At 34.6% G+C, this 65,763-nt stretch overlaps 4 protein-coding genes and 1 long non-coding RNA gene across 9 annotated transcripts; 1 reads left to right on the top strand and 4 right to left on the bottom strand.

Annotated features, from left to right (window-relative positions):
• Positions 1-8,260: 8,260 nt before the first annotated feature.
• LOC140956395 (uncharacterized) lies at positions 8,261-14,819 on the bottom strand. Of its 2 annotated transcripts, none has more exons than XM_073413127.1 (4): positions 14,467-14,819; positions 14,246-14,386; positions 9,319-9,546; positions 8,261-8,552 (listed from the first exon to the last, which is right to left on the bottom strand). In XM_073413127.1, the coding sequence occupies exons 1-4, from the start codon at positions 14,780-14,782 to the stop codon at positions 8,506-8,508; spliced, it is 732 nt and encodes a 243-aa protein (XP_073269228.1). In that variant the 5' UTR covers positions 14,783-14,819; the 3' UTR covers positions 8,261-8,505. The 2 variants fall into 2 exon arrangements, with proteins under 2 accessions (XP_073269228.1, XP_073269229.1); XM_073413128.1 differs by having other exon boundaries at positions 9,319-9,543; positions 14,467-14,817.
• An 8,016-nt stretch (positions 14,820-22,835) lies between these two features.
• Positions 22,836-24,070, top strand: LOC140956377 (tetraspanin-15). The gene is made up of 2 exons (XM_073413102.1): positions 22,836-23,520; positions 23,657-24,070. The coding sequence occupies exons 1-2, from the start codon at positions 22,918-22,920 to the stop codon at positions 23,975-23,977; spliced, it is 924 nt and encodes a 307-aa protein (XP_073269203.1). The 5' UTR covers positions 22,836-22,917; the 3' UTR covers positions 23,978-24,070.
• Positions 24,071-24,151: 81 nt separating this feature from the next.
• Positions 24,152-26,651, bottom strand: LOC140990953 (pentatricopeptide repeat-containing protein At1g05600). 4 transcript variants are annotated; one of them, XM_073460843.1, is made up of 2 exons: positions 26,530-26,651; positions 24,152-25,921 (listed from the first exon to the last, which is right to left on the bottom strand). In XM_073460843.1, exon 2 carries the CDS (start codon positions 25,901-25,903, stop codon positions 24,401-24,403), a length of 1,503 nt encoding a protein of 500 aa, XP_073316944.1. In that variant the 5' UTR covers positions 25,904-25,921; positions 26,530-26,651; the 3' UTR covers positions 24,152-24,400. The 4 variants fall into 4 exon arrangements, with proteins under 4 accessions (XP_073316944.1, XP_073316945.1, XP_073316946.1 ...); XM_073460844.1 differs by having other exon boundaries at positions 24,152-25,932; positions 26,543-26,647; XM_073460845.1 differs by having other exon boundaries at positions 24,152-25,932; positions 26,530-26,645.
• An 825-nt stretch (positions 26,652-27,476) lies between these two features.
• On the bottom strand, positions 27,477-28,265 carry LOC140991259 (uncharacterized). The gene has a single exon (XM_073461193.1). It carries the CDS (start codon positions 28,263-28,265, stop codon positions 27,477-27,479), a length of 789 nt encoding a protein of 262 aa, XP_073317294.1.
• A 25,814-nt stretch (positions 28,266-54,079) lies between these two features.
• LOC140991075 (uncharacterized) lies at positions 54,080-56,438 on the bottom strand. The gene is made up of 3 exons (XR_012177789.1): positions 56,091-56,438; positions 54,613-55,479; positions 54,080-54,451 (listed from the first exon to the last, which is right to left on the bottom strand). It is a non-coding gene; the product is annotated as an uncharacterized lncRNA (long non-coding RNA).
• Positions 56,439-65,763: the final 9,325 nt, after the last annotated feature.

Genomic DNA, 65,763 nt, shown 5'->3' with positions numbered 1-65,763 from the left:
AATTATGCCAGTGTCTCTTTGCATGCAACACAGTCCTACATCGTAAATTATGCTAATGTCTTTTGTTCCTGTTGTGTGTTGTGTAGTCGATTTTTTTTTATAAATATTATTGTTAAAAAATTTAAAATTAAAATACTATATAAGTATAATTTTACGTTGATGTAATTTGGTTATGCGGGTCTCTTGCTAAATACATACTAGCGGAAAATTCTTTGGTCACTATATTTATTTTTTGTATGGGCTTTTAAGTTCACAAAATTAGAGAAAAATTGGTAGAATGATCTAAAGTAAAGAAAAATCATAGTTAAGCACATGGACGGATGTAGGAATATGAGTTAGAGGGGCTTGAATTAAATGTAATAAGTTATATATTATAAAATAATATACATTATATTGTTCAATAAAGTTGTGTCGTACGAGATTTAATATATAAAATTCATCTATAATAGAATTTATATCTTTATGTTTAGCTAAATCTCGTTCAAAGTGGTAATGATGCTCTATTGTAGTTTGTCGATGGGAACATCCAATCTAATATAGACAATCAAGGTCAGACACATCAATTTCATTTATCGAGCTAAAAACTTTAACTTCCTGGAGAAATTCGTCCCACCTGCATTCTCTAAGTTCTTGAAGGCTAGTTTTGGTAGTAATGACAAATGTAATAGCAGTCAAAATGTCTTGAGATTTTCTTTGAAGAATTTGACAAAGAGTATATGTTGTTCTAATAATTTTACTGATTAAATACAAAATGAACCAAATTCAAAGCTTGTCATGTTTATGTAAACCCCTCGAACTTCAGCCTTAGCTCTTCCATTTGGAGAATGATCACTAAGAACTTCAAAAACTTTAAAAGTTGCAGTATACATACCTATCAAGCTTTTTACCAAATCACAATTGTGAACTCCAATGAATAGCTCCTGATCGTTGCAAATTACAAATCTAATTGGCACCACTTCCAGAATCACGTTCTCCAATTGCCAAGAGATACTCAATTTCATTTTTTTTGTGCAATATGTAATTCAACAATACGCTTAGTATAAGAAGTGACTATATTAACAATATTGTCCAAATGAGAAAAGAATTCACAAATAACACTAACTTCCTTAGCTGCAGAAACTAATGTCAGTTATAACCGATGAACAAAACAGTGGACATAGTATGCATAGGGACAATCTTTGAGAAATAATGCTTCAATTCCATTCCACGCTCCACACATATTTCTATCACCATCATATCCTTGGCCTTTGATTTTCTTAACATGGAGATCATGATGAACAAGAACATTTTATATATTTTTTTTCGGATTCATTAAGATAGTGTCACTAACACTTTTGATGGCAAAAAATATTTCTATCAAAATCTCATGATTGTTCACAAACCTCAAGATAATAGTCATTTGCTCTCATTTAGATATATCTCGCGCTTCATCAGCAAAAATACAAAAACATTTATCTCCAACTTCTTCACGAACCATCTGTCGTTCTTTATTGGCAATAATATGTAAAATCTCTTTCTGAATTTCTGGAGCGATATATTGGGCATTTTGGAGCATTCTCAAGTACAACTTCATCAAATTTTGTACTTATCTTTGCTAAAGCCTTCATCAATTCCAGAAAATTCCCACGATTAGATGAAGATAGAAATTCGTCGTTACCTCTAAATGCACAACCTTGAAGTGCTATCCAACGAACAACTACAATTGAGGTGCTCAAACACAGACGATTTTTCTCTTTAGATTGTGAATGCATCACTTTATCAATATGTTGGGAGAGCCTCGTCAAATTTTTCACCCTTCTCTCACACATAGTATGATGCGAAGAAGCTGCAGAACCAATATGGGTAAGAAAAGCACATGTTTTTCCTTGGTTTACTATTTTCCAATTGTCAAATCCTTCATTAAATAGCACCGAGATATTAGATTAATTAACATCATTCAAGAAAAGAAAACAATAGAAAACATATGCCTTATTTGTTGAAGGCAATTATTCTAACCAATAAAATTTTTGAAGCCATTTTTCTGAAAACGACGATTCTGTCTTCCAAATTTTGTACCTCCAACATATTTGGTTGATAAGACCCCATATTTAGATATGAACGTCTTATCTCATCTCATACATTAACATGATACTCACATATATGTTTCTTTTTTCCCGGATCTCGTTCAATACAAGTGGACGATGACTGATGATCGTCTCTAAGAGAGGAAATTGAAGGAATTTGGATATTGAGAAATGTAAGACTTTCATTGGATTGATGTTGCATTGTAAGCACTGTAGGAATTGAATTATCTTCAATTGCTTGACGATCTCTTTTTTTAAAGAAAGAGAATAACAATGTTTTTCCTTTCTTTGCATCAAATTGATGTTCCATTTTGAAATAGTTCAAGTTATAATCCTAAACAAGTAATAAAATAATGATCAAACAAATAAACAAGTTATAGTTAATCAATGACTCAACAACAAACAATCAAGATTCAATAATCAATAGCTCATAAACAAATTTTAAGCAATAACCAATTAATGACTCATCAAATTGATCTGTGAGTCGTTCTCACATAATTTTTCTTGTTTATAAAAAAAGTTCCTACTTCTTTATATACCTCAAAAAATTTATTCCACACAACAACTTTTACATACTACACTTGGGTACATAATACAATACACAAGTCAAAATAGCAACCTTTACGTAATCGGCATATTAATTAAGGATTAAAAAAAGTCGAATAACAAGAAATATGCTATCAATTAATGATAAAAGAGAATTGAAAATTCATGAAATATTCACGCAATAATCTAAATTTTAATTGAAAATTTTCGGAGAAAACTCAATCTTTATTTATCATCATAAATAACCATCATAATTTCACGTTCTACATGATAATTCAAAATTATCTTCTATCTTTATTTGCAAATTAAGTATAATTACAAACAATTTTGTGCAAGGACAGTAAGATGTACTTGGAGGCTATAGTTGTGGCTGAGTTTGAGCGATATTATGCAGAAATCATATTGAATAAAATGAAAACAACGTATTCAAGGGCAAGGCTAAGGAAATAGGCTGGGTTGAACTAGGGCCTTGGCTGGGTGGACTGGAATTTTAACTTATATATATATAAAGGGCGGGGCTACAACCCAATATAGCCCTCAAATGCATTCGTCTCTGGTTACAGAGTCTTGCGATATGAAGAATATATATGTTTATAGGAATTATTTTTGTTGGTTCAATAATTGTTTCTGCTGAGAAAGCCGTCGAAATGTGGCGCTTGAGTTGATGTACGATTTTAAAATATTTGAGTTACATCGTTAACACCAGCTATAGTTTTTGGTAAAACGACAAACGTTTGGTCATACAATTGGTATTCGAGTTAAAGTCATGTGTTCGATTCTCATTGATGACAAAAGTGTAATTATTGTGAGAGAAATTGTTGAGGTGCAATAATTGTCCATGCTGATAGAGCAATCAAAACGTTGCGTTTGGAGTGCTACATACTATTTAAAAAAATTTGATTTGAACCGTTATCACGAACTATAACTTTTGATAAATAAAACTTTACAAAAAGAACGAATAAATGTAAAATACATGCTTAATTATTGAAAGGAATATTTTATTCTTTTATTATTTTTGGCTAAATTGATAATATCAAATCAAGATTTTGCCTTTCTAGATTATGAAATCTTGCTTGATTTATTTCTAGGTGATAATATCTTACTTGATTTATCTCTAGATATTATAGGATTTGTTTTTAATATGATTTTTATCTCTAAGATATTTTATTCATGTTTAAAAGGGTTTAATCCCTAATGAAAATCTTGATTCCATATTTTCTAGGACTCTTTAATGGAATAGTTTTTAGGTCAAGTAGTGGTTATACATATGAAGAACTTCACGGCCGCAAAAAAAAAAGAGGTCTAGAGGAGAGAATTGGACTAGAGAGCTTTTCACATAGAAGAAATTATAAAAGTCCAACATATATTTGCTCTGCAGTTTTTATGTGATGGGGTGATCACTTTATTGTGCAGCTTCTGAAGTTTTGTGTGATCGTGTGATAACTTTGCTGTGGAGAGGATCAGCTAGAGGTTTTCAGAGTGCACGTAGAGGTCGACAGAAGAGTTCTTTCATAGAAGAATATAGGAGAGCCGAGCCATTTTGATGAGAACTCTTTTGTGTGATCGGTTGATCACTTTGCAGCGCAGGAGAGCTGCTGGATTTTTTATCTGAACACACTCACAGTTCAGTATTGAAGATTTTCGTGAGAAGACTTTGAGTGATTGATTCACATCATCACCGTGTTGCTGATTGGTGTTGACGACACTCAAGAACAACACTGACTCAGAGTGTTGATCGAATAATGGTTTCGTTTGGTTTTAAGCAATATAATACGTTTTTTTATTTATGCATCTAGTATTTACTTTGATTATTTGATGTATTTTAATTCTTTGGAGTGTCAAAGAATTTGGTTTTGTTATTCTCACTAGTATTGTTTTGTGTAAACGATTTACATATTTTTCTAGTGAATTTTTGTCATGAGGCGTTGCACAAGTATTTGTACTAATTCATAATTTAAATATGGTGTTTATATATTAAAGTTTACGTGTGTGTTAAAAATTAATTTTTGTTGCATGTTGTGCGCTCGTGTTGACAACACCAGAGCACTACACTAACTTCTGATACACACAATATATTTATTTCTTGTACTTTTATGATCAAAAAACCCCCTTTCAATTATCAACATGACGAGTATGGCCAAACTTTAAGTTACAAATTATGTGAAACTATAATGCAAAAAATAGAAATTTGCCAAGACGCTTGCTCCAAAAGTTTGGTTAGTGCAAGTTTCTACTGTACTAAATTCTTGGCCAAAACCAAGACTAAACGCACAAAAAAAAAATGCTAAATGGTAAAAATGGCGATATAATAGAGGATGAGAGAGAGTTTTCATTTAATCTTTCAAAGACAAAATGCATTTTGCTCTCTCTATGATCATCTATGAAAAATAATGAAAATACGGAGTGTTTGAGTTCCTATGTCACTAGTAGAATTTCCTTGATTTACTTCTCATATTCAATGACGCTTGTTCTAAAATCGTCGCTAAATATATTATTTTTTAAAACAAATTAATTTTATAATTTAATAAAAAAAATTTAGTTTTATAATTATTTGTATATATTTTTAAATAATCTCCTCAACTCATCTAAATATCATATTTTTAAATTTATAAATAATCTATGAAACGATTTAACCTTGCAATAAAATAAACGAACAACAAAATTAAATTATGATCATAAATTAAAAATTGAAGATAAAAAATTTACCTTAAAGTGAATTTAAAATCGCCAAAGAGAGAAAAATGGACCGAAGATGCGAAGAAGTGCGGAGGAGAATGAAGATATTTATAGACAATTTGCGACGGTTTAAGGTAAAACTGTCGCTATTAGCGACAGTTTTAAATACACCATCGCTAATTAGTGACGGTTTTTTAAAAACTGTCTCTATTAGCGACGGTTATTAAAACCGTCGTCGATTTAGTTTAGCGACGGACTGTATTAAACCATCGCTAATAGCGACTGTTTTTGGCAAACCGTCGCTAAACTAAATCGACGAGGGTTTATAATCCGTCGCTAAAATTGGCGAGGGGTTATATTTAACATCACAACCGCCCAAAAAAAACTTTTAGATTTAAAAGACTTCACAATTTACATTTAATGACGAAGTAGTAGATTTAAATGACATCATTTTTTTTGTATTGTAGTGAAGTAATTAATAGGGAATAACTTCACAATTATTGAGTTGTGGTGAAATAAATTCTTTCTTAAATATCGACACAATTTTAATATGATGAGTTGTTTTGTATTTTATTACTTCATCATTTAATTTAGTGTTGAGGTAAATAATCATATTTTTTTTTTTGAGTTGAATAATCATATTTTATTGCAACTCAATAATTTAACGAAATAATTCTGATCACTATAACCACACTAATTTAATAAAGTAGGGAAGTAAAATCATAATTTTCATTTTATCAAAATATTTTAATTAATATACAATAATACCACTATATACACACATACACACATATATCCGCAAATCTCGATTTCTTTTCAATGAGGATCTCGATGGATTAAGAGATAATTTAAGGAAAATTAATTAAAATTATGGTTCATTTTTTTACTTCACGAAATATAAATTTCAAAATTTTTTTTACTTCACCAAAGATACTATGTTACAAAAAATTAGAAGTGAAGCCTGTGTTTTTTAAATTGTGAAGTAAAAAATAATGTTTTACTTCGCCGGTGTTACTATTTCATAATTAATAATCGTCGAAGTAAATTTTGCGAATTAAAAACCAAAAATTCTACTAGTGTGTGTAATCAAATTTCAACTTAGTTATGTATGTTTTCATATATCATAAATTTAGTTATTTCTCATCGGATGTGTGTGTTGTGACACTGCATATATTAGTGTTATGTCAACATCACTTCAGGATGGAAAATTACTAAATTACAAAAAGAAAAAGAAAAAGAAAAGAACAAAAATAATCAAGACCGAATTGTGATAACATAGTAGACCAAAAATCGTAAAAAATCTATAGACAATATACATGGTAAAACATGTAATTTTCAAGACGGTAAGAGATCAAAAATCAGTTGACTCAATGATTTCAGTGTGTAGCCGGGAAGATCCCGCGCAATAATCAACCTTTTCATGTATCAGATGATTTTTATCCACGGCTATGGCTTTGTGTACGTACCCATCTAATTTATGGCCACAGCCACATTTTTGCCTAACCTAGGATAGAGACATATGATGGAAAAAACTTAAATGAACGACAACACAGAAGATGTTGTGCCAATCAAGAATCTAGGAAGCCATGCACGTGTGCCTTTCACTATCCACACATGGTTGTGTGAGCTAGCTAGCTACATACATCTCTTCATGAATATCTATGTCACATCATTCACGCCCGATAATTAAATTCATATTATTTAAATTAAAATGAGATGTCGTTTCACATTATTTTTGTTTATATATATTTAACATTGTAATATAAGTTTTATTCTTGTCACATTAATAATATATGAAAGTATCATTGTCAAATAAATAATTTTCGGTGGATTTAGTGGTTTCGAGAAAAAAAAAAGAATAAAACTAAAAAAAATAAAAGTTAATAAATGATAACCAAACTTTACCAAACTAAAACCTATATCACTAAAATTACAATTTTTCTTTTTGTGCTCGCTGTAGAGTTGGATCACACAGTAACGATTCCGTCTCATTAGTAAAACTCTAGTTTCCAGCTAAAAATTCGATATAATCTAACTAAAAATATACTTTTTTTTTCATTCAAAATTTATATTTTACTCACATTTCTCCGGATCTATAATATGAAAGATGTACATGTATATAATCTTAGGATGGATATCATCCTTTGTATGAAGCAATATAATTGAACAGGATGTCAATGCCAGTTGTGCCATTAAGCCTGAAGCAAAGACAGTCAGTACTAGCCAGCTCGAGTGTTGACATTTATATCAATTATATTTCACATTTTCTCACTTGAGTTTTAACTATAGGATGTTTGTCTTCATTTAGTTACACCTTTTTCTTTTGTCTGGACAAAAATTTGGGGGTGTGGCTTTAATTTGTATGAAGAATGAAGGGTTGAGGAATTGCCGACAAGTATTCTTGAATTATTTTAATTTTTTCATAGAGAATTTGTGCTACATATGCGCCGATAATCAGGCTAATTGATCGAATCCAAGCGTAAGCTGTCAATGGGACCTTCTTTACCAATTAAATGCTATTAAGTTTTAATTCTTATTTTAATTTCTGGTATATATTATCAACCCAAAAAGCCAAAATCTAATTAAAAATCCATTTTAAAAGAAAAATTAAATATGAAACAAATATTTTAATAATAATAATAATGCATAAAATAGGATTTTGTAATTGGGAAATAATCACTCCTGATTGTTATGTTAATCATAGGGGCGATCGTACACACGCACACACAATAGAGCTTTTATATATTATTTATGCTAAAGATTATTATAAAAAAATCATTTTAAAGTAATTTTAATAAAAAAAAATCTATAATTTTTTTTAGACAAAAACTGTGTAACATGGAAAATTTTAATATATACGCACACATATGTATATTAACTACTTAAAAGCCCATAGACATATATAATCTTTATATTTTTCACACAAAAATTATTAAAAATAAAAAATATTTAATATATACACACACAACCCAAAATAGACAAACACCTCGTGCTAGTGCATAATGAACCACAAATTTGTGCATGGAAACTAAACATTATTACACACACAACGTGAACAAGTGAAATACACCACATCAACATTTACCAACATAGAATTTGCAAAAAAATATACAAGGACACATTAAATTAGCCAGAGTTGAGAAAATCACTTCACTGCGCATGCGCATGTGGTAGAAGCGAATGGCACCTACAGGCTACAACAATCATATTATGCACAAGTTCACTCGACCGCGATTTTACGTGTTTCTTTCGGAAACAGCCCTTTTCCTGCATCAAAAAACACAACACAGATAAGCCTTGTAAACAAAGCAAGCTTCCCATGTTACAATCAAGCGTGAACACGATTGACTCGTCGAGAATTTGCTATTAGTTTATGCGGTCTGTATGTTCCATGCGCCATTGCCCAATTATGAAGATGATAGAAATGGACAATTCATATAAACTAAAAAAAAGAGTCCAAATTGGATGGAGACATGAAATAAAAATGAACCTAAAAGCACGAAACAACCGGGCGTCAAATTAACGTTAGAGCATAAAATGTCACTCTTCCTCCATAGTTGAAACATTTATGCTGTAGTCTGAGCAAAAAAGCAGAGAAGAATCTGAAGTTTTATTACAACTATAAATAACGAATATAAGAACTAAATTTTCTTTCCAGATCTTCTCGTTTCCTTTTTTATTCCTCCCACCCTACCAATCTCGAATTGGGGAAGATAGCATCGATGTCGAGAAATATAAATTTCTCGCGATGAGGTCCTATCTTCAATTCAACAACATTCTAACCATTTATACGTGCATTCGAAATAATCTTATGTTCAACAATCTAAACTTAGGTATTAAGTCATTAACCACACGATCACACTAATACTAACAAAGGAAATTAGTCACGAGACGGTCTCCTCGAGAATGAAGTTGAAAAAACTGGGGTGAAAAAGCAAATTTTTTTCCCATTATATTCAAATATATAAGCCATAAATGTCTGACAAATAAAACAATTAATACATACACAAATTATTACCGGCATAAAACTTGCCTGGTATAGACTTAGGGCGGCAGTTTTGGTGAACCACATGCTTGACCGTTTCCTTCCGCGCAAGTGCATGTTTAATAGCAACTCGCCTCGTGGGAGTGCAGCAGTCACAACACGCGACCTCTCTAAAGTCGTCCATCCTGTTTCCGTTATCCCGCATCGTTTTCTCGCTGCGGTGCTCAATCACATTACCACGTATGCTAGGGTTTTCCTTACTTTGAGAACGTACTCCTAATGTACAGAAGTCAAAATCTGTCAAGGATAAGCAGGAAATCTTCTCCAAATGCATGAATCAAGAAATATGCCACAATTTCATAATATATAATAACTTCGTGCGATGTTTTATTATGTGGTTCTTCATCCAAAGTAACTCAAAATTATCGATAGTTGTGTCCCATATTTAAAGAAAAAAAACCAAACTCAAACATTTTCCTTCTTTGCTACATCTTACACTCCATGTTCTGATTCTGATTCGATGTATAATATATTGAACCAAGAAGATCTACCAATGCGAAAGAGTGAATCCATCCTACCAAGAAGTTGAAACTATTTAACCAAGTGCTTTCATTTTCAAGTAATCTATTACTATTATTAAGTTTAGGCCTAATAGAGACAAAAAAGTTGTCATGGTATGATATTGTCTTTTTCATTTTAACATTTCAAATTTCAGTTTAATCCCTCGTTAATGTTTACAATTATGATATGACTCCATATAAATATGATCAATTCAAATTGCAATACGATCCTACATTACCCTGTTAGAATATAAAAAAATTAATTATAAAAAGAGTGTACAAACATGCAACGCGTACGTCGGTGCACTAGTTCCACATGAAGCAAAACTTGAAATAGACTTTTACGAGCGCAGTGCTTTCTTCTTCAAAGCACAAACAAAGAACTGGGTAGTCGGATCAGTAATAACTTGGAGAAAAGATTCGGCTTAAAATTGTTCTAAAACACTAATGGCATATGTTTTTAAACACAACCCAATATCTATTGAAATGATTTGTAATTTCAAGTTAATCAAAGTCATGTTAAATTAAAGGTCATGCTCTAGATGGTAAAAAAAAAGATTTATTAGACTCAGTATTTTGAGTCTTGCAAGCCTCTTTATGAAGACAAAAAGGAAGTCGCTAATTTGGTTGAAACAATGAATGATAACATCCTTGTTAAAATGTAGAACGAGAAAAATGAATTTCATTTGAAGAAGAATAACAAGACAATCATGAAGATAATGGGTCAATCAAAGAAAGAAATGTCCACAAGCTGTAAAGGAATATAAGTGGAAGAGTTCGAGAAATCGAAGCAGAACTTGAAAACTATAAATTAAGGAGGATATTGTTGAAATAATTAATTAGTAATTTCAAGTAATCCAAGAGATGCTAAATTAAGGGTCATGTCCTAAATGGTAAAATCAAGATTTATTATGCTTAATATTTTGAGTCTTGAATCAATTGACGTAGTCAAAAAATTAGATTTAATATGCTTAGAAAATTGGTGATTCTAGTGGTATTAACAGGAAATTTGGCAACCTACAAGGAGTAGGGATAAAAAATCAATTAAAAAAATAGAGCAGCAGATCTTTAGTCTTCCCTTGTGCCCAACAAGTTTGGTATTAAGAGCTACTTGAAAAAGAAAAGCCATCGTACAACCTCATTCAAAACAACAGTGAGTAGGTCTCTTGTGAGACGGTCTTACGAATCTTTATCTGTGAGACGAGTCAATCCTACCGATATTCACAATAAAAAGTAATACTCTTAGCATAAAAAGTAATACTTTTTCATGGATAACCCAAATAAGAGATCTGTCTCACAAAATATGACCTGTGAGACGGTATCACACAAGTTTTTGCCAACAACAGTAGCCTTTCTTATGTGTTTTGGAGCAGGCCTCACGTGACCAACATCAAATTATTATTTGGAAATTGTTGGGCATTAAACTTTTAATTCCAAAGTCACAAACCTGCCGAAGACATAGAACTTCTCGGTTCAATATAATGTTATCCAGAAAATTGCAAAATCAAAATGGCCAGATATTCAGGTCATAACATGTTAAAATATTCTCCAATTGAATTTCCGATTTCAGAAGGCGAGCATTATGATTATCGGAGCAGTGAAATAAGAGACTTCTTCATTTCCTATGACTTTTCTTATGCCGAGCCTCCTAGAGATGGAAATTCTACTAGCTGGAATGAAACTAAGCAGAAGGTGTTGACATAATAATATGAAAATAAAGAATAAAATTGGATACCGATATTTAAACTCCTAAAAATTATTAGGGTAAAAACTACGGGAAGATGAAAAGAATTTCACTATAATATTTTATGGTATACAACCAACCACTCATTGTGTTTTCAAAGAAAACATACATTTTTTTAATACATGAGAACAAACATCTCACAATTATAGATCAACTCGTCTCTGTGAAAACGCGTATAAAAAACACGTCTTCCATCTGAACATTTCTTTTGTCAAATTATTTGTCTTTCATCCGAAAATTCAGCACGCACAATTGATGCCATTATTTGTCTACCTCCATTATTGCTCTATTTTACCCCGCTTATAGAAGGAGTAAAAGAAAAATCAAAAGAAGGATTGTGCTGCTCCTAGCTAGTTTAAACAAAGGGTAAGTAAATCTATATGCCCCTGAATTTTCATTAAAAAAATGAATGTTTTGGTTTCCATACATACAAGAAGTATGGAAAGTTTTGCAACAAGAGTTTCAATGAAATGACAGTTGTCTCCATAATGTTACAATCACTACTATGCAGAATTTTGATACTTTCCGATGAAAGAAAGCAACAGTGACAGATTTTTTTTGGAAGAGTTGCTTAGATCGTGAATATTATTGAAAGCATCGATGACAACATTAATGATAAAAGAGTGATTGAGAATATTCTCAAGAGTTCGTCCGGTAGTGACATTAAATTACCATTTTTACTTGTAATTATGCCTTTCGTCACGAGACTCTCCTCAGCAAACTGGTCGATCATTCGAATTGGTTCCTGGTCCTAGTCAGAGACCATTGTGTTCGCGTCGTCGGTCCAACAAAGAGGCGCAGTAGTGGTATCTTTCTTTTCATTACGAACGACATGCTTCACCTGCTCCGTCCCCGTGTCCACTAGCGCTCTTGTCTAAGAGGTGTTCCAGAAATGTATGCGATTGAGTAAATAGCTATACGAACGAATAGATCGTATCGAGTTTACTACCCAAATTTGATCATTGTGTTGAAGCCATTGAGGTAGTAAAAGACCTCTCAGAACTGATGATGCATGAGTTTATGAGTTCTTTGCAAGTGCATGACCAAAGAATCAACCGATTTTCAAATCAATCTTGGAATGCAATTAATTTTCCATAAAAGAAAACATGTTTCCAGGACAGAAACCAAAATAATCAGCGAAATTGGGAAAGAAAAGATCTAGAAAAAAGGAGCAACGACAAAAACATAGGGAACGATATTGTATCATATGCGATACAACCACTCAGGATTCAAGGGATTGTTGTACAAGATGTCACATTCAAATCATTCTCAACGAGATTGTTGGTTTCAAAGGAAACAAGGAAAAGAGCACGCAAATTTTTCAAAAGAGCTAGGAAACTGAGGATTTGCTATTTTACACATGCATGAAGGTAGAAAGGGAATAAGAGGATATATGGCATATTGATAGTGGTAGTAACGACATGACGGGAAATCTCAATACTTTTGTGGAGATCGACAGAAATTTCTCCACCGAAGTGAAACTTGGAGTTGGTAAAATGCAAAAGGTTGCAGGAAAATGCACCATAAAGCTTTAACACCAAACAAGGTACCGAAAAGCTTATTCCCGAAGTTCTTCATGTGTCTAATCTCGCTCAAAATTTTTAAAGTGCCGGGCAGCTTATTCAAGAAGGCTATCCAGTTCATTTTGACGATAATGCTTGTACAATATTCGACAATAAAAGGAATTTGACTGTAGCGAGAATTCAGATGGGTGAAATAAAAGTTTCTAGTCTCATTACGTTGGTTGAAAAAGATGACACTCCAAAATCTGAAATTCAAGTGATTTCATGAAACCACCTTTCAATCATGGTCTTGAGCCACAAGCAACTCCCAAAGCATTAATGAAGCAGTGGATTCAAATACTAGGGAAAAAAGCTTTGATCTTTGGAAAATATTTATGATGCTAACAACGTTGTCTTCTTGTCATCTTACGAGCCTCTTTATGAAGACAAAAAGGAAGTCACTAAATTTTGCTGAAGCAATGAAAAAGATACATCCTCGTTGAAAAGTAGAAAGAGAAAAATGCATTTCATCTCAAGTAGAATTACAAGACAAAGCATGAAGATAGTGTCAATCAAAAGGAAGAAATATTCACAAGCTGTATAGGAATATATTCAAAGTGGAAAAGTTCGAGAAATCGAAGCAGCACTTGAAAACTATAAACCAAGGGAGAGTGTTGATATAATTTGTCATCTCAAGTAATCCAAGAGTCGTGCTAAATTAAGGGTCCTGTTCTAAATGGTCAAAAACAAGATTTACTAGGCTTAATTTTTTGAGTCTTGAATCAATTTATGTAGCCAAAAAAATTAGATCTGACATGCTTAGGAAATTGGTGATTCTAGTGGTATTATTAACAGGCGATTTAAGCAATAAAACCAGTTCAATTAAAAATAGAGCAGCAGCAGCTCTTTAGTCTTCCGCTGTGCCCAACAATATCAGGGTTTAAACAGTAGTTTCCGGGTGGACCCAGAAAATTTTGGAAGAAATGGCGGACCCAGCAGAGGCAGGCCAAAACGATGTGATATGCGCTAACAGGCTCCACCCCTGACTGTTTTTCATTCATGTTCATTAAGTGCATAAACGCCGCCGCCAACAGAAGCTAGGACTACGATCACATAAATTAAGAGCTAAATTTGTCGAATAACAAGAAACATCGTCAATTTAGTTGCACCTGTAGGAGCAGTACTTGTAGTTTCAACAGCGGAATCCAATACCATTGGGGCATACATGTAGCAATCACATTTCAAATACTGGTCCAATTCTTGCACCAATTTCTTCTCCTTTTTCTTAATGGGTTCACCGAATCCATCACCTGCAACGAACAAAAAAAGAAATACAAACTTGAACCAAGCAAAAATGGATTAAAAAAAGCATAAGATCGAGCATTTTTACCAGGTGTAAATATGGCAGAGGATTGAGGAGAAATCAAGGGCGAAAACATATAGGTGTCCGATTTGATGTAGTTGAAGAATTTCCGGGAAATAGTTCTGAGTCTTGTTCTTTTGTTGATACGCTTGATGGGTTTCTTCTTGTGATTAAGGGTGGATGCAAAGGAGACAACTTTCTTGGTCATCGTAACTGAATTGTCTGAGAGGAACGGAAGACAGACAAGGAGGGGAGGAGGAATCGGGAACGGATAATATTTTTGAGTTGGGATGGGATAAAGCAGGATAATTGGTCCGCCGTAGATGGCGGGGGTTGGTGACATGTGTTAACTGTACAACGTTTTACGTCGTACTGTTGACAGGTGCCGCAAATCTTTTATTTGTCCATTTATTAATTGATTAAAATAATACTGTCATTTCTTTTTTTCTTTTTTTTTTATATTGTAATATAGTAGTTGAGAAAACTCGAACTTGAGTCAATACATGAAAAATTTTGATGAGACCATTGAATCAGAGCTTCGATCTCAAAAATAATACTGCCATTCCTGCCTTCAGAAAAAAAATTCTTTTCATTTTCAGAAATTATAAATTTAATGATAAATAATATATTTCGTTTTTTAAGCGAACAGTTTGTATTGATTTTAACGCAAAATGACTTTTTGTTATTCACACTCAATATTTTGTTTAGGTATATTTCATATTTAATTTTTATATTATAATTGACAATAATAACATTTAATTGATTCTTTTTATTTTTAGTAAATCCATTAGTAGTTTCAAGTGATAAAACAAATTATATAAATTTTAATTACTCAAAAAATTGGAGTTAAATTTAAAAAAAATTATTAATTAAATATATAAAATACACCAAACCAATATTAAAATATTATTCATTGTTTCTTTTATTTTAATTTAACATATATACATTTAGATACGATTTTTTGAATCAAGTGATTTTTCTAATCTTTAATTTCACATATTATTACTTTTTAATGTAATTTTAAAAGGATTATTTTTAATTAATCACAAAATCTTATATAGAAGAAAAATAACCATTTTTTATTTTAGAAAAAAATATTATTTATCAAATTTTATTTGTATATAAACATTCTTCAATTTTTTTCAAAAAAAAATACTGACATGGATTAATTTTAAGGGCATCCGCATTCGTTACCGTTATAACACTTACCACCTCATCAAAAATCGTAAGGTCCACATACCACATACACATTATATTAACACATATTCTCCCACATTCATTTTAACATTAACACTCATTATTTGTAGGTCCCGCTGTCCACTCATTCATCTTATTTTTATTTAAAAGTAAATAAATTCAATTTCAAATTATTTACAAAATTTAAAATATTATTATTTTATATAAATAATAATATATTTTTATATATTTAGTACGTAATTTTATCTTATTTTTTAAGTGTCATTTATTTAAAAATAAATTTTATTATAAAATTAAAATGAAACAGTATAACATATAAAAATAAATAACACTTACATAAAAAAACATATAAATTAAATGTAAGAGAAAATGTAAAATACTAATTCAAGGGTTGTTGTTGTATTGTGACCAAATATGTTCAATTAAGTCGGCACGAAGTTGGTGATGCACATGAATATCACGTATTTCGGAATTTGTTCGGAGATATTCATGAAATCCTCGGTTTGAGCCCTGGACGGATTGTGCGGGTTCGTCACCTTCATCGTTGTACCAATTTGTCACGTGAACCCCCTCATCTTCGACAATCATATTATGTAAAATAATGCATGCTAACATAATATGTTTTAACTTTTTTCTATACCAATAACGAGCTGGACCTCTGACAATTGCCCATCGAGCTTGGAGCACCTCAAATGCTCGTTCAACATCTTTTCTTGCAGACTCTTCTCTTTCCTTAAAAAGCTTCCTCTTTGGATCCTCCGGGCAAGGAAAAGCCTTAACGAAAGTGGCCCATTCCGGATATATTCCATATGTTAAATAATATCCCTTCGTATATTGAGTCTCGTTGACCATGAAATTAATTTCTGGGGCATTTCCTTGCAAGATGTTGTTGAATATGGGAGATTCGTACAACACGTTAAGATCATTACGTGAATCGACGACACCAAAGAATGCATGTCATATCCACAAGTCTTGATACGCGACCGCTTCAAGCATGATTGTCGGTGACCCATGGCCTCTTGTAAACTGGCCTTTCCAAGCAACTGGGCATCAAGCCTATATCCCTTGATCTCTCTGTTTTTTCTCATTCATTCTCTTTTTTGTGGTGTATCCATTGTTGGTCTTGTGTGTATCTTGTTGTGTTCCACAATGCCAATAAGAAGATATATATCTCCGCCTCCTTATTCCCTCGTGCCTTCCTTTCCTAACTGCCACTTGCTGGTATAACCGGTTGCAACCGCCACTCGCTTCTTCAACTTTTTGGTTGTTGCATCCAGGAGCCTTGCAATTGGAAAACACACATTCAACAATCTCCACCTTGACTTCCAAAGATAGGATGTCCTCCAGTACCCTTTGAGTTAGTTTGATTCCACCACATTCACTAAGTCCAAGCAGTGCTTAAACTTAGCTTGTGGTAATGCCTTTGTCATCATATCAGCAGGATTCTCATGTGTTGAGATCTTCTCCACTTTAACATGGCATGTTGTTGTAATAGCTCTTATAAAGTGCAGTTTTATATCTATGTGCTTGCATCTTTCATGAAACACTTGGTGGTTTGTAAGATGTATTGCTCCTTGATTATCACAGTAGACTGATACACTCTGTTGTGTAATCCCAAATTCTTGTAGTATTGCTTTGAGCCATACTGCCTCTTTTATTCCCTCAGTGAGAGCTACATGCTCTGCTTCGGTTGTTGACAATGCTACAACCGGTTGAAGAGATGCTTTCCAGCTGATAGCAGTCCCATAAAGAGTGAATATAAAGCCAGTAAGGGATTTCTTTGTGTCTACATTTCCAGCATAGTCCGAATCTACAAAGTCAACCAAAGGTTGATTCCCATCTTCTTGTTTGCTGAACTTTAGTCCCAGGTTTGAGGCCCCTTTTAAGTATCTCATTGTCCACTTTAGTGCCTCCCAGTGAAGTTCTCTTGGATTTGCCATGAACCTTGATTCCACTCTCATGGCATATGCAAGGTCTGGTCTGCTGCACACCATGCTATACATGATGCTACCCACCCCATTTGCATATGGTCGGTTCTTCATAATTTTTTTTCCCAGGTCACTGGTTGGGGAGTGCTTATTTGATAGATTAAAATGCTGCCCTATTGGAGTATTGACTTGTTTTGAGTCATCCATTCTGGCTCTTTGAAGCACCTTCTTGATGTATTGGCCTTGAGTAAGGAACAAGGTCCCTTTCCTCCTGTCCCTCTTGATATCCATCCAAAGTATCTTTCTTGCTTCTTCCAGTTCCTTCATTTCAAACTCAGAGCTTAGTTTTCCTTTGAGAGCTTCCAGGTCAATTTTTCTCTTACTTGCAACTAGCATATCATCAACATGGAGAAGTAAGAAGATCTTAGGTTGATTGCTATCATTCCTCAGGTATACAAAGTTGTCAAAATTGCTTCTCATGAAGTGGATGTTGGTCACAAACTCATCGAACCTCTTGTACCACTGTCTAAGACTTTGCTTGAGGACATATAGTGATTTCTTCAACAAGCACACTTTATTTTGGTTTCCAGAGGTTATGAACCCCTCGGGTTGATTCATGAATATAGTTTCTTCCAAATTTCCATGGAAGAATGTTGTATTAACATCTAGTTGTTCCAATTCCAGGTCCAATTGAGTGACTAAGGCAAGTAGTATTCTTATCACTGCATGTTTTACAACAGGAGAGTATATTTTATTCTAATCAACACCTTCTACTTGTGTGTATCCTTTGGCGACTAGTCTCGCTTTGTATTTCACATCTCTCTCTGCTGTTCTTGATTCTTTTACTTTATATATCCACTTGCATCCCACCACTCTCTGCCCTTTTGGTCTTGGAACAAGTTCCCATGTATTGTTCTTGTTTAAAGAGCTCATTTACTCATTCATGGCCTCAAACCATTTCGTTTTCTATTCACACTTCATGGCTTCTTTGTAGGAGGTTGGTTCTGAAGACTCTATATGTTCTGCTATGTTTAGAGCATATGAGACCATATCTGCTTGTCCATACCGTTGAGGTGGTTTGATTTCCCTCATTTCTCTGTCTCGAGTTAGCATATACGAGCCAACATCATTCTCACTTGTTGTTTCGTGCTCATCCTTTCTCTTGTCATTATCAGTATCAGTGGGCTCTTGACTGTCATGGTGATTATCCTCACGGTTCTCCACCTCAATCTGTATACCCATATGTCTCGATTGATGTGATGTAACCTTGTTTTGAATATATCCCAGCTTGTCTTCATCAAAGATGATGTCCCTGGATATGAAGCACCTTGGTCCTCTATCTTCAAGATTCCACACTTTATATCCTTTCACTCCGGTAGGGTATCCTATGAAGATGCATCTCAAGGCTCGAGGTTCTAATTTATCTTGTTTGATGTGAGCATAAGCCAAGCAGCCAAATGCTTTCAAGTTTGAGTAATCTGCTGGGGTTCCCTTCCACAGCTCCATTAGAGTCTTGAATTTTATGGCACTTGAGGGGCTTCTGTTGATCAAATAGCATGATGTTGTCACTGCCTCTCCCCAAAAAACTTTTGGTAGTTCTGCATTCAGCAACATGGATCTGATTCTTTCCAACAATGTTCGATTCATTCGTTCTGCTACCCCATTTTGTTGGGGAGTTCCAGCAACAGTCCTATGCCTTGTGATGCCCTTCTGTGCACAGAGTTGTTTGAACTCTTCCGAGCAGTATTCTAATCCATTATCTGTGCGGAGGTGCTTGAGCTTTAAGTCCAATTGGTTTTCATACAATACCAGCCATTCCTTGAACTTGGTAAATGCTTCATCCTTTGTTTTCAATACATAAAACCAAAGTCTCCTTGAGTAGTCATCTATGATTGTCATGAAATTCCTTCCACCTCCATGTGTTGTTCTTGAGGGACCCCATATATCAGAGTGAGCGTACTCAAACACCCTAGAAGTGTTGTGTTACCAAGTCCAAATTTTACTCTCTTTGATTTTTCCAATATGCAGTATTCACAAGTGTCCAAAGTTTGTATTCTATCACCACAAAGTAAGTTCTGTTTGGCTAACTCCATCAATACCCTTTCACTTAGATGGCCAAGTCGTAAATGCCAAAGTCATGTCCTGTTGGCTTTGTTTTTTGTCATAGCAGCTCCTCCTACAACTGTGTTTGCGAGTAGTATATACAGGGAGTTCTTTCTCATTGCCTTCATTATGACCAATGATCCTTTTAGTACTTTCAATTTTTCATTCTCAGACTTGAAGGAGTAGCCATTTGACTATAGAGTGCCCAAAGAGATCAGATTTCTCTTAAGGTCGGGCACATATCTGACCTGTTGAAGGACTTTGTAAGAGCCATCATCCATCCTTAGTCTTACGGAACCTATTCCTCTCACTTTGCATGATTTGTCATTAACTAGGATCACCAATTCTTGGTCTGAGTCTTGAAGGTTTTCAAACTAGGACCTTGTGGAGCACATATGAAATGTGCAAGCCGAGTCTAAGATCCACTCATTTTCTGTCCGTTGGTCTGTGATGGTCAGTGCCTCTGCTATGTCATAACCATCTGATGCCACAGAGGCTTCTCCATCATCCTTAGTTCTTTCTTGATGCTTCTTTCTTCTTTCTGGACAGTTTCTTTTAAAATGCCCTTCTTTGTGACACAAGAAGCATTTGTATTTCGTTTGACCCTTGAATCTTGATCGGAACTTGGTGGTTTTCTGCTGTCGGTGAGCAGGTCTCCCTCTGGTATAGAGGCTTTCAGCTTGAATCTGTCCCTGTGAGTTCATACCTTTTTGTAATTCCTTTGCCCTTATTGCGCATTGCACTTCATCTAGTGAGATTGATTGTTCTCTCCCGTAGAGGAGTGCATCTCTGAAGTTTTCGTATGAACTTGGGAGGGAGTTTAATAAGATCAATGCCTTGTCCTCCTCTTCCAATTTAACTTCAATATTCTCCAAGTCATCCAAGATTTTTATGAACTCATCAATTAGTTCAGAGATGTTTTTTTCATCAATTATTTTGAATGAATATAACTTCTGCTTCATATATAACCTGTTAGCCAGAGATTTGGTCATGTAAAGTGACTCCAGCTTGATCCACATAGCAGCAGCTGATACCTCTCTTGAAACCTCTCGAAGAGGTTTATCTCCAAGGCACAATATAATTGCATTTTGTGCCTTTACAAGATTCTGAATCTTTTCTTTCGGATCACCTGCCATTGCTTCTTCTCCTTTCAAGGATTCCACCAAACCTTGTCATATCAGTATAGCTCACATTTTAATTCTCCACAGACCAAAGTCATTCTTCCCATTGAACTTTTCAATGTCGAATTTCATAGATTCCATCTTCTTGATTGTTTGATCGATCCGAGGGTTTGTTTCGTGGTTTCGATTCCCACGGACGGCGCCACTTGTTGTGTATGTTATTCGATTCACGATCACACTCGAAGTCTCAAAAGAATCACAGAAGAAAGAAAACCAAAAGGAATGAAGAACACAAGAAGCATTTATGTGGTTCGGATATAATGCAACCTACGTCCACGGGAAAACAGCCAAATACCTTTTATGGATCAATATCTGTATCCTCTTGTATTACAGCATACAAGACTTTCAAGTCTATCAGTGCAAGAAAGAAAATAACTACAATCAAGCCTATATCCTTTGATCTCTCTTTTCTTTCTCATTCAATCTCTTTTTGGTGGTGTATCCGTTGTTGGTCTTGTGTGTATCTTGTTGTGTTTCACAATGCCAATAAGAAGATATATAATATCTGCCTCCTTATTCCCTCGTGCCTTCCCTTCTTAACTGCCACTTGCTGGTATAACCGGTTGCAATCCCCACTCGCTTCTTCAGCTTCTTGGTTGTTGCATCCAAGAGCCTTGCAATTGGAAGACACACATTCAACATATACGGTATATTCTAAACAGGTTCCTAGTCGAATCAGCCGTCTAAAATAAGGATAAAGGTCGTTTGAGCTTGAAACTAGCTTCTGTGATGCAAACATCATGTTTCATTGATAAGGACATGAAAATGTCCATTCATACAAATGACTGATCATTTGATGATGCATTGAACAACCCTCTCTCGGACTGTCCAAGTGGTTATCACTTATCGAGTGAAATAGTCCACTGTTATGGTTGTACTCCATTAGTCATTTAATCTTGGACAATATAGAGGCTCTACGTACTCGCATGTACTTTGATCCTTTACCGACTCCATTGAGGGTTATTAGGTTGCAAGATTGGGTGAAGATATCATATGTGTTCTGATAAGTTAATAGTGCAAGGAGTCTCTGACCAGAGCAAGAAATGTGTTTTAGAGAAATTTGTTTTCCTAGTTGCACATACGATATCACTGTTATAACTGAAAGATACATCACATCATTATCGAATTCATATGCAATCTCGATATACCAATAGTTGCAGTTTCGATCACATCATTATCGAATTCATATGCAATCTCGATATACCAATAGTTGCAGTTTCGATCGGGACATATGAGTTGAAGAGGCCATACTGTATGCTAACCATAACTTAAAGTTCTTGCAGACAATATCAGTGATACTTGGGGATCATGGGGCGATGCTACTAGATGCTATTATCATGTTACGATAAATGCAATCAGACTTGAGTTGTGACATTCTTGATCAAGGATTTGATGAAATGAATGAGGCTAACTAGGGTAAGCACGAATAAGAATAAATGTTATTCTAAATCACATGGAGATGTGAACATATGACTAGCTGTGTTCTTGAACCATTGAGGGTCACACAAGTATCAGATTCAGTGTTCTCATTGAGATAGTCAAGTTCAAATAGTTGAATTTGGCGACTGTAATTTGATGAGATCAAACAGATTGCTTGTAAAAAGAAAAAACCAAAACTCTTCTCTCGACTTTTTCTCACTACCATTTTTGTTTACTCGTATATAGCCGGTGTTTTTCCAAGCCAAATACTAAATTTTACCCTACAATAATTAATGTTAAACTACTGTAACTCCCTTTCTAATCATAAAAGTTTTTTCCTTTCTCCGTTTCCTGTCAAAAAATAATAATTTGTCCGACTAAATGTGGAGAGTTAAACGAGTTTTTAGCCTTTACTGAATGTACTGTTTGTTGAGGGATTGTAGGGTATGCAGGTGGGAGAATAAATCGCATCTTTTGACAAATTAGTACGACAATCTAAAATATTTAGCACATGTGAAACAAACCCAACAAAACTGACTTGGTAAAATGGCGGGTACAATGTTACGAATAAAGGGTAAGAAATAATTTGGTTCAAAACATATAGATATAATAGTTCTCTCTAAATCACGCATGCTTCATCCGTCCTATCAATGGCAGAAAACACTAACAATAATCCCCCAGAGACATTAGCAATCACAGTAACGGAAGAAAAGAATTACATCAATGAGCCAAAATTGGAGGAAAAACCAATATCGACATCCAAAACCCCACTAAAATCACTTCAAATGAGGCATCTTGTGCTCCCATTAGCCTTGGTCACTTTCCTTCTTTCACTTCCATTCCTTTTCCAATCGATATGGCTTATCTACGTGCAACAATACGATTGCGAAGGGCTGTTGAAAAGTTTGCCGAGATTGCAAGTTGTGGTAGCCATCGGTTTGATCGTCACGTTCTTCGTCAGCAATGGTGTTGTATACTTGAGGACTCGGTTTCCGGCCCCAGGGCTGATCCTGGTGATGGTTCCACTGGTGGTGATGTTCATTGTCGGGATTAGTTTTGGGGGAAGCTTTAAGATGGAGACACGACAAATCCCGGCGTCTCCTAGGTGGCTCAAGATGAAGGTGAATAGCAATAGCAATTGGAATAATATCAAGTCTTGCTTGTATGATACAAGGATATGCAGGGATTTGGAAGCTAGAACATATAACCTCAAGTTTTATGATTTCAGTACAAGTAAATTGTCTCCACTTGAGGTATTATATATTTCTATATTTGATGTATTGTTTCATGTGTGTAATGAGTCCAATTCTTGCACATTAATCATGAAAATTGGAAGGCCGAGTGGTTATTGTCTCCCATTTACTCTTGATTTTGGTTTTTTTTATGAAGTCCGGTTGCTGCAAGCCACCATCTATATGTGAAATGGAATACGTGAATGCAACTTATTGGAACAAAAGCAACAAAGAAATCTACACAGGCAGGGGCTCCGACATGGATATGGACGTCCCATACGACGAAGACTGTGATTTTTGGAGGAACGATGAGACAATTTTATGCTACGATTGCCATAATTGCAAGGAAGGGTTTCTAAAAACATTGGAGGGTAAATGGTTGAAACTTGGGACGTTCCTCGTTGTTTTGTCTGTTTTACTTATGATATCACATCTCTTGCTCTTTATTGGTACAATGTTGGAGCAGAATGGAGGTTAGGGTATTTTATTTAGAACTGATTTCTTTTATTCTTTTTTTTCAAAATCCACAGTTTGTATTGTTTTCTTTATTTAATTGATCTCCATTTCGTGATTTTCCATCTACATTATACCATAGTTATTGGTTCATCGCGACAAAGGAATTAAGTTCAAGGAATTTTGGCTAACCATCCCATAACAAATGAGTAGAATATATCTTATTAGGATGAAAGGGCAAAAAAAATATCAATAATAATTTGACTTGGATCTTAATCCAAACCTTGATCAACTGTTTCCAAGGCTAACAAGAATTTCAGCTTACATAGAAGAATTCAGCGATGATGACAGCTTTTGGAAATGTACTACCTTATACACCAAAATCTGACTCTCAAGAATCACTTTCATATGGCATATTTCCATATCTCTCCATTCAAGAAAAAATTCCTTACTCGTCTAGAATCGCATACAATACCCGAGACTGATGGCTCTCGTAACATACAGAAGATACCAATGAACACCACACAGCTATATCCGGGATTTTAGCTTGGCTAAGCATCTCCTCTAACCACATAACAGCAATGTACGGCTTTCCTATCAAGCAAAGACCCTGGATAAGTTCATTGTATACTTCATCTCTCGGCCAGAACGAGTTAATAAGCATCTTTTCCAACATCTTACTTGCTTCCATGTATTTTCCATCACAACACAGTCCGTTAACAAGATTTACGTACATTTCTTTATCAGGAGCACAACCAGCTTTCCTAGACGCTTTCTCGAAATACCTTAGTGCCTGCAAAGATTCACTCACGTTGCACAATCCCTTCATCACAATATTATGCAACCTAACATTTGGAACACAATTTTTCTCGGTCATTTCCATTTCAACTACTTCTATTGCTTCATTGACTCTACCAGCAGTAAATAAAGCTGCTACTTTAGCTTCGAATATTCGCAAAGATGGCCTAAAGCCCTTTAGGTACATTTCTTGGAGCACGTTGTCTCCTTCGTTGATCCTTCCTTCCGCATAAAGATCGATAGCCATTGCGTTATATCCATCTGTACTAGGAACTCCGCCTTTGATCAAAGCCCCATTTATCAAACATTTTACCTGTCGAACATCAAGTTCATCTTCATTATGAATATTACTAAAATCAAGATTGCGGTGTTTTTTTGGAGCCTTGAGACCTTTCCTCAAGATCTTATCAAGAATTTTGACAGCCTCTTGAACTTCTCCGTTGTCACACAAAGTATCCAACAGTGTTCTATAAATAGCGACATCAGCACCACAGCCCTTTTGAGAAATCATCCAAAACATGGAGTACAACAAATGAGTACCTTCAGTAACTCTTCCTTCTTCACACAAACCCCTCATTAAAATCCTATAGGTTTCCCTATTGGGAGTGCATACTTGGTAACGCATTTCCTGCAAAATCTGTAAAGCAAGGTCGGAGCGTTTTATCTCACAAAGAGCAGAAATCAACAAGTTCAAGGAACGGGTCTGATTCTTGATTTCCCAACCTTTGAAATTCTCTAAGAAAACATGATAAGAAGCTTCTGGCTTGGATTCTTTCAACATTATTTCTAACAGAGTATTGAAAGATTCCGTAAAGTTTACACAATTGAATTCCCGAAGACTATTAAACAGAGAGATTGCTTCATCAAACAAACCAGCTCTCGAATAAGTTTTTATTATGCCGGCAAAAAGTGAATCTTGACACTGGCAAGAGTCATCTTTCATTTGATTGATAACTTCTTTCATCTCTGACAATCTTCCAGCACTTCCTAGGATTCTGATCATCGCTGCATAGACAGGACCATTGTGGCGGTAACTTGGATATCTGCATTTAGCTTCATTGAAAATTTCCAAAGCCTTTATTGGGTTTTTCTGGCCCCGAAGTATGTGTGAGAGTTGGGTAGGGCTCAAAATCCTCGGCCATCTTATATTCATGCTGCTAATACATCCAATCTGTTTTAAAACTAGTCTCGTTAAGAAGGCATCAACAAGGAACGTCAACAAAATAGCCTCATTAACATAGTAGAACCAACAAGAAGACAACTTTATTACCAAAGCAGGATACTGAAGAGAAGAAAAGTCTGGTGATGCCACACAACAATAAGAGACCTTAATTCCCAGGCGAACCCACAAATCTATTTGATGAAAAAAAATCTTACATTTTTGAAATTTTGCACATAAAATTCCCCCGCTCGGTAAGACCATGCACAATCCCAGTAGAATTAGCATTTCGTATATCGTGTGGCCGAAGTGTTCGCTCATTGCTAATTTATTCAATTTGCCTGCATTTTATACTAGCTTTTCACTCTGTGCAAAGACCCGAGACGGGAAGATTTTATAGATCATGAACGCTTACTTAAATCACGTCCTCCATTTTCTTTTATCAAAATCTTGTCAAAATATTAATCACAATTCATATACTCATTTTTGCAAACACTTCGACTGCACTTCCCAAACTTCCATATCATTTTCCACACAACATCAAATACTGATAACACAACTTAGTTTCCAAACCCAAAATGAAATAATCAAGAAAATGAAAAAATGTGCAGAAAACTCACCTTCGTGCTGGACGACAATGGCGGCTATACTGATCCTCTGTTCGAGTTCAGGAATTAGCGTCAACTTCCAACTGTGGGTTGTTTTGTCAGCAGAGAATGAATTTAGCCGAGTATATCCTCTCTCAAAACAAATTCTAAATGCCTAAAAGCCTTAAAATAAAAATAAATAAATAATTAAGGAATTATCATCTTATATAAGAAAAAATCGTTTTAATGATTTAAAAAAAAAGAAAAATCATTTTTGTTCTTAATAGAAAAACTATTTAAGAAGTCAAAAGTAAATTGATAATAATTTCTGCCCTTTGCTTTTAAGTTTCTTCTATAAGAGCATCCGCAGTGGGGCATCGTTATAACACCATCCAACTCATCAAAAATCGTGGAGTCCACTGCCACATACTCATTATAACAACATATCTCTTTTACCCACATTCCTTTTAACATTATAACTCATTATTCATGGGTCCCACAGTCCACTCATTCATCTTTAAATTTTTTCATATCAAATAAATATGTTTTAAATATATTTTACATTATTTAAATCANAAAATAATAATAATAATAATAATAGAAAATGAACGTTGAGTAAATAGTTTAAATATTCCATCTCGACCTAATATCCTGGCATAGACATTCATGTATGATAAGCTGTTCCTCTGTCCTTTGCGAGGTGTCTTTGTTCAAGATTTCGTATTCCTTCAATTTCAAGCGTCGATTCTTAGCTTCAGATCTGCATAAGGCAGCTTTTGCCTTAATCTCCTCTACTTCGAGTTGTTTCTGTTTCAGATCAACTTCGGACTTCTTCACGCTTGTATACTCGGTGAACTTTGCGAAAATATTATTGTAGTTTACTGTAAGATCTTCTATGGTCGATTTGACTCTGTCTTTTCCCTTTCTTTTTGCTGCCTTTTGTCCCATTGGACGAGTATCTTCATCATCCAGGTCTATGCTCACCTCTTGGTTAGAGGAGGTGTTGCTTGCTTCCGACTCGACTCTGAAGTCTTCGTCTTCTTTGTGGCCACATAGTGATCAGCGGACTGTGGAGTAAACATTGGACGGTCTTTAACAATTCTCCACACATGCTCGAGATTGAATGCAACACCATTGTTTTCGGATCGATATTTTTCGTACGCAAACCTCAATATATCTTCGTCACTGTGACCACTTCGATATGAACTGTAAACACTACTATAATTTGCGTTGAACCGATATACCTTCTTTTGGATTGTATTGTGCCAATGCGACCGTATAACATTTGCACTTCTGGTGTTTGAACCTGGGGGACGATTCTCATTGTAGTAGCTTGCAACACGTCCCCAAAAAGCATCCGCCTTTTGATCATTGCCAATTATTGGATCATCGCTGATAGTGACAAAACTTCTCGCTAACACCTCGTCTTCAATCTTTGTCCAATTTGAACGCTTTCTTGAACCCTCAGCATTTGAAACCGTTTTTTCTAAATTGACCACCTCAATTGGGGATTCACGATCAGAAAGTTGCGTCTCCGGGACAAAAGTCGGAGTTGCAGGTTCATTCGACATCAGAGATGTGAAAGGCATAATATTTGTGTGCGGGGTACTATATCCATGAACAACCGGCGGCGTGAAATACGGATGACTCATGTTTTGCCAATATTCGGCTGGAAGCGGTTGATATGGATCTCGAGGGGCATAATTCGGATGATTCATAGAATTTCCAAAACCTTGGAAATTTTGAAGATTTTGGGGAGGAAACGTCATATTTGGAAATGGATGTGGGTATTGATAATTTGGTGGAATTTGGGGATTTTGGGAAGATTGATTTTCTTGGGGGTTGTTTGTAGAATTCAAGAAATTTGTAAAAAATGCCTTACTAGTGTCATCCATTTCGGATAGAAAATAAGATTTTTGGAACTTCAAAAAAAAAAGATGGGAGAATATTAGAGAGTAGAATTGGATATTGTAGTGAGTTGTAATGAAAATATGTGTACAAATTTGTGGGTATTTATAGAAGACATTTGAAACTAGCCGTTAACTAGCCTTTAAATAGCCGTTACAAATAATTAAAAAAAATCCTACCGTTAACGGAAAAAATTAAAAATAATAAAAAATTTTATTTTAAATACGCGTGGGGTCCGCGTGTTTAAAATATAAAAAAATAATTGAAAACACGTGGGGCCAGCGTGTCAGAGACGGTTTGTGAAAAACCGTCGTAAATTGCGACGTGACGGTTTTTCATAAAACCGTCGTTAATTGGCCAATTTAAAAAATATATATACTGACAGACCCTCTTTCTCTAAGAATTGAGCACTTCTCTTTCTCTCTCTTATAACGCCCACTCACAATGGAGAAGGGACACCCCATTGTGGGTGCTCTAAATAAATAAAATCTTATAATTTGAAAATTTTTAAAACGATAAATCGATTCAATGTATAAATTAATATAAATGACAAATATTTGACAAAATTCTTTTTTTTAATTAAATAGTACTGTATATTCATGATCAAAATGCAGTGTCATTTTAAATTCCAAGAAAACAATTATATATTTTTTTAACTATATTGCTTTTTCTAATTTTAGTTTAGCTTTGAATAATATTTTGAAGTTCTTGTTTGTATTTGACAAAAACTTGTGTGAAACGGTCTCACGGGTCGTATTTTGTGAGACGGATCTCTTATTTGAGTCATCCATGAAAAAGTATTGCTTTTTATGCTAATAGTATTACTTTTTATGCTAAATATCGGTAGGATAGACCCGTCTCACAGATAAAGATTCGTGAGACCGTTTCACAAGAGACATACTCTTATTTCAATTAGGATTAAGCTAGGATTGAGCACGGGTATTAAATTTTGGATCTTAACGGGTATGATTTGAGTACGAGCATTATAAGACCTTACTCGTTACCTCACCCATTCGGGATGGGTATAATTCTTTCAAAAAATTTACGGGTTGGATCTCGGGTCTTTGTGGACCCAACCATTTTCATCCTTAATTTCATTTTAATTGAGTGTTGGGTTTTCTTTGACGTAAATATTTGTAGTCTTAAAATTTATTTTCATGGCATCGTCTCTATTAGATTGTGTTTGGATTGATGAATTTCAAATCTTGACTTTTTTAGATTGATAAATATCAAGATATTTCAAATTTATTTTATATAAGATTGAACTAAGTTTAATAATTATACTATAATGGTAAATTTCAAATAGACCTAAGATGTGTGTCATTTGAAATACTTCTTCATATCATTTTCTAAATCAAATATCTTATTCCAAATTAAGAGGATATTTGGTTCATACGTTATAATATTACTTTATATGTCAAAGTATTATTTTTCACTGTTGGTATAGATCGGGTTAATCCGTCTCATTGATATAAACTTGTAATACTGTTTTATATGAGATCTATTTTTTTTTCAACAAATATTATCATAACTATTTTTATTATTTTTTGAAATAAATATTATAATTATATATTATTATTGTTTATACATTTAAGTTTTGGTGATTTAATAAGGGTTTCTGATCCAATAGATAATTACAGAGCTTAACAAAACTGAATTCAATAAAAAAAACTGAATATTCACGAACATATGTTTTCAACGTTAATCAGAGTCCGAGTAACTGACTAGCTAGACTGATAGTGTATTATTCAATGGCAAAAAAGAGTACTGATAACCAAACTGATCAAATGACAACTGATGGAGCCAAACTAATTGCAATTTATTTCAGTCGATTAATCAGCCCAAATCCAGACATTCTTTGAAGTTTATCAGTTTACTCAATGATTAATAATCAAAACTCAGCTGAATTGATTAATAATCAGAACCCAGCTGAATTATCAGATAAAGTTTTTATCACAAACAGTCACTGATTCCCAACAAAATGTCAGAATCTATGCGCACTACAAGAATTATATGATCTGTCGGAAATGATGACGACATGACAACAATAATATCTGTATTTCGAAACGGATACAAGATTAAAAAAGCTGATTGTTGAAGGCAAAACATACAAATAGTTCAGTTTGAAAAGGCTTTGAACTCTAGGAATCTCTTAGAAAAATTCATCTACGCAATAAAAGTTTTTTGTGCTCGATCAGATTTTTTGAAGAGCCAAACTGATCAAAGCAAGCACACTCTAATAAGTTATATTATGATCAATTTATGCTTAGAATTTCTTTGTGAAATATATATAATTGAGAGTAAGAAATCTTACTGCTCATTTTATTGAGAGTGAAGTATACTAAGAGTTTCAATTAGGAAGTGATAAGTCCTATTGAAGTGGACGATTTCAAATCGTTTGTAATTACTAAAGTCTCTTAGTGCAATTCTTCTGCAAAGAAGAAGGGATAACATAAGAGAATTTAAGTCTCCAAACATCTAGAACAAAGTCGTGAAATTTACATTTTAGTCCACCTATTGTAATTTTCATTTTATAGCCCAACATATTCTTGTTTAAGTCATTTCATTTTCAAATAGTTTCAGTTAGTCTTTTTCTACGCAATTTCCACTACTGACTTGATGAGAACCCAACTGAATAGAATTTCATTTCAGTGTTGCTAATACAACAGAAATATTTGTACATTCTGTTGAGATTATTTATTCACCCTCCTATAAATCAATCATCTATCCTAACAAGTAGTATCAGAGTAGGTTAATTCTTGTCTATGGATACTATTCAATCAAATGAACTCATTTGGCAAAATAATGATGTTCTCCAAAGAAGATTTTTATGACAGAAAGATTAGAATGCATGATATTTAGCTTCACAAGATGACGAAATGTGGGTTCTCATCACAGATGACCCAATGAAGACTATGAAAGCAAATAATGTCATTGCCATTAGTGATGGTGCTCCGAAAATGATCGAAAAACCCAGAATGGAGTGGATCGGTGAAGGCAAGAAGAAAGATAATCTAGACAACGTGACTAAGAATATTTTGTATAAGACACTAGGAAAATACCTTCAGCAAGATCAAGATGTGTCTTGCTGCCAAGGACATTTGGGAAAAACTGATACAATTATGTGAAGACAATGATCAAACGAAGGAAACCATGTTGTCTGTTGCAATATAGAAATTAGACAACATCAAGATGAAGGCAGGGGAGTCTATGTCAGAATTTGATGAGAAAGTCAACAGTATTATAATTGAGTTGGCTACTCTTGGCAAAGAATGTGGCAATCGGGAAAGATCATTGAAAGTAATGAGGGCACTCTCAAGAGAATGATATGTTAAAACAATGGCTATGCTAGAATCAAAAGAACTTAACAAGCTTGAACTGCACAATATTTTTGTAGAAGTTATGACATATGAGTTTGAATTGGAAACAAGAACTGATGTTGACTTACTAACCAAACTGAATAAGGCTCTAGCTGCTGCAACCACTGAACAAATTGCCTCAAAAGAGAAGTCAGATGAACAGTTGAGTAGTGAAGCTGTATCATTGTTTGTGAAGAAATTTGGCAAGTTTTGAGAAAGAATCAGGGAAATTTCCAAAGCCCATGTAGATGCAATCAGTACAAGAAAGAGTCCACTGATGAGGACAAAGAGTGTTTCAATTGTGGGAAAGTTGGGCTTTTCATATCCAACTTTACTATGCCAAAGAAGGATGAGAAAACCAACTGAAAAATAGGGCCGATATCATGACAAGAAGAAAAAGTCCAATGATGATAGGAGGCTTTTCAAGAGGAGAAGAGATCAGAAAGTACTGATGGCTGAGGACAATAAGACCAGATAGGCTGATTATGAGATTGACTCATTTGAGTCAGAATGTTTTACAAGTGAGAGTGATGAAGATGTGGTATAGTGTCTCATGGTCGATGCTGAGCTGAAATCTACCTATGATGAGGTATTCGACTTTAACTCAACTGATTTTACACGAGCAAATCTCATCACTACACTAAATGACATGTTAAAAAAATAGCGAACGGTCTTAGCGAACTGTTGTTAATTAGCGACGGTTTTAGATAATATTTAGCGACGATTTTAATAAATCGTCACAATTTTTAAAATAGCGACAGTTTAAACAAAAATCGTCGCTAATAGCGACGGCTATTTAAAAAATTGTGACGGTTTTGTTAAAACTGTCGCAATTGTTAAATTAGCGATGGTTTAAACATTAGCGACTGTTTTTGCTTATAGCGACGGTTTTTTATTAACGTCTCTGTCGCTAGCGACGATTTTATCAAAAACGGTCGCAAATTGTCTATAAATTTACGTGTTTTCGGTCCATTTTCCTCCACACATCTTCACATCTACAATAAATTTTTCTCTCTAGGACGATTTTAGTTTCGATTTAAAGTAAGTTTTTTCGCTTCAATTTTTGTTAAATTTCTAAGTGTTAGTTAAGATCATGAATAAATATTGTTAAATTAATCAAATTGTAAGTTTTTTTGATAGATTTATTAAATTATAAAAGAAATTTTTTTTATTTTACTGAAAAAATTAGCGAAAGATTATGTCTAAACCGTCGCTAGGGTTTTGACTAAACTGTCGCTAATTAACGACAGTTTAAGATAAACCATTTAGCGACGGTTTAAGATAAATTGTCGTTTATTAGCGACGGCTTAGTAAAGATCAGTCGCTAAAATTAGTGACGGTATAGCATAAATCGTCGCTAATTAGTGACGGTTTTTTAAAAATCGTCGCAATATGATAGCTACGACAACGGTTTAAAACCGTTGTCGTTGAACGCACTTTCAACAACACTGCCAATTACAACAGTTTTAAATGACTTAATCCGTTGTCGTTTAGCGTTTTTGTTGTAGTGGCACTGTCAAGAATCCCAATGATAAAACCATGCTGATAGGAAACATAACTGGTAATACATATAAAATAGACTGGTCTGTTGAACAATCATCTGATCCGAAGTGTTTTATTGTTGCTAATGCTAACAAACATTGGTTATTGGCATAAAAGGTTAATCATTTAAATTTCAAAACTATTTATATCCCGAGTGAGAACAGCTTAATAGTTGGTCTACCTAAGATTGATTTATCAAAGAACAAAATATGTCCAGCTTGTCAAATGGGAAAGCAAGTCAGATCGACTTTCAAAAACAAAAAGTGTACCACTTCAGCTCGATGCTTGGAACTAATTCACTTGGACTTATTTGTTCTTATACCCGTTATGAGCTTAGGAGAAATGAAGTACACATTGGTGATGGTTGATGATTTCTCAAGATTCATGTGGGTTATCTTTCTGAGTTCCAAAGACCAGACCAGACCAGTTCTCGACTTATAAAGATACTAAATCATCTACAAAGTGAGAAAACCCTAGTGTTTGACAGGATAAGAAGTGATTGAGAAAATGAGTTCACCAACAAGTTTCTTGCAACTTATCTGCAAGACAATGGAATCAAACATGAATTTCACCTGCCAAATCACCTCAACAGAATGATATTGCTGAGAGACGGGACATAACGCTAAAGGAAACAACTCTAACCATATTAGGTGACTCTAGAATTTCACACCGCTTTTGGTCTGAAGGTGCAAGTTATACTCATAACAGTTCAATTATTAAAAAAAGACATGAAAATACCATATCAGATCTGGAATGGAAATCAACTAGAAATATCATACTTCAGGATATTTGGTTGTAAGTGTTTTATTCTCAACAATAATAATAATTTAACTGCTTTTGATGTAAAATCAGATGTTGATATATTCTTAAGATACTCCTATGTTAGTAAAGCTTATCATGTATTCAATACAAGAACTCTAACGGTTTAAGAATCATTTCATATAGTATTTGATGAATCTTCTGTTGTTCCTAATGCATACAATGCACATTTGAATTATATCTCCAATAAAATGGAAAACACTAATCTTCAATCTGACAATGATGATGAGATTCAGATCAGAAGAATAGAAAACATACATAATGAGCCAGAATCCTCACAAATCAAGCTGACGAAGACATCGAACACATACCAGAAGATCAAGGTGAACCAACAGCAGATCTAGTTCAAAATCAAACCGAGCTTGTTAAATAACAACTTGATCCTATCCAAGAACAAAATTTTACTACTGAAAATTCAAGTCTTCTTGGACCAAGCTATCATTGGAATAAGAATCATCCAACTGAGGTGATCATAGGTAACTCTTTTGTCTTTCTAAGAACTAGGAAACATATTATTGATTAAATTTTGGATAAGGAATTTATTTCTCATAACGAACCTAACTAAATTGATGAAGCTCAAATTGATTCAAATTGGATATATGTCATGCAAGAGGAATTAGATCAATTCGATAGAAAAAAGTTTGGCATTTAGTTCATAGATAATCAGATCAATATGTTATAGGTACCAGATGGGTTTATAGAAATAAACTTGATGAAAATGGTAATTTTATTCGTAATAAGCAAAGACTAGTGGCATGAGGTTATAAGCAAGAAGAATGATTAGATTTTGACGAATCATTTGTACATGTAGCTAGATTAGAAACTATGAGAATATTTCTTGCTTATGCTCTTTTTAAAAACTTTAAAATCTAACGGATGGATGTGAAAAGTGCATTTTTAAATTGATTACTACAAGAAGATGTATATATCGAACAACCTCCTGGGTTTATGAATTATGTATTACCTGATTATGTGTTTAAAATAAATAAAGCTAACCAAAGAACTTCTCAAGAAGTTTGGAATGGAAAATTACTCAGTAGCATTAACACTTATGACCTCATCAATCAAGCTAGATAAGGATGAGATTGGTTCATCAGTTGATGTATCACTTTTCAATGGTTTAATTGGCTCGTTTTTGTACTTAACTGCTATCAGACCAAACATCGTGTTTGTTCTATGTATTTGTGCTAGGTTCTAGGAAAATCTTAAGCAATCGCACTATATTGCTGCCAAACATATATTAATATATCCTAAGAATACTCAAAATGTTGTACTTTGGTATCCAAAATATTCAAGTTTCAATTTAATTGTTTATTCTGATGCACACTATGCAAGTTGTAAAACAAACAGGAAAAACACAAATGGAACTGTCAATTTTTAGTTGACAGACTGATCTAACGGTTTAGAAAAAAGCAAACCTCAATTGATACTTCAACAGCTGAAGTAGAATACCTATCTGCCGGGAGTTGTTGTACTTGACTGCAATGGATCCAACAACAACTCAGAGATTATGATGTTCAAGCTGATGAGTCACCAATCTTCTGTGACAATACAAGTACTATAAAAATTACATACAATCTAGTGTTGCACTCAAAGACCAATCATATTGACATTAGACATCATTCCATAAGAGATCATGTCACGAAGAAAGACATCATATTGAAACATGCCACAACAGATCGGCAATTGGCAAACATCTTCACCAAGTCATCTGAGACTAAGTTTTCTTATTTTAAAAAATACTTTAAAACTTGTTGATTAAATTAATAATACATGTTCTCAGGGGGAAATTTTTTTTGACTAAGTTAATAAGACAGTATTCGAAGTCATAAGGTCAAGCTAACTGACATTTCAAGTTTGTGATCAGATCGATCCTATCATATAGTTCTCATATGTTGATATTTACCCAAAAGCAATCCAAGAATGATCATTTATCTGTTTTTTTTATTTTATAAGATAGATTATTTAAAGCTTTAATTGTACGGAGTATGACAGTTTATATTACTTTTCAAAATTTCGAAGTTACCCACAAATATGTTGACATGTGGGCTGAAATATTTGTCTCTTATGCGATCGTATATATATTTATAAAATATAACCGATTTTTTTCCATATGTTGGTAATCTTCTCAAGAGCTTTCAAACTTACATCACTATGTGCTTTCAAATTTCTTCTACTAACCCTAAAAAATGTCTTCATTCACCAGCAATGAACTTCAGGTCAACTTCGATGCAGTTTATCTGCTATTAGATGATGGTATGGTAGCTATGTTCAAGACTCTAGAATTCACTGCACTCAAGTGGTTCCTTTGCTGGGAAAGATACATATTTGAAGAAGGATTTTCACAACTTTTTGCATCTGCCAAGATTGACAACTAAGCTGTGGTCTGCAAAATCGGTGACCAAACCAACAATCAGCGATCAAACCATATCCATTTCTCAACAAATGTTCACTAACACCTTCGATCTGTTGACATAAGGAATCACAAAATTCAACAAATTGCCTTCTACAACCATTGAAGAAATGAAGATCAAATTTTCTCTGTCTGATGCCCCTCTGAAATGCTTTGGGAAGAAAAAAGACACGAAGATTGAATATCAGCTGCTAAATACCATTGCAGCCAAACCGCTAACAGACAAAGCATGATCTTTTGACGATTTAACCATGGAACATCTAGAAATGATGACTTCTATTATTGCCGACATCAAGATCAACATGTCTATTGTCCTCTACAACATTTTGGTGACTATGTATCTCATTCAGATAAGCAGCACCAAGGTTTCGCCATTCCGACCTTTCGAATGTTGGAACAATGTGGAGCTCAAATAGGAGCATCATGTACTCTGCACTCTCACAAAGTGCTCAATCAAAAGTCCATTAACGTTTACAGATCAAAGAATATCATTACAAAAGAAGATATGTCGAAAGTAAAGAAAGAAGTTGTCAAAGAAAAAAGAAGAGAAAATCTTCAAAGAAGGCACTTGTTAATCTCAAAATGGTAGTTAAGTACCCCGAATCAGAAGGAACTAATTCCAATTACGAGAAGTTCCCACTCAAGTCTTCTCCCTAGCTCTTGAGAAGAAGAAGCGAACCAAAAGAACCAAGATGATGAAATGCTTCAACGAACCTATCAGACCAACTCACATCCCAGCTATTCCGATCAGCAAAGTATTTCCTGGTCTGAAGATATATGAGACCAACATTACATCCCATCAGTCAGGACTTTCTCATATCAATCTGTTAGACAAAATAAAAAAGTTATTCTAGTGGAGCCATCCAAGTCGTTATCAGCAGTTCAAATTGGCATCAATTTGACAATGCAAGAGGCTAGAAACATAGTGCAAATTCAGATGAAGAAATTTTACAAGTTGGTGCACATCAGAACTTTTGGACACTGTTCCAAAATAAAAACACTTGAAATGTTGCGGACGATAACAAAACAAGAAAACCAAATTTTGGAATGGACTGAGACTCCAATCATACCAGAAGCAATCAAAAGAATAGATTTCTTAGCTATGATACTAAGAGAAAGCTGTTTAAGGCTCTTTTTGTCCAAGAAAAAGGCAAAATTTGACCCTCAATCCAACAACACCATATGATGCAACTGTCATAAAACCAATTAGAAATGGATGCACTTGGTCTTTCAATGAAATTTAAGTTAATTCAAGAAGACATAAAGTTGCATCTTCTTCTCTAAGGAAAAATGAGCTCAGAATCATCATATCTATTCGACCTTGATGTTTCGATGGACGATATTCCTTCAGAATTGATGAATTCAAAAGAACACATCAAGCAAATAGAACAGTTTCCTCAAACTCAAGGACGGATGACTGTTGAAACAAATCCTCAAGATCAGACAGAACAACAACCAGCTATTGAACATCTCAAAGAAGTTCAAGTTCCTTCGTACTCTTCTGACGCCTTCCCAAAAATACCATTGACTTCAACATCTAAGATGATGAAAACTCTGGAGAGAAAAATCGCTTCAGAACTAATCCAAGTTTCTGTTCCACACGAAACTGATTCCGTAATTACAACAGCCATTCATCTACAACAAGTGGTGGAAGTGGCATCTGACTCAGATACACTATCACCAATTATTCAACAGCTTGAATCAAAACTGGAGCAGATCACTTCACCCCCCCTTCAACCTAAGAAAGTACCATCAAAACAGAGTGTTACGTCTCTGCAGGCACTACCATCCTTTGACGATCTCATCTATAACATGTTTCATGCTCATCCGCCTCTTACTCCTCTGCAGTTAGCGAAACAAGAAGGAGAACAACAAACTATGCCACAGATTCCAAAAAATTCCCACTCAAGAAATTGATGATGACCCTGAACCTCAAATTGATCTTCAATTTGGGCTAGAACTTACTAGAAATTGAGATGCAGCAAAAATCCCCGCCAATTTCACCTCCAAAAGTTCAAGAAACAGATCAAGGATTTGAATCAGAATTTCTACAATTTGATGACATGAACATAGTTCATTTGTCCTTATCTCAACTGCAAAATAAAGTTTTTGGTCTTAGAGCAAATTATATGTCATCTTCACTTGATCTGGAACTATTCAAAATATATTTTAATGCCCAAATTTATAAAGTGCTTCGATTGTTGAACATGCAATCAAGTTAGCTATTTGAGCTCATGCACACTTTTCGAAGATCCAATGCTGATGTGATCTGTAGGATTGACAATCAAGAGCATGTTCTCACATGTTATATTGAGACGTCATGAAAACATAATTATGAGGTTGTTACTTTTCTACAACAAGAAAAAGCTAATGTCAAAACGGAGGAAAAGCCCGAAGAATAGCCTAAGTCCTCTTCTTCCTCGTCTCAGCACAAGAAACCACTTGGTGGAAGTTCTGGGGGTGGTAGTCATCACAGCAGCTCAAGTGGTGGGCATAGACCTAGCTACTCTTCACATCAACCTTTCAGAAAATGATAAAATTCTATTTGCTTATTGCTGCAATTTTTTAAAAATTATATTCGCATCTTATCAGTTCAATTGATAAAAAGTTCATATTTTGCTTAGTCTCTATTAGTTGCACAAACATCTTAGTTTTGATATAAACAAAAATGGAGAAATTATTAAGATAAAATTTGCATATAATTTTTGGTGATCACAACCTAAATTGATACTGACTTAAGATAGATTACTAAATACAGGAATCACGAGACTGAACTGAACTGACAAGACTATCAATGAAAGAACATCATTCGTATTGTTCAATTATGCTAACAGAATATGAGGCAGACAAACTCATATAGACAAGTCAAGCCATTCAACTTTACTGATATGATAAGCATCTACAACAGCTCGAGTGGAACCAAGTTGTCCTCATTTATTCTGTAAGCAAAACAAATCGGATTTTAGATTAATCTGGCAACATTCTCTAAAGAAAACATACTATCTCTGAGTTTATTCAAAGAGTTGTCAGTAAAGACAGTATACAAGATATGTTGGTTACCTTTTTTAGCTAATGTCTAAGGAATATGAATTAACTGTTACTATGTCACCCTAGAATTAAATGTATATGTATAATGTTTATTTTAAAAATTATGCGGAACATGTATATAATTTATGTGACATGAATTGAATGGTTTACTATTTTAAAAATTTTGAAAGCATTTCCCTGAAAAATGGTTAACTAATGGAGTTAACCGCCTGTCACAATTCAACAATCAATTAACTCCCACTCAACATGTAACTATTTCTTAAAATACATAATCCTAACATATAAATACATACATACTTTTCATAAGGAAACAAAATGTCTCTCAATTACCTTTGCAATTCATATAGATTCATCTCTTATTCTTACTTAACACCTACAAGAAAGAACCAAGTATTCTTACCTATATATGTTAAGGTATTCTCATGTTCTCGAGACACAAAAGCATACAAGTAAAAACATAAATTTTCAACATTTATTAAAACTATACATAACTTTTAAACATAGAGATTTCATGTTTCTCAAATATAATTCATATCACAATTATTCTGTAACATCTTCAAGGCATACAAACTCGCATCCGCCTTGAAAAACTGGCATTCAACTAACATTGATGTCCTGCACCATATAAAAAAAAGTAAATGAGTTTGGAAAACTCAGCAAGCGAACCTCGAATAATAACAATGTACATATATCATAGCTTTGAAAGATAAAGATAAACTCATTTAAACCTTTCAAACCATCAATTCTTGGAGGAAATACTATTAATACATAAGTGATGGTTTGCATTCATAATTCATATCATGGTATGACTTCTATAGATCAATGTTCATGTCATGTATCATGTTTGTTGGCCAACGTATTACGTGTTGTGGCTTTTCCCCATATGTCGAGTACTTACTCAATGTTCATGTCTTGTGGATATATCACCATATTCATGTGTTGTGGCTTTTCCATCTTTCATGTATTTACTACCATTAACATATTACCATATAATCAATCAAACCTTTTAGCAAACACTTGGTAAAAATGTTCGTGTTATAGCCCCTTTTATTTGAAAATTCACATGATTATCATCATGTTTCTATATTGATAGATAAATCTTCATAATTCATCATTCATAACATATAAAAAGGTTATAAACATAATTTATAAGCAACATATATCTTGAGTTTCATATGGTGTAGCAAGGATCAAGATTCACTTACCCTAGTTGAAGAACATGAAGCGATTAAACGATTTTTCTAAGCTGCAATTCCATGGAAACCATCAATAACAATATTATCACAACCTCAAACCTAATTCTAGTTATCTTTGTACCCACATCATCTAACCAAATAGGATTAAGAACAAACTACATACCTAAGATCCAATTTCTGTGTAAATGATATATCTATCTTCAATTAGAGATAAAATGCTTGAGTTGATGGGAATAAACGGAAGAACCCTAGTGTCCTTGTGTGTTTTCTGAGTTTTGGAGAGATGAGGATGGAAGAAATGACTTATATTCTTAAGCTCCTAGTATATAAGTGTCCAAAATTTTGTTTTTCAGGTTAAGGATATCGGGACGGTCATTGTTTTACCGCCCTAGTGTGACCCTTGTTGTCCTACAGGTGCTGAAACCATTAAGGGGCGTTGGGCGATCATATTCAATCGCCCTAGCGTGCCATTGTTTGCCCGAAACCTTCAATTTCCGAATTTTCAAAATGATCAAAATGAAAGTTGTACTTTATATCTTGGATTTCATTTGCAATTTGTCTCAATCAATTTGAAAATCCGATCATAAATTTATGATCATTCTACCAAAATGTGTCAGTACACGAATGATAATACGCATGACACATTTTGGGACAGTTTGGGCCCTTCTTACATATAGATTTAGACAAAACTCAAAATATAAAAGTTGTAGCCTTATATCTTAGCTTTCTAATGAAAATAATATCATATCATTTGTATCAATATCCAAATTATTATACTAAAACACGTAACAACTCTCATATTTTTCATATCATTTCCTTCCCTTCAATCATCCATTCACATCGACTCATGTATTGCTTCCATATTCACCACTTCCTTCCATCATTTCCTTATCAGTACCTTATATTCATATTCATCGTCAATCATATACATGTTTATCTCCCTTAAACTCAAAGTCATGCTCACTATAGCTACATATACAATTCCAATATCACCATAACAACATATACATATTTGTATTCTTTAAATCCAATCCTCATGACCTCATATAACATATATACATATCTTTTCTCATTCACTTTCTTTAATTCATGTTCATGAAAAAAATTGTCAAAACATAACTCATATTATGGAATATGAGTTTTACAATATTGTGAGAATCATTGTAACAGTTAGAAGCTTGTTTCTTAACAGATCGAGTTAAGAAAAAAGTTTGCTAGGAGTTTGATTAGGCAAGAGATAAATTCTAAGTTGGAGTGAGTTTGTATTAAGGGTTGTACCGATCAAATTTTCTAGTGAATCTTTCTGAAAACAGAAGAAGAGAAGACGTAGAAGTTTAGCCTTCGAGCTTCTATAAAAAACTTATATCCCCCTTCACTTTTAGTCATTTTATTTATCTTATATGTCATCATCCATGTTATTGACTTACTAACTTGAACTGAATTTTTGCACTACCATATATCGTATTCACTTAGTAACTTGAGCTATTTTCGCACTTAAATATTTTAATAGCTCAATTTACTCATTATGATTGGAATATTGATTTGATTTGTTAACACAACTTGATTTTCTCATTATTTGTCATAATTTTATAAAAGTTCATTCACCTTACTTTTGAACTGTTATCTTCGATCCTAACATATGTTATGAAAACTATATTTGATAAGCGAAGTAACGATTAATAGAACCTCATAATTAGCATATTTACAACAGACATCTCAAAAATATTTTGTTACCACTAGAAGAAAAACGCTAAAAGACAACGGATTTTATCCGTTGTCTTTTTGAGTGAAAAACTGATGTTGTAACCACTGTTGTTAAAAACCCGACCAACAACAACGGATAAAAACCGTTGTCTTATGTAACAAAGACAACGGTTTTGCAACACTTAAAAAACGTTATGTTATATGAGCTACAAAAACGCTTTTGCAACACATAAAAAACATTGCCTTTTTCAGTTTACAACAACGGATTAACAACGGACAAAAAACGTTGTTGTTTTTAGTTTATGATATCATTTACACAACGAATAAAAACTGACACTATAAGTAAAAGACAACATTTTAAGAATAGGTAAAAACCGATGTCTTTGGCCTTGTTTACAAATTAGTTCTACATCATTTTATAAATGTTGTTGTTAATTTTTTTAACATCCTTGAAAAACCGCTGTCTTTTGCGAATATATATGTGTGTGTGTATATATATATATATATATATATACACACACACACACACACACACACATACGGAGTCTAAAGACTCAACACAACACACTCTTGATAACAAATAATACGTAATACATATCACATGCAACAGTGAAAATACTTGTACTTAAAATAATATTTTCATAATAATGATAAACCTTTTCATAAACATTTTAATATCAACATATTCATATTCATATTCGTGTTTGTTGAATTCAAATCGTGATTGTGACTCGTATTCGTATTCGTATTGGGCGATGGATCCATCTACATAGAACCACAGTACTAGGCGGCGGGGACATCAGCAACACTCTCACCCGTCAACTGAGCCTTGGCCAACGTATTAACATATTAACGTATTCGTATTCGTATTCGTATCCAAAGAAACACGATCGTCGGGTTCCCACTGGGACCATAACCTTCACGATATCTCCAACATATCATCGTATTAGTCACAATCTCTTCAAGTCCTTCAACATTTCGTATTTCCATCACTTAATAAAAACATGTATATAATATCGTTTTTCTTTTAAACCAAGTATGCAACATATCTTTTAAATGTCAATGTTAACCCATAAAAATCCATAAACATTTAAAAATCATAATTTAACATATAAAAATTCATAAACATTTTAAATAATCATATTAGCATATAAAACAGCATTAAGGACACTGTCATGACGTTTACTAACTCTTAAGTGTAAAATTAAAGTTTTACCCATGGACGTAAAATTCCTCGAATTTGACTTTTTCTTAATTTCATTGACTCTAACATGTCCCAAATAATTATTTAAGCCTAAATTAAAAATTCTCATAATTTTATTTAGCTTAAATACTAGGCTTTTTAATTAATTTTTAAATTATTCATTTTTGTGGCGTTTTATTCCCGAAAAATTTCAAACTTTAATATAAAATTCCTAAGTTTTAAACTTACACTTTTTATATTATTATAGCCCTCGTGAACCATGACTCGACCCCCGTGAGCCATGTTTTGATTTATTTAACAAGAAGAAACCCTAAGTTCGAACCACCCTAAACCCTTCGAACCACTTACAATTTTTCTCGAGCCGCACCCGAGTCACCCCGATTCAACCCCTTCCCAGACTACCTATGCACCCTACTGTCCAGCCAGGACCCCATGACCCAGTCCCTTGACCCGAAACCGAAGCCACACATGCCCAGGCTGAGAACTCCTACCAAGACTAGGACTCATGTTAACACGCCTAGGACATAGCCAAACCAACCAGACCTGAACCGGCCTCTTGTGCACCTTCCTAGGATGCTAAGGACTCACCCTAGCTCAGCCCAAAGTCCCCAGGCCGAGCCATCTACTCTGCACAAGCCTGCGCAGCCCTTTCCTTGATGGCTCTCAAGCTAGGACTACTTCCCAGCCCTTGTGCTCGAGTCCTAGCATGGATAGGACTCCTTCCCTGACTCACACAGATCCTAATTGATCCCTGGCCCCAAGCCGAACCCTAGTCCAGCGACAAGCCATGCAACCCGAGCCTTTGACAGCATATGGTTCCAACTTGATCGTTTCTGGTGTGCAGCGTTTGTGTGCATGTTCTAGGACTCTAAACCCATGTAAAACAATGCTTGATCAAGTCCTAATCATGGCAGCCTCCTTTATGCATGTAAAAAACACAATTTGGATCAAAAATCATGCTTTGAATTTCATGTTATGCACAAAAACGAAATTAAATAAAAGTGTCTCTTGTTTTCCATAAAATTCATATATAAAACATATTATGGTGTGATGATGTTTGAAGGAAAGAAATATGCATGCCTTTGCGTATTTAACGCACGATTATTCGTTGATGATTGCGAAGAACGGCAACGACGACCTTGTCTTGATTTTACCCTTGAAATTTTCGAACTTCCTTTGAAGAATATGAGGTGTGTGCCGTGAAAATTTGAGAGAATTGTTGCAAGTGAGAGTTTGAAAGGAATTGGGGAGTGGGGCGTGGGGTTTGAAGGGTTAAGGGGTTGTTTAATATATTATATACTTAATTAATCCACTAACAAGGTTTAGGTCCATTAATAAACTCAATTAAGCCCACTTAGCCCATTAGTGTTTAATTAAAATATTTTTGCTTGAATAAGTTTGTGAATTTATTAGTCGGGTTGCCAAAACGTTTGTATTTTTGTTGAAAAACCAACACCGATAAAATTTACGTCCCGGCATATAAAATCACCTCAAAACCCCTTATTTTCAAAAATATGAAAAAACATAAATCATATTTTAAATAATTAAAAATAATTATTTAAAAAAATATTTTACATTTTTCAGCCATCGGTCTCCGTTTCTCGATCGCAACTTGAATAATCCTTAAAAATACATTTTAATGCATGATGACAATAAAATTCTATTTAACATATAATCATGAATGTCACAATTAATTTATGCCATAAATATCATTTTTCATATTTCCTAAATTTGCATGCAGTTGAATTAAGTCGTCATAATTTTGGACCTTACAATTCCTCCTCCCTTAAATAAAATTTCTTCCTCGAAATTAGAACTTACCGAATAGCTCTAGATAACGACTCCTCAAGTCCCTCTCGGTTTCCCAAGTAGCTTTCTCTTCCGAGTGATTCAGTCACTTGATCTTGACCATTGGAATGACTTTGTTTCGCAGTCTTCTTTCTTGCCTTGCCAAGATTTGGACAGGTCTTTCTTCATATGTCATATTTGGAGTCAATTGCAAAGGATCATAATGTAGTATATGTGATGGATACGACATGTACTTCCGCAACATCGAAATATGGAACACATTGTGAACTCCAGAAAGCATAAGTGGCAATGTCACTCTATAAGCTGGTGTTCCAATCTTCTCTTAAATCTCGAACAGACCAATAAATCTTGGACTAAGCTTGTATTTCTTGACAAAACGCATAATACCCTTCATAGGTGTTACTTTCACAAATACATTATCTCTCACTGCAAACTCTAAGTATTTTCGTCTCTTGTCAGCATAACTCTTTTGTCGGCTTTGTGCAGTTCTCATTCTCTCATGAATTTTGACTACAAGCTCGGCAGTCTCTTCAATCACATCCGGACCAATCTCTCTTCTATCACCAACCTCGTCCCAATGAATAGGAGATCTACATTTCCTTCCATAAAGTGCTTCAAAAGGAGCCATCCCAATTGATGATTGATAGCTATTATTGTAGGTGAACTCTACTAGAAGTAATTTTGGTTCCCAACTGTCTTGGAAATCAATTAAACAAGCTCACAGTAGAACTTCTAAAATTTGAATAACTCATTCGGACTGACAATCGGTTTGAGATGGAATGTTGTACTGAATATTAACTTGGTTCTTATCGCTGCATGCAGACTCTTCCAAAAAGATGACGTAAATCTCGGATCTCTGTCAGAAACAATAGATACAGGAATCCCATGCAGACGAGCTATTTCTCGAATATATAACTCGACATACTGAATCATGATGAAGGTCATCTTGATAGGTAGAAAATGCTTTGATTTCGTAAGACGATCAACTATCACCCATATAACATTAAATCATTTACTAGTCTTCGGCAATCCCACAACAAAGTCCATCGTAATATTTTCCCATTTCCACTCGGGAATAGGAAGTGGCTTAAGATTTCCCGCTGTCCTCTGATGCTCTGCTTTAACTTGCTGACAGGTCAAACACTTGGTCACAAATATCAGAATGTCTCTCTTCATGTCTGGCCACCAATATAACAACTGCAAATCTTTGTACGTTTTCGTACTTCCCGGATGAATGGAATAAGGTGTGTCATGAGCTTCCTTCATAATGAGATCTCTCAAAGAATCGTCACTAGGAACCAATAAACGATCTCGATAACGAACTATACCATCCACCTCAGAATATAACTTCCGGCTCTTGGCTTCATCTTTAGCTCTCCATTTCTGCAATTTCTCATCAGTAGTCTGCCCCTCACGAATTCTATCTCTCAAAGTCGAGTGTACTGATAATGTGGCAAGATTAGGGGCCTTGCCCCTAGCATAAACTGCAAGCTCAAACCGCTGTATCTCGGACTGCAACGGTCTTTGGAGTGATAATTGAGTAATAACTGTTGCTTTTCGACTCAATGCGTCTGCCACAACATTAACTTTCCTCGGATGATAGCTAGTCTCACAGTCGTAGTCCTTCACTAATTCGAGCCATCTTCGTTGTCTCATATTCAACTCCTTTTGGGTGAAGATGTATTTCAAACTTTTATGATCGGTGAAAATCTTGCACTTCTCCCCATATAAGTAATGTCTCCAAATCTTCAATGCAAAAACTACCGCTGCAAGCTCAAGATCATAAGTAGGGTAGTTTTTCTCGTGCATTTTCAACTGTCTAGACGCATAAGCTATAACTCGGTCATTTTGCATCAGAACTGCGCTCGAACCAAGTTTAGAAGCGTCGGTATATAGAACATACTCTCTTTGCCCCGATGGCATAGATAACACTGGCGGCGAATTCAAGGCTTGCTTTAACTTATCAAAACTGTCTTGACACTCGGGTCCCCAAATAAACTTTGCATTCTTCTTAGTCAAGGATGTTAAAGGTACTGCAATATATGACAATCACTTGATGAATTTGTGATAATAGCCAGCTAGTCCTAAGAAACTGCGAATCTCGATAACACTCTTGGGTACTGGCCACTCTCTCACCGCCTCAACTTTACTTGGATCAACTTCGATGCCATCACTAGAAATAATGTGGCCTAGGAGTGCCACTCTATCAAGCCAAAACTCGCACTTGCTGAATTTTACATATAACTTTCTATCTTGTAGTACTTGCAGTGTTGTCCTCAAATGACGACTATGCTCATCTTTATTCTTCGAATAGATCAATATATCATCAATGAAGACCATAATAAACTGATCCAGATGTGGCTGAAATACGTGATTCATGAGGTCTATGAAGATCGCTGGTGCATTGGTCAACCCAAATGGCATGACCATAAACTCGTAGTGCTCATATCTAGTACGAAACGCTGTCTTGTGAACATCCGATTCGTTTACTTTCAACTGATGGTATCCAGAACGAAGATCAATCTTAGAAAATATCAATGCTCCTTGCAACTGATCAAATAAAGCTTCAATTCTTTGTAGAGGATACTTATTATTGATAGTGACCCTATTAAGCTCTCGATAATCAATGCAAAGACGCATACTACCATATTTCTTTTTCACAAATAATACCGGTGCGCCCCAAGGAGAATAACTAGGGCGAATAAAACCCTTGTCTAGCAATTCTTGGATTTGATCTTTTAATTCTTTCATTTCAGTGGGTGCTAGACGATAAGGTGCTTTAGATATAGGTACTGTGCCCGGCATTAGTTCAATAGAGAATTCCACTTCACGATCAAGTGGAATGCCAGAAACGTCTTCGGGAAAGACGCTAGGAAAGTCTCTGACAATATCGGCTTCTTCCAATTTCTGACTGATATGAGCATGTGCAGTAGTGACACATGCTAGGAAAGCTTAGCATCCACGTCTAATAAGCTTCCTCGCACACAGACAAAAGATAATGTGCGGCATTTGCTTGTTTCTCGTCTCCTCAAAGACAAGATTTACCACTAGGTGTTCGAATAGATACTGATCGTTGACGAAAATCAATCGAAGCTTCATTCGCTGATAAGCAATCCATCTTGAGAATAATATCAAATTCAGGCATATGGAGTACAATAAGATCTGCCCGAACCACATCTTTGAATAAACGAAGCTCCAGATTCTTGACAATTTTAGACGTGAGCATTTGATCACCGGAAGGAATAGAAACTTAAACCCAAACCCATATCCTCAGGAATAATATTCAGTCGCTTGATGAAGGTTTCAGATATGAAGGAATGTGTAGCTCCCGAGTCCAGCAGTGCATAGGTTGCTATACCTTGAATGATAATTCTCCCTGCGGCGAAAATGTCTTTTAAATCTTTTAGTGTTGAAGCTTAAGGAATTTCTATCATTAATTTCCCAAAGTTATGTGAAGATTACCTGTTGAACTTAAGCTTTTCTTGAAAAATCGCATTTTAGTCCTCAAATTTTTGAATATTTGCAATTAAATCCTCGTATTTTCAGAAAATTTACATTTTTTGTCCTTTAAATTTCAAAAATTACATTTTTGTCCTCATAATTTCGAAAATCTCCATTAAGTCCCTCAAATTTTGAAAATTACAGTTTGACCCCTCCATAAACTCAAAACTCTTAACCAACCATTAATTATGATTTTCTTTAATTTTTGGCCCTAAATCTTTTATTTGGAATTATTTCATCCTTTGCATAAAATAAAGCTCAAAATCAATACCAATTTCTATGGTTTCTACAATCATATCTTAATTTTCAACTAAGGTAAAGCATGCAACCTAATTTCCACTAGGTTAAACTTGATCCCAATTCAATTCTAATAACCAATTTACCATTTCATGCAATAAAAGCAACATAAAAATGTTAAATGACTAGGTTACCCGTGATAAGAGTTGTGTCTGGCTCCTCTTCCGCTTCCTCTGCATTCATAACATATGCTCGTCCCATAGTAAGTGCATTCTTCTTCGGGCAATCAGCAGCTTTGTGCCCTTATTCCTTGCATATGAAGTAATTAGTAGCACCCCACACGCATTGTCCATAATATAGTCGATTGCACTTCTTGCATGGTAGTCCCTCAGTAGGCTTCGGTGCTCCTTGTTGCGGTGGCTTTTGATGTCCTTGCTTCTTAACTTGACCTTGGGGCTTTTGAGGCTCTTGAGGTCTAGAAAGACCCATATATGGCTTCTTGTTTGGCTGATTATTATTCTGATGTTGTTGCCTCTTGCGCTGCATCTCAAATTCAATGTCCTTCAAAGATTGCTCAGACTGGAATGCATAAGTAGTGGCAGTGCATAATCCAAAGGACGCATCATCATCACGTTATTTTGAATGGTAGGTCGTAGGCCATACATGAAGTGTCTAAGCTTCTCTGCAGCATCCCTCGCAATAAGGGGTACAAAGTGACAACCACTATCAAATTTCTTCACAAATTAAGCAACAGAAGAGTCTCACTGAAGGAGAATCATAAATTCCCTCTTCAATCGCCCTCTAACATCAGCAGTAAAATATTTTTCGTAGAATATCTCCTTGAATTGAGCCCAAGTAAGAGTAGTGATGTTAACACCATGTTCGGCTCCTTCCCACCATAAAGAAGCATCATCCCTAAACAGGTAAGTGGCACACCTCACACGGTCAGCATCCTCCATATTCAGATAACAAAAGTGTACTTCGAGTGCACGAATCCATGACTCAGCAGCAAAGGGATCGGTGGTGCCAGAAAATTCCTTCGGCCCTAGCCTCCGGAACTGATCATACACGTCATGTTGTGGCCTAGGTGCCTGCTGTAACTGCTGCTCGAAGAAATGAGCCATCCCTTCCAATGCACGAGTAGCAACATCCCCATTAGGAGGCGGGACTGATGGTGGATTCTCTTGAAGGTTCTCATTATTCTCAGCTTGATTCTCAATAACAGGTGCACGTATGGGAGGCATTTTATCTGGACGTTTTCCAAATTCTAACGTAACCAACATGCATTTAAATCTAAGTTTCCTAATCATGTAATATATCCTAATTCATTTTAGCATTTTAAGCATACAAAACACATATACTCAAAAAGCTAGTATACATGTGACATAAACATATTATTCATGTAATCATGCAGGTAACATCATATTAAATCATATGAAACATGTAAACTTACAGATTGAGGCTTGACGACTGATCTTTCCGGCGCTGATGATGACACAACCCTTTACAGGACATTTGCTCTGATACCAACTGAAACGTCTGTTATTCGTTTTGCTTTAAAAGTACTATATATTTTTTTAAAAAAAAAAACTTCCCTCATTCGGCCGGACACATGCAAAATAATTAAAGTATTCTTGACACCATTTTTAAAATAAAACAACCAACTAGTATTTGAAAATCAAATGAAATAGTTTGAGTCATAAAATCATTTAAACGTTTGCATATCCTAAATTAGCAAAACTGTTAGAACTAACACCCTCTCAAAAACCACTCATAAACATAAATAAATAGTCTTAAAAATCTTTAACGTAAAATCATAAGTGCGAAAAATAGAAGCGCTGGTCCTCGGGTTATGTGCACCTCTAGTCTAGTCAAATCAAGCATCAATACCTCCACTGCCCTCAACATCATACTCACTTGCATCGATCACACCTAGTGAGTCTAAAGACTCAACACAACATATTCTTGATAACAAATAATACGTAATACAGATCACATGCAACAGTGAAAATACTTGTACTTAAAATAATATTTTCATAATAATGATAAACCTTTTCATAAACATTTTAATATCAACATATTCATATTCATATTCATATTCGTGTTTGTTGAATTCAGATCGTGATTGTGACTCGTATTCGTATTGGGCGATGATCCATCTACATAGAACCACAGTACTGAGCGGCGGGGACATCAGCAACACTCTCACCCGTCAACTGAGCCTTGGCCAACATATTAACATATTAACGTATTCATATTCGTATCCAAAGAAACACGATCGTCGGCCTCCCACTGAGACCATAACCCTCACGATATCTCGAACATATCATCGTATTTGTCACAATCCCTTCACGTCCTTCAACATTTCGTATTTCCATCACTTAATAAAAACATGCATATAATATCGTTTTTCTTTTAAACCAAGCATGCAACATATCTTTTAAATTCCAATGTTAACCCATAAAAATCCATAAACATTTAAAAATCATAATTTAACATATAAAAATTCATAAACATTTGAAATAATCATATTAGCATATAAAACAGCATTCAGGAAACTGCCATGACGTTTACTAACTCTTAGGTGTAAAATTATCGTTTTACCCTGGATGTAAAATTCCTCGAATTTGACTTTTTATTAATTTCATTGACTCTAACATGTCTCAAATGATTATTTAAGCCTAAATTAAAAATTCTCATAATTTTATTTAGCTTAAATACTAGGCTTTTTAATTAATCTTTAACTATTCATTTTTGAGGCGTTTTATTCCCGAAAATTTTCAAACTTTAATATAAAATTCCTAAATTTCAAACTTAGACTTTTTATATTATTTTAGCCCTCGTGAACCACGACTCGACCACCGTGAGCCGTGTTTTGATTTAAATAACAAGAAGAAACCCTAAGTTCGAACCACCCTAAACCCTTCGAGCCACTTACAATTTTTCTCGAGTCAGCTCCTTCCCAGACTACCTATGGACTCTACTGTCCAGCCAGGACCCCATGACCCAGTCCCTTGACCCAAAACCAAAGCCACACATGCCCAGGCTGAGAACTCCTACCAAGATTAGGACTCATGTTTTCACGCCTAGGACATAGCCAAACCAACCAGACCTGAACCAGCCTCTTGTGCACCTTTCTAGGACTCTAAGGACTCACCCTAGCCCAGCCCGAAGTCCCCAGGCCGAGCCATCTACCCTGCACAAGCCTACGCAGCCCTGCGCGTTCCTTGATGGCTCTCAAGCTAGGACTCCTTCCCAGCCCTTGTGCTCGAGTCTTAGCATGGCTAGGACTCCCTCCCTTACTCACACAGACCCTGACCGAGCCCTGGCCTCAAGCCGAACCCTAGTCCAGCGACAAGCCATGCGACCCGAGCCTTTGACAGCATATGGTTCCAACTTGATTGTTTCTGATGTGCAGCGTTTGTGCATGTTCTAAGACTCTAAACTCATGTAAAACAGTGCTTGATCAAGTCTTAATCATGGCAGCCTCTTTTATGCACGTAAACAACATAATTTGGATCAAAAATCATGCTTTGAATTTCATGTTATGCACAAAAACGAAATTAAATAATAGTGTCACTTGTTTTTTCATACAATTCATATATAAAAATATATTATGGTGTGATGATGTTTGAAGGAAAGAAATATGCGTGCATTTGCGTATTTAACGCACGATTATTCGTTGACGATTGCGAAGGACGGTGACGACGACCTTGGCTTGATTTTCCCTTTGAAATTTTCGAATTTCCTTTGAAGAATATGAGGTGTGTGTCGTGAAAATTTGAGAGAATTGTTGCAAGGGAGAGTTTGAAAGGAATTAGGGAGTGGGGCATGGGGTTTGAAGGGTTAAGTGGTTGTTTAATATATTATATACTTAATTAATCAACTAACAAGACTTAGGCCCATTAATAAACTCAATTAAGCTCACTTAGCCCATTAGTGTTTAATCAAAATATTTAAAATACTTTTGCTTGAATAAATTTGTGAATTTATTAGCCGGGTTGCCAAAACGTTTGTATTTTTGTTGAAAAACCAACACCGATAAAATTTACGTCCCGACGTATAAAATCACCTCAATATCCCCTTACTTTCAAAGATATGAAAAAACATCAATCATATTTTAAATAATTAAAAACAATCATTTAATAAAAACGTTTTACATTTTTCAGTCATCGGTCTTCGTTCCTCGACCGCAACTCGAATAATCCTTAAAAATACATTTTAATTCATGATGACAATAAAATTCTATTTAACATATAATCATGCATGTCACAATTAATTTATGCCATAAAAATCATTTGATTAATCATTTTTCATATTTCCTAGATTTGCATTCCGTTGAATTACGTCGTCTTAATTTTGGACCTTACATATATAGACAATGAACTATTTAATTAATCATTTTATAAAGGCACCAATTCTAAATTCCTGAAACTACAACTAATATAAACTAAAAGACATACAATTATCCACCCGAAAGTAAAACTAAAATCATGCCCATATACACTATCATAATCCGCAATATTTTGCTCCAAGTCGAGGATAGAATCTCTTGGCTTCATCAACAGACGTAATCTGCAAGATAAGAAATCCAATGACTGTTAAATGCTATGCATATTTATCTTCCAAACCACGTAATAAATATAAAAGATAAATAGGAACAGTAAAAGTACATAAGAAGATCCCCTATCCCTCATTTTGAGATGATTTCCAAAATATAGAAATCAACTACAAATCCATTTCAGGATACTTCATCCTTTCATGCAGTAGAATGAAACTAAGCAATTGAGGAACACTCAACAATCAACAAGGAACACTCAAGGACTATAGCATAAACCTTCAACATTTTCAAAAGTATCCAGATGACCAATTTAATATTATCCATATCCAGATTTAGCAAACTTCTGTCACAATACCCAAAAAAGTAACCACGAGGAACTAACAAATAGATCATTTTGTCAATAATTTCTTACAAGCAAAAGGTGGGATCTTGAATCAATTCATGAAAGCCAACCATTGATGGTTCAAACAAGTAGACATATTGTCCTCACAAATTAGATCATTGGTACGAGTGTAACTATCCGTTATATTGCGCTTAAAAAAAACTATTTCCGAGTGAAACCATTACCTGGTTAGCCAATCCCCAAAACAGAACGGAAACAACCACACTTCTCAGGGTTGCTGAAATAGACAGGCCTTAGCTTCTCATACTTTCCTAGCACAATATATGAAGTGGATTAACAATCAAAAGCTGTATTTCAACTATTTCTGATAAAAATGATTGCAAGAGAGCATAGGATGCAAAGTATTAATATAAACACAAACTAGGATAATATAACAATAAAAGTAACATGTATTACAGCTAGAAAATCTCACCTTCAAATGATGATAAGTCTCTGAACCCATTTGCAATGCCTCCTCAAATCTGAGTGATCCAACATGAAGAATCATAATATCCTAACAATATCTTTATTGTCATTGTTGATCCATGCAAGCCATTAAAACCAATTTTTACAAAAAAAAAATATCAATTTTATTCACAAAAACAAAAAATCAAATTTTTACAACAAATTTAGTGCAAATTTAAGTCTATTCCACACGCAAAGTTAATAAAAATCAATGCAATGTCCCTAACTGAGACATGAAGAAAAGAGCACAAAAACCATACATTTCCATGCTTAAAAAAAGCACAATTACAGCTCATAAGAATACATATTGTAATAATATGCCAACATTTAAAAACCTAACCACGCCAAGGACTCGTTTATTTACATTTTTTACTCCTTGTGGAATTCCCAGCAGAACATGTGAAGGAACCTGATTCATACATTCAAACCTAAATTGTTAATAATCATTCAAACTAACATTAAGGGATGAATGCATTTCTTTAGAAAATTTGGAACTTGTGACCTGCCCAACATGAGCAGGAACATTATCACCAAATTAATGATGAAAATCACAAAAGCGCAAACTTAATCATAAATTCAGACGAAGCAAAAATTCAAACAACTCAAAGATTTCACCATAACATCAAAATCAAAAGCCCCAGTAGCCTTTCCTTGCTCCATTAGTATGAAGAATGAAATAATGACCCCTGCACATTTGAAACATGAAGGTTACAAACATGAAATATCTAAATAAACAGCAGCATGACATTAAGAAACTTGTATTTTTGCATATGTAAAATTCACAAACGAATATGGAAAACAAATATATAAAAAAGAAGGTTGGGCTTGCTTCGAACTTAGAGCATCTCCAAGGCTGCGCTATTTCACCAAAATGAAAAAATTTCCCCCCTCCAATGGGGGCTGCGCCAAATTTGGCGCAGGGGGTTTCTTTTTTTTTTTTATTTAATTTTTTAATTTTTTAATTTGTATTTATTATAAATATTTGTATTAAAATTTATAAATATTATTTAAATAATAGTATAATATTTATTTTATTATTTTAATAATTAGATATTTAATCATAAAAAATTTTAAAAAATAATTGTTGATTTTTAAAATATTTATTTATGTTAATTATTAATATTTAAAAACTAATTTGATTTAATGATTTTTAATTAATATAAATTAATACAACTACAAAAAATTAAATATAACTGACGAAGATGCTCACTTCTCACTGCGAAATGCTTTAATTGATTATTTGTGAACAACATTAGTCATAATTTAAATATATTAAATAAAATATAATAATTAATATATGTAAAATAAAAAGAATATTCCGAGAATATTCTTTTTGGTGTAAGATTTGAAGTAAATGAGTTGGAGATGGATATTGTATTTGGTGCAGAAATCGCACTATTTTAGTGTAAATTTTGCACCAAAATAGATTTTGTGGTTGGAGATGGCCTTAATCTAGGGCTCGATTACTAGAAACCCAAGGCTTAAGACCTAGCTTTCCTATTGCGAAATAGTCGGAGAATTCATCGGAGAATCTATGCGCAGAACAGAGCTCGTGTGATTACGGTTCAGGTTTGCCGAAATCGGTTTCAAATCAGACGATTCGAGTAGCAAACAAGGTCGTGAAGTCTTGGGCTCAAGTTCACGGTGGTGGTGAAGCTTCGACGACGAGAATTCGATGGGCTTCAAGGTGGTGGTGAAGCTTCGAAGGCAAGAAAATTGGTGGGCTGGGGCTTGAGCAAAATGGGGATCGGTTGTTTCCTCCGTGAATTGAAAATGTAAAAAGAAAGTGAAGGGGCAAATGGCCAAAGACAAAACGGTTTTTTTTATAAATAATTGTCTTAGATAAAAAAAAATCCAATCAAAGACAACGATTTTAAAAAACTTATTGTAACCACAAAAAACATATTCATAGACAACGGTTTTAAAAAATTATTGTCTTATACTAAAAAAAACCCGCTTAAAGACAACGATTTTAAAAACCGTTGTCTTAGCATCAAAATACTCGCTAAAGACAACGAAAACCGTTGTCTTTGCACATAAAAAAACCGCACAAAGACAACGGTTTTCATTAAAACCGATGTTAAAATAACAGAAGACAACGGTTTTTTATAAAATCGTTGTCTTTTGAGTGTTAAATCCATATTTTTTGTAGTGTAACCACTCTCAGTCCCTTTCAGTTTTTGACTGTGATTATTTTCGCAAAAATTTGATTCCGTTCATAGCTCTTAATTGGCGTAATTCATCATTTAAGCTATAGGTTGAAAGACCCAGGATCGGCATTTAGATTTTTTCAGTGTTTGAGGATTAATCTGAATATCATCATTCATACGGAATCAAGTTTTGTTTTGCTTTTGAGGTCACTTTGTCACATGGGTCTTCATGATTCCGCTAAATTAGTGTATGGGTTCATGGAAATTGAAGGATTTTTCCCCCACAACTCCACTTTGGATTTTTTAGTTTCGTCCTTCATGAATGCTGGGTGAGGCCGTCGACGCCCCGAACCGCAGAAGGAGGAAACAGTGGCTGTCACCGAGGTACCGGAGGTTGCCACCGTTAAAGAGGAGTCAGCCAAGCCGAAGGATGGAAAGAAAGAATATGCAAGTTATACTTTTGATTAGTTCAAACAAATCAAATTCTTTTACCAATGTTAGACAAACTAACTATTTATGCATCATTTATAATTCATGGCATGCATGCAGAGTGAAGCAGCAAAGGAGGAGGCGAGCTCTCAACCTGAAGCAGTAGAGACGGAGGAATCGAAAGCTGAGCCAGCAGAGGAGAAGCCCTCTGCCGTTACACCACCAGCTGAGGCTGAGGCTGAGGCAGCCGATAAGGAAGAGAATAAAACTGAAGTGGTGGCATAATTAAATTTGTGTTATTTAGCCTTTTTTATCTCCACGTTTTTTTTTAAAAAAATTTCTTGAATGAAATATTATATTATTTAAAACGAATGATATATAATATTTTTGAAAAATTTCTCCATCTTTGATATAATTGGTTTATGATTCCAACATCATCAAATTCTTATAACTGAAATAACTAAAAATACATAATTAAGTATAGCACTTTTTTCCTATTAATCATCATTAACAGTTAAGCTGATGAGATTGTATCTGCAAATGCTTAATTAGAAAAAAGAATAAAAATATAATTAATAGCAATAAATAATTAATATCTAATGTAATTAATTGATAAATCGTGTGCAAAAATGATCGTTTATAGATTTATGAACATAGGAAAAAAGAATTTGGGCATAAATAATCGGTTAAATTTTAAAAAAAAATAGTTATATTTATTTTTTATTCATATAGTTTTAATTCATTGAAATTATTCACACAATATCTAACCAAAAAAAATAATTAAAGTTTAACCGAAACTATAAAAATTTATGTCATATTCAATGCCTTCTTTTGTTAAAACTAATGAATTTCCATTGTTCTAATCTCATATAATTTTAAATTGTAACTAGCAAATCCGGCATTCGATATACACACATACGTGGATTAAATTTGGATATAAAATATAATTATAAATTTAGTAAATTTTATGTGAAACGTGATTATATTAAATTATTTTTTTTGTTTAATGTTAATGCTTGAGTTTCTATTATGGTTTCTATTTTGTATTTAGGGATATAAATTTCGATATGATATTGGAGATCAAAGGCAATTGATGTAGGATCCATTAAGTAATCTTTATAACATAAGTATATATTGATATGACAGTGAATATAGAACATATTTCTAAAATTAAATAAAATTATTTAAATAAATCAATGTAGATTCAACAAAAATAGTTTAAAATTTAATATATATATTTTAATCAATTAACCATAATTGACAACAAGTACTCGGATTAGTTCAATTGATTAATTTTTAAATAATATTACATTTATAATGGGAGACATAAATTGATTTTTTTATATATAATAAGATTAGATAAAATGGTTAATGTTGTGTGGTTTCATTACTTAATTTAATTAATTAGATTTAATTATTTCAAAACACTGCAATTCCATATTTGTTCGTTCGATATTTTTATACCAACCAGTGGCGTCAGGGGCGGAGCCACCCTTGGGCTAGGGTGGGCTCAAGCCCCACCTATTTTTTTTTAAAAAAAAATTAGAATTTAAAAATTTTAAATTTTTTTCAGCCCCATATTAAAAATAGAACAAATTCATTAGTTTAATTTTTTTTATTTTTTTAGTATCATGTTTAAAAACTAAAAATAAGACAACTCTCATAAATCATAATTAATTATTGTATATTAATTGGTTTATTGTCGTATATTCTAAAAATTATGCAAATTTGAGATAAAAATTCGACGACTCTAAAATTATGTTAAATATTTAGTTGTAATTATTCGTATTGCAATAATATTGTCTTACGATGTATATGAATTTTGGAGTTTAAATTTTCACCATAAAAATCTATTGTTGTATATTTTTAAAATAATAATTAATTGGTTGAAATATTTGATGATTATTGATGTGCAATTATTGTTGGGCTTGTTTTGTGATTTTTCTATTTATAATAACCGAAAATTGAATAAGTATGAAATTTGAAAAATAATTCTTTGTTGTAAATTTTTGGGAATATTGAATATTTCTAGCTAAATAACTTAGGGAATGAAGAAAATAAAAATTGTCTAAGTTATTTTTAAACAAAAAAAGTGCATATCAACAAATAACGAGCAAACATCAATTACAAACTAATGGTGAACAAAATATCAGTTTCAACCAGAATAATAGACCGAAATGAATTAATTTGAAAATTTGGTTAGGTGTTGAGGTGCAATAATTGTCCCTATTAGGTAGAGTGATCGAACTATGACGTTTGAGTTGCTGTACGATTCAAAATATTTGAGTTGCATCATTACCACCAGCTATAGCTTTTGGTAAATCGACAAGCGTTTGGTCCTACATTTGGAAGTTCAGTTTAAATTTTTTAAAATATAGATTAGTTCCGTTCGATTTCAGTTTTAAATTAAAACTTCGGTTAACATAACAAATTGAACTTTTATGAATAAAATTTGTTAGTGTTCGTTCTTCACTGATATGGGATTACAGCAACTCACACACACAGCAATACAATGCATGCAAAGAGATTTACGTGGTTCGGCAAAGAAGTGCCTACGTCCACGGGAGAACAACCAATCTTGTATTGAATGAACCAAGGTACTTGATTTCAATTACAATTACAGAGCTTTTCATCAAGAACAAAGAATACAATCTTTTATGATTTTCAGATCTCTCTTCTTCTCTCTCTTGGATCAATCCTCTGTAATTTCTTTTCTATTCCATGTCTCTCTCAAGCCTTCCATCTCCCCTTTTTATATTCCAGCCTACCATCGATTAGGAAGCCTATCTGTAACGCCTGGCAGTTGGTTTGTTATCCCAATTAGCCGTTGTCTATAACTGAAGTCCATCCATCGACTTGGCTTGACTCAAGATGCCAACTTGCGAGACACTCACTTCACAAATCTCCACCTTGTCTCCAAGCTTGGCTACTCTCCATTCTCCACCTTGATCTAATTTGCAGTCACTGTATTAATCAAGTGCAAGCAGGACTTGAACTTGACATGAGGCAGTGACTTCGTTAGCATATCTGCAGAGTTGTTTTCAGTTGCTATCTCCTCAAGTTTGATTTCTCCCTTAGAGATGATGTCCCTTACAAAATGCAGCTTGACATCAATATGCTTCGATCGTTCATGGAATACATGGTGCTTTGACAGATGGATCGCACTTTGATTATCACAGTTTACCACCACATGTTCTTGTTTTATTCCAAGCTCAGCTAGGAGTCCCTTCAGCCAGATTGCTTCCTTAATTGCCTCCGTGACAGCTATAAACTCTGCTTCGGTAGTAGATAGAGCTACCACTGACTGTAATGCAGCTTTACAGCTAATAGCTGTACCAAATAAGGTAAAGACATAACCTGTTACAGACTTTCTTATGTCTATGTTCCCTGCAAAATCAGAATCCACAAAACCTTCAAGAGGTTGTTTTGTGATTCCAGGTTGATTATTGAACATTAATCCCACATTCACTGTGCCCCTTAAGTATCTTAGAGTCCATTTCAGCGCTTCCCAATGAGACTGCCCCGGATCGGCCATGAACCTGGAAATCACACTTATTGTGTGGGCTAAGTCTGGTCGACTACAAACCATCCCATACATGATGCTTCCCACACCACTAGCATATGGAACATTCATCATTTGCATCCTCTCCTCTGCACTTGTGGGTGACTGTACCAGGGAGAGTTTGAAGTGCTGTCCTAATGGTGTGCTAACTGGTTTAGCATCATGCATATTTAAACGTTTGAGCACTTTCTTTATGTATGTCTCTTGGCTCAAAAACAGAATCTTCTGGTCCCTTTTCCTTGTGATTTCCATCCCTAATATCCTCTTGGCCTTTCCTATGTCTTTCATTTCGAATTCTGAACTAAGCAGTTGTTTTAACGCTTGTATTTCAGATTTGCTCACACTTGCAATGAGCATATCATCCACGTACAGTAAGAGGTAAGTCATCACTCCATTGTCTCCGAGTTTAAAGTAGACACAACTATCATAACTACTCCTTTCGAAGTTGATCTTTAACATAAACACATCGAACCTCTTATACCATTGTCTAGGACTTTGTTTAAGTCCATAGAGAGATCTTTTAAGAAGGCAAACTTTCTGTTCAGACCCTTTTGGCTCAAATCCTTTAGGCTTCTCCATATAAATGGTTTCTTCGAGCTCTCCATGGAGGAATGCGGTTTTTACATCAAGTTGTTCAAGCTCCATGTCCAAGTGGGCTACTAAAGCGAGTATTATTCTTATAGAGCAGTGTTTGACAACCGGGGAGAAAATCTCATTGAAGTATAATCCTTCCAGCTGAGAATAACCTTTCGCCACCAACCTTGCTTTATACTTAAATTTTTCTGCTTCTGTCAGCCCTTCTTTAACTTTATACAACCATTTACATCCTAGTATCCTCTGCCCCTTGGGTTTGTTTACCAGCTGCCACGTATTGTTTTTCAGTAGGGATTGAATTTCATCATCCATTGCTTCTTGCCATTCTTTTCTTTTGCTGCAAGTGATAGATTCCTCATAGGTTGCTGGCTCAAAGGACTCCACCTCTTCAGCTACAGTAAGAGCATACCATGTTAAGTCTGCATGTGCATACCTCTTAGGGGGTCTGACTTCTCTTCTCGGCCTGTCTCTTGCTAAGATGTGTGTTTGTTGATCCTGGGCAGTAGCATGATCTGTAATTCCTGTGGAAACTTCATCTTCTTCTTCTACCACAGACTCTTGTGGGGTATTATGAATTGGCTCCACCTCAATTGGTGTTTCTTGATAACCTGTTTTGCTCATCACAGTGCACCCTTCTTTCCATCCATAGCCCATCTTGCTTTCATCAAAGATGATGTCCCTTGTATTAAAGCATTTAGGACCAGTGGCTTCCAAGTTCCATACTTTATATCCTTTGACTCCATCCGGGTAACCAATAAAGATGCACCTTAAAGCTCTTGCTCCTAGTTTATCTTGCTTGATATGGGCATATGCCAAACAACCAAATACTCTAAGGTGTGAGTATTCACTTCGGCTTCCTTTCCACAATTCCATTGGTGTTTTAAAATTGATAGCACTTGAAGGGCATCGGTTTATCAAGTAGCATGCTGTATGTATAGCTTCTCCCCAGAAAGATTTAGGTAAACCAGCACTTATTATCATGCATCTCACTCGTTCTAACAGTGTACGATTCATCCTTTCTGCTACCCCATTTTGTTGTGGGTTTCCAGCAACAGTCCTGTGTCTTGTGATTCCCTTTGACTTGCACAGTTCCTTGAATGATTCAGAAAAGAATTCTAAACCATTATCTGTTCGGAGATGCTTCAATTTTCTGTCCAGTTTATTCTCGGTTGCCTGCAACCATTCTTTGAATTTCAGGGCTGCTTCATCCTTTGTCTTCAATATGTAAACCCATAGTCTCCTGGTATAGTCATCTACTATGGACAAAAAATATCTCCCTCCTCCATGAGTTGCTGTCCTTGAGGGGCCCCAAAGGTCAGCATGAACATAATCTAGGGGCTTGTTTGTTGTGTGTTTCCAACATCCGAAATGCACCTTTTTTGCTTTTCCAAATATGCAGTTCTCACAAAATTCTAAGCGTTGAATTTTGTCCCCACACAGCAGATCTTGTCTTGATAATTCAATCAATCCTTTTTCCCCCACATGGCCAAGCCTTAAATGCAAAAGACTTTCATTATTGGCTGTCATTTGTGCCATAGCAGCCCCACCGACCACTGTATTTCCTTGAAGTACATACAGTGAATTCCTCTTTACAGCTTTCATGACAACTAATGAACCCTTCATCAGTTTCATAGTTTCATTTTCAGATTTAAACATTAAACCATCACTATCAAGAGTCCCTAGTGAGATCAAATTCCTTTTTAATTCCGGAACATACCTCACTTGGTTCAGTAGCCTGTCTTGTCCATCGTGCATTCTCAATCTGATAGAGCCAGTTCCTTTAATTCTGCATGGCTTATTATTTCCTAGTAGCACTAATCCTTCATCAGATTCTGTGAAAATTTCAAACCAAGATTTCATAGGGCACATGTGGAAAGTGCATCCCGAATCAAGAATCCAGTCATTATTAGGATCTTGATCTGAGATCATTAGAGCTTCTGCTGATTCGTATCCATCAACTACAGCTGCTACTTCATCATTTTGTTTGGGCCTTTCTTGGTATCTTCTTTTCTTTTCTGGGCAATCTCTTTTAAAGTGTCCTTCACGATGGCAATTGAAGCATTTATACTTTGTTTGACTCTTTGATCTGGATCGATTTCTTGGCCCCTTTTGCGATCTCTTTTCTGTTCTTCCTCTCACATGAAGTATCTCACCTTGAGGTTCTTTTGTTGTTTGATGGTTCCTCTGAAGTTCCTTCGCTTGAATGGCTGATAAGACCTCTTCAAGCGAGATTGTCTTTTCTCTTCCATACAACATAGCTTCTCTGAAATTGTCATATGCATAAGGGAGTGCATTCAGCAGAAACAGAGCCTTGTCCTCCTCTTCAAGTTTGATGTCCACATTATCCAGATCATTCAAGATCTTGTTGAATTCATCTATTTCATCCAAGAGATTTTTCTCATCTCTTATCTTGAAAGAGTACAAGCGTTGCTTCATGTATAGGCGATTTGCCAAAGATTTGGCCATGTACAACTTTTCCAGCTTATTCCATATATCTTGTGCAGATTTCTCCTTCGAGACTTAACGAAGGACTTTATCTCCAAGGCTGAGAATGATTGCACTATGGGCCTTCTCCAGAATTGTTTCCTTTTCTGTGTCCTTCAATGTTGTAACCATATTTGCTTCTCCGTTCAGGGCTTCGACAAGTCCTTGTTGCACCAAGATCGCACGCATCTTGATCCTCCACAAGCCAAAATCATTTTTGCCTGAGAACTTTTCAATGTCGAATTTTAACGAACCCATCCTCGTAGATTCCCACAGACGGCGCCACTTGTTAGTGTTCGTTCTTCACGGATATGGGATTACAGCAACTCACACACACAGCAATACAAATGCATGCAAAGAGATTTACGTGGTTCGGCAAAGAAGTGCCTACGTCCACGGGAGAACAACCAATCTTGTATTGAATGAACCAAGGTACTTGATTTCAATTACAATTACAGAGCTTTTCATCAAGAACAAAGAATACAATCTTTTATGATTTTCAGATCTCTCTTNAAAATTAATATTATTAAAATTTCTAATAAAGTTTATAAAGATTTAAATATTACAATTTCTAATAAAATTTATTGGACAATAGAACTATACTTAAAAATATTTTTATAATAAATAAAATTTAAATTTATTTAATATAATTTTTATATTGGACTTTTTTATTTAAAACATGATTATTTTAAAAAAATTTATAAAATTTCGGTTAATTGTATAATTGATTTTTTCGATTTGATTTGTTAGATATTCATAATAAAGTTTGTCGAAAAAAAAGTTCAGTTAATCGATTTTAGAAAATTCGGTTCGATTTTAATCGAACCTATTACTGTCTAATACAGGATGGAGCCAGCCCCAGGTACTCATGAATCCTGACTCCGCCCCTGAGTGGCGTCATCTGCTTCACGCACCTCCGTCAACTCCGCTGCCTCTCATTTTCCGGTGAGGCACTCTGAATCTTCTCCGAATGCCAATCTTTGCAGTATTTTGAATTATTGGAATCCATCCGAAGGCCAATCTTTTCACTTCCCTCGATATCTCCGTGTTTCATGGTTGGTGTGGTGCGATAACTGGAAGCTGATTTACCTCGTCCTTTGAAAATTTAATTTTCTTGAAGAAAAAATACCAAAACTCTTTATGGAAATCGCAACAAAACCAAATTATAGTACAGAATCCAAGCTGAAGAAAAAGTATGCATGCATAAAGATTCAAAAGAAAATCCCGTGCAATTTTATATAAATGGAAACTATCTAAAGATTTGATTCGTAACCGAATCTGTATCACAAATTAAAATCCCAAACTACTTTCCCGATTACGTAAACATTCAAAAATCTGAAAATTCTAAAAGACAAAACATATAATGCAAATCTTTCGGCAAAAAACATGAATCTGTAAGCCACCAGAATAGATAGATTCATGCCGTCGTTTGTAGCCAATCTGTATCCGGTATTTACGACGGCAAGTACGATTTGCACCAGGACCATCATCAAGGTTGATGATGGTTCTGGTGCAGATCATATTTGCACAAAATCTTGTAAAGTATTGGAAATCCTCTTGTAAAGTATTCGAAATCCTCATTCAGAACTCCATATCTTCTTGCGTATTAATCTTCGTCTGATATCTACTTTTATCAAAATTGTGGAGTACGCACAAAATCTCTGTGTTTCAACTGGGGAGAAACGAGGGTTTCAGAGGGAAAAATAAAAGCTTGAAGAAAACCGGTTGATGAGAATAAACAAGAAAGGCCTCTTCCTCTCTCCTTTCTTGCTGTTCAAGAAGATAAAAGAAACGGAGATGGCTTCTATCTATATATATATATATATATAAACACACACACGTACATGCATGCGAGATGTATATCTCCAATAAATGCTCTAACAAAATTTTATTGGAATTT

Source organism: Primulina huaijiensis, chromosome 13, assembly GCF_012295235.1.
Source record: "Primulina huaijiensis isolate GDHJ02 chromosome 13, ASM1229523v2, whole genome shotgun sequence".
Taxonomy (NCBI): Eukaryota; Viridiplantae; Streptophyta; class Magnoliopsida; order Lamiales; family Gesneriaceae; genus Primulina; species Primulina huaijiensis.
The sequence above is the reverse complement of the archived record's forward strand: the minus strand, read 5'-3'. Positions and strand labels throughout refer to the sequence as shown.

Bases quoted from the DNA above. Each gene is read 5' to 3' on its own strand.
- LOC140956395 (XM_073413127.1), bottom strand. From the start codon at position 14,782: ATGTCACCAACCCCCGCCATCTACGGCGGACCAATTATCCTGCTTTAT. The intron at 14,387-14,466 runs GTAAAAATGCTC...TGTTCGTTGCAG, and splicing joins CTCTGCCATATTTACACCTG to GTGATGGATTCGGTGAACCC. The intron at 8,553-9,318 runs GCAAGTTTTATG...TTTTTGATGCAG, and splicing joins CCGCCCTAAGTCTATACCAG to GAAAAGGGCTGTTTCCGAAA.
- LOC140991259 (XM_073461193.1), bottom strand. From the start codon at position 28,265: ATGACGTTTCCTCCCCAAAATCTTCAAAATTTCCAAGGTTTTGGAAAT.
- LOC140956377 (XM_073413102.1), top strand. From the start codon at position 22,918: ATGGCAGAAAACACTAACAATAATCCCCCAGAGACATTAGCAATCACA. The intron at 23,521-23,656 runs GTATTATATATT...TTTTTTATGAAG, and splicing joins GTAAATTGTCTCCACTTGAG to TCCGGTTGCTGCAAGCCACC.
- LOC140990953 (XM_073460843.1), bottom strand. From the start codon at position 25,903: ATGAATATAAGATGGCCGAGGATTTTGAGCCCTACCCAACTCTCACAC.